Here is a 72,089-nt window from a genome sequence, read left to right on the forward strand (position 1 = left end):
GGATCAGGATTGGCAGAGAGGTGTCTCTCCAGGCTCTCCCCGTAACACCTTCTGGCTTTCCTGACCTCTCGGTTCAGTGTGTTTCTGGTCTGCTTGAACAGGTCCCGGTCGCCGCTCCTGTAGGCCTCCTCCTTGACTTTGCGCAGCCTCTTAAGGTTCGGTGTAAACCAAGGTTTGTCGTTGTTGTACGTGCAGAAGGTCTTAGTCTGCACACACAGATCCTCACAAAAACTGATGTATGATGTGACAGTGTCAGTGAGTTCATGCAAGTCTGAATTTGCAGCATCAAAAACACTCCAATCGGTGCAGTCAAAGCAGGCTTGGAGGTCCTGCCTTGACTCCACTGTCCACTTCCTGACAGTCCTCACCACAGGCTTAGAAGTTTTTAGTTTCTGTCTGTAGGCAGGGACCAGATGAACTAGACAGTGGTCCGAGAGTCCTAAAGCTGCACGAGCCACAGAGTGGTATGCATCCTTAATTACGGTGTAGCAGTGGTCCAGTGTCTGTGCCCCTCTGGTGGGACACGTTATGTGCTGTCTGTATCTGGGGAGTTCGTGTGTGAGGTTCGCCCTGTTAAGATCACCCAGAACAATGATTAGTGAATTTGGTAGAAGTTTCTCCATATCTGTCACCTGGTCAGCCAGCATCTGCGTGGCTTCACTCGCACGTGCGTGTGGTGGGATGTAAACAGCCGCCATGACGATCGAGGAGAACTCCCGTGGTGAATAGAACGGCCGGCAGTTTATGAAAAGTGTTTCTAGGAGAGGGCTACATCAGATGGGCCCTTGGTCCACAGTTTTTCAGGAAGCCCAGCCAATTCCCCCTCCTCCTTTTCATTCAAACAAGTGTCAACTAGTCAGGGAAGCGCACAAGCGCCTGCTCTGCCTACAGCCACTTCACACACTGTTTGCTTCCACACGTCACAACTGGTACTGTAGCTCCACCCATCACCTTTGTCCTCATAATCAGTCACAGATCCAGCAAGTTTAATTCGGGAACCCACATCTGCCCACGTTATACTGTGAGGTTTAAACAATGAGATGTGGGGTACAGCCGACAATTTGTATCTATCTTTCTGAGGAGCGGGCAGGCGTACAGCGGCAGCCGCAAATGACCTGCGATCAGTGTACAGAGCAGTGATTGTTAAAGTTACTTCTGTGTCGCTGAGAAAACTTCCAATATAGTCATCTTGTGGATCAGTGAGAATATTCATGGTGACATGTAATTCAGTACAAGTCATTTCTGATTCAGGTTGGGACAATTGTTTTCGAGCTTCACCCAGCAATCTGCTTGGGAGTTTAGGATTTCGTTCAGGAGGGATGGCATAGGAGCAGCAGATCTGTTCACCTGCTTGTGCAGCATATGAGTCCACATCTCTCACTCTACATGCTCGCATGCCATCCTTTACTGGAATTATTGCAATTCCCAACCGAGTCATCAGATCTCGTCCCAGCAGGTTTATGGGACATTTTGGAGATAGGACAATTGAAACTGAAGCCATGCTTCCAGTTTCCTTATCTCTCACTTCAACTGGATTAGAGATACTCTCCTTGTGTACCTGCCCATCAGCAGATTTCACCCAAATAGTATTTTGGGAGGCCTTTAGATTTGGGACTTTAGTTTTTATCACGGTTTTACAAGCCCCGGTATCACACAAAAACTCGACATCACTGCCTCCAATGTTTAGAGTAACATATGGTTTTTCTTTTAATGCACTCAGAACGTCCCATGCTGTATGGACATCTACTATTTCTTCCTCTATAGGAGCACCAGAGGTCAAGGGGGGGGGATCTAGTCATGCTGAGAATTTGGCCCTTCCCCCGCCCCTTCCTGCACCCTTTGATTGATACTGCTTTGCAGAACGACACACTCTTGCTAAGTGTCCTCGTTTCCCACAGTTCCAACAGTTTGTATCTGATGGGGGTTTTGATTTATATGGCGGCCTGTGACCTTGTTGGCCTCTACCTCTCCCTCTGCCTTGCTGGGACCCTTGGAAGAAGACTGTTGTATCTTCATCTAGTTCATCATCATCATTATCTAGATGAAATACATCAGAACTTTTGCCTTTTTTGATCACTTTTTCAGCATGTCTGGCCCATTGCATAGTGGTTGTCACACTTGCAACATCCACTTCCACCAAATGTTTCCTCACCCAGTTGCCTATTTCAGGGCGGAAATTAGTGAGGAGCGCATTTTTAAGCTGTTGTTGATAAGCACTCTCAGCTGTATCATTGAATGGGATGCCACTATGCACCCTGAATTCTTTTTCAAATCTCAAACGAAAATCATCAGTATCTTCGCCAGGCTTCTGTTTTATTCCTGCCAAATGACCATAATTCGCTCGTCTTTGAAATATAGTTCGCACTCTTTGCACAAGACCATTCCATTGTGCTGCATACTCCTCCCCCAATTGATTTCCCTCAACGGGATAGGGAAAAGGCCCTTGATTATTTCTACCTGTATAATTTCCTCTAACCTTTGCCCAGTCTTTTCCCAAGGAGGACATTGCAGCTTCTCCTGCCTCATGTCCATTCAGTCTATAGGAATGTATAATTCCAGCCATGTCCTCTGCCCATATAGCTGGGTCTTCAGCAACAGGGGTAACCCCTTCAACAGCTTTTCTTGCCTCTTCCAAAGTCCATGGCCGGAAAACATATGTATGTGGGAGTTGGCCTTCCCCTACATTAGGGTTTGGCACCTGTATCATTGGGCACACATCAACCTTGTCTAAATTTTGAGAAAATCTAGCAGCAGTGGTCAAACTTCTTGTTTGTACAGGACTTCTAGTAATGTGACCCTGACTTCTTTTGCTGTTATATGGGGGGGGCTGCAGGTTTGTTAAGCTTGGATACAAGTTTTGTGTACGAGCGGAAGGCCCCTCTTGCTCCTCTGCTCGAGCTGCGCCTTCAGCGTCGGCGGGAGCCGTGGCCGCGGCAGTGCGCCTGCGCACTCCGGCCTCATTGTCTTCCGGCCTGACAAACATAGTCTCAGCCTCATCACCTTTCATCTTTCTATCTTTTGTCTTTTGGATTTGTTCTTTTCTCTCTTGTGAAGCTTTCAACCACACTTTAGCACAATCCAATTCTCTTTCTTTTGTTTTCTTTTTCAGTCCATTTTTCTTTTTATCCACACTCTCTTCTAAAACATCAACTACTATCTTCCACACTTCAACTCTCAACTTCCCTTCTACTCCATACTTTTTCTTCCACTTCGGCATATATTGCATACAATTAAGAAATCTACTCGCCATGTACTTCTCATCTCCGTCAAGAGGTAGAGATTTACAGTTTTTATTTCCCATCTTGATTCTAGTAGTTCTAGGTTTTACAATCTCTTTGTCTCAAAAATATTATTATTATTATTATTATTACTATTTATTACTATTTATTTATTTAACTATGTCTTTGAGGATCCTCAATGCAGGTTTAAATTGACCTTTCAACAAATTACTAGCCTGTATTATTGCCGTGGATCAATGCTAGAACTGCTATTTAGTCAATTTATCCTACCAGTCACACTCCCAACCACACAAACTCAAGCGCTTTGTATTTTTCTCATGGCTCGGACAAACCAAAGCCGAATCTCATAGCTCGGACAAACCAAAGCCGAATCTCATAGCTCGGACAAACCAAAGCCGTATCTCATAGCTCGGACAAACCAAAGCCGAATCTCATAGCTCGGACAAACCAAAGCCGTATCTCATAGCTCGGACAAACCAAAGCCGAATCTCACGTGTGTTTTTTTTTTTTTTTTTTTTTTTTTTTTTATACGCGTTTCACAACAACACAATCACACAACTTCAGGCCTTTAACTTACTTGTCCCCTGGTTCGTTGCACTGCCGGGTCCCGTCAATCCACCTCTGTCAGACGAAGGCAGACCTAAGATGCTGGCCCAGCGAAGAATTTCCTTCCCAGGTCTTTCTTTACCAGGTCCGGCTAGTGGACGCTGGCCCGTCGACGGTGTACAGCGCGTCGTCCTCCGTCAGCCAGATGATGGGTATGAGGGTCCCGGGTTTCGGCACCAAAATGTTAGAGATTTTCTCACTCCAACTTATTTTGCAAGAACCACACGGTAGACAAGCAAGTTCTTTTAGACACCTGCAGGTGGAGAGATCACTCGCTCCAGGAATGAAATCTGAAAGGTCTCCTTCCTGCAAGGGCATATTTATTAAGAGAAACAGAGTGGGGGTATGGGTAGGCTGGCTAAAGCCCTTGCCCTCTAGTCTAAACATGTCAGGGGATGTTTTATGACCTTGTGATAAGGAGGACAAGGTAAGGTATTTATTACCTGTTGCACTCCAACATAATCCTACGATAAAGATAACCTGGAAAACCCTAACAAGAATCATACCCTTAGACCAACGAACAAGAATGAGGCCTTGCGGACCATGTTACATTCCGTGTAACGTTGGCCTGTCAAACGCTCCACATAATGATAGACAACAGTGTTTGCAAGAGGAGCTTGTCCGGGAGCTAAACCCAGGCAATCATGCACCCAAAGCAAGAATCATGCAAGAATCATTCCCCTGTACCAATGAGCCCCATAGTCGACCAGCTGACCCCGTTACATTCCGATTGGTAGCCCATGTGACATGGACCTGAAGACTGAATGTCAGTGATTAATGGAATAAATGGAATCTGGTTGGCCTAATGCTCCTAATTCCCTAACTTCAAGCCCTAACGCTAACTCTAAAACCCTAATAATAACCAAACCCTAATAATTAACCCCTAACCTGCTAACTCGCTAACGGTAACCCCCTCACATTTAACCCTAACCTTCAATGCTCCCCCTAAAGGTAGTGACCTCTAAACTTGAAGGCAGGCATATATGAACCAGACCAGCAGATTGTCCCATTTCAGTACTGTTTTAGAAACCTTTACAGATGGTTAAAATCCACATAATAGGTACATGCGCATATGTTCCGTGAGCGTTCTCCTTTCTGTCCCCTCCCTTTCCTTTCTTCCGCCAAGCAGTGCATCTTGCCCCAACACAGGGCATGTTCCTCGTTAGTATCGTGAATAGTATCTCTGCTTGTTGCGTGAAAGACCGGGGTTCGCTTTTCAACCCAAGTGCGTTAACCTATGTTTGCAGCAGAGTTATTATATAGCTGCATTGGTTGTGCGTGCGTCTGAACTTGAGTGACCTGTAAATTTTTCAAATTGAACTGAAACTTTCATCTGTAGCCACCTTCTACTAAATCAGTGGTCCCCAACCTCTTTTGTGCCACGGACCGGTTACGTGTCAGAAATATTTTCGTGGACCGGCCTTTATATAAATAAATAACACATTTATACACCGTATGTTTCGGACTATAAGTCGAGGTTTTTTTTCATACTTTGGGGGGGCGACTTTTACTCAGGAGCGACTTATATGTGAATTTTTTCACACATTTTTACTTTATCATTAACACTTTACTTATTTACTAGTATAGTTGATCACTTCACATGTTATTTTCACTTTTTAACCGCACGAGGGGGCACTATGGCTGTGGAATAATTGGAGCCTCACTGACAATGAGTTCCATTTACTGACTTCCGAAGTCGGGAGATTTAGTGATTTGGAGTTATACAGATTATTCGATAAACTTGTTATTTATTTTATAGTTATTTGATATGTAGTTTATTTAGAGTAGCAATGTGTATGTTTTTAGACTTCAGTAGTTTCCGATTTTTTAGGGAGGCCGTGAAGGAAGCAGGGCGTGGGGGGGGGGGGCGGAAAGAGCGATCCTGGGCGCTTGCGTGTGTTGGCTCACATGTTGAGCTCTTGATTTGTGAAATAAAGAGCCGGCCTGTTACCAAACCCATGTCTTGCCTGGTACTTCTGTAACGCTACGATATAGTTATATATGTAGATCTGTGGAATAATTGGAGCCGCCAACTGAAAATGAGGCTGACATCAGCGCCGCACGTAGGTCCGGAATCGACAGCTGTTTATTTTGGGTTTTTTTTTTACACATAGGATGAATATTCCGGTGGATTTAATGATTTGGAGTGACACGGATGGTTTGTTAAAATTGATGTTTATATTACATTTATTTGATATATCTAGTCTGACGTCCGTGGCACACGTATTCTTTCCGGCGTCAATTTTTTTTTTTTTTTTTTTTTCTCAAGTGACACGGAAGACGAAGATTCTGATGGATTTATTGATTTGGAGTGACATGCATGGTTCGATAAAATAGTTGTTTATATTTTTGTTATTTCATACATAGTTTATATATTGTTATATGGGCCTGTAGCAAAATTTGAACTGCAACGCGCCGCTGACATCGGACTTGTTGACTTGACTTAAATCACTGACATTCAGTCTTCAGGTCCATGTCACATGGGCTACCAATCGGAATATAATGGGGTCAGCTGGTCTAGTATGGGGCTCATTGGTGCAGGGGAATGATTCTTGCCTAGGGTTCTTTGATTACCCGGGTAAAACTCCCGGACGGGCTCTTCTTTGAAACACTGTTGTCTATCGTTGTGTGGAGTGTTTGAAAGGCCAATGTTACACAGAATGTAACATGGTCTGCAAGCTTTCTTTGAGGCTCGTTGGTCTAGGGCATGGGTGTCAAACTCATTTTTGTCGCGGGCCACATTGTAGTCAAAGTTTCCCTCGACGGGCCATTATGACTGTCAACCCAAATAAATAAACGCCTCATATTATATACAGTATAAGCTACAAAACAAACTGACAAATAATTGCTTTTTCAAATCAGACTCGTGGAAACTTTTCACATATTTCAAAAATAATTTTAAGAAGATTCTTAAAAGTTCCAACAATTTGCAATGTTAGTATGACATAGATTTAATGCACAATTTGTCGTTGCGGGCCACAGAAAATGATACGGTGGGCCATAACTGCCCCCCGGGCCTCGAGTTTGACACCAGTGGTCTAGGGGTATGAATCTTGCTTTGGGTGTGAGAGGTCTGGGGTTTAACTCCCAGATGATCCCTTCGTTAAAACATTGCTGTTGATCAACTAGCCCCATTTCATCTGAGGTGCATGTCACATGGGCTGTCAATTGAAACGAAACGGGTTGTGTTCATTTACCTTGGGTCTCTTGAATCTGTTGTTTCGATTCTCATCACTTGAATCTGCCGTCATGTGTCATCCATTGCGCCACTCACCCTACAAGACTGTATCGACTGTAAACTTGTGTGGAAAACTGTCATTGTCCAAAGGAAGGCTGTTTAGCAACAGTGACCAGCAGACAAATTCAACAAGGTCATTTGATTATACCATAACCCGGATTCGAATCGAACATTAACCACTACACGATCATGGCCTGTATGCAGTAGCGTTAATAAGATGCACATGTTGGCCATGATCGTATAGTGGTTAGTACTCTGCGTTGTGGCCGCAGCAACCCCGGTTCAAATCCGGGTCATGGCACACTCCAATTACTGTGTGGAATTTGTCCCTTTCTTAATATTGCTAAACAGCCATCTTTTGGACAATGACGATTTTCCACACGTTTGCGGTCGATAGCGTTAACTTGTAGGGCGAGTGGCGCAATGGATAAAGCATCATGGCGTATTCAAATAATGTCACCCATTTTTTATTTTATTTTTTCATTTTTGCAAAAGCTTACAAGCCACATATTCCCGTGGGGCTCGTGGAGCAATGGATAACGAACGCATCTGTCTACAGATCAGAAGATTCCAGGACTCCTGGCCAGCTCACATGCCATTTTGTGGTCAACATTAGCTATGTGTAATTTCTGTGAACTATTGGGTTGAAGTAACTCACAGACACTGTCAACCAATAGTCTTTCCAATTTTGTCTCATCTCGAGACTTAGGGATCATCGGATCTGCGTAGTTATTGGATAGTTCCACCAACATTTTAACATCAACAATCTTTCATGGTCTGCTTGAGTGTCGTGGCTGAAGATCCTAGAGAAAAGACCCTAAACATGCAACTGCATGTTGGCCATAATATAGCATTGAGGCGGCTGCAACCCCAGTTTGAATCTGGTTAATAGCCGAATGAACTTGTTGCAGTTATTTTTTATTCACCCTCAACAGTCTTACGTTGGACCATGACAAATTTACATACACGCAAGCTTACAGAAAATGACAACTTCCCGTGGGGCTAGTGGCTCGTTCCTTGCTCTGAACGGACAGCCAAAACGATTCCTAACACTTACTAATCAAGTCCTAACCAATTCCTGTGTGTGTATGGGGGAGGGGGGGGGCAAAGGAACCAATCAGATGGCCCGAATCCATGCATGGCCGATGACGGCAGTGATCAACACAGTGATATTTGAGAATTGAAATGAAGTTTATAGGATTTGCAGACAGTGTACAATCATTATTTAAACAAAAGTAGGCAGGCGCATACATTTGGAAACCCCAACAGAAAAATGACATCAATATTTAGTAGTTCCTCCTTTTGCAGAAATAACTGCCTCTGAACCAGTGGTTCTTAACCTGGATTCGGTCAAACTCTAGGGGTTCGGTGAGTCGGTCTCAGGGGTTTAGCAGAGCCTCCCTCCACTGCGGAGGTCCGAACACACCTGATTTATAAATTCGTGATAACGCATATCTGAACTGGTCTCGCAAAGGCAACAGCAGAAGTACTACTGATTTGCTGGTATATCATTTGTCGTGAATTCATGCATTGTGTTGGTTTTATTCTTTCAACAAGGTAGTGTCCATGCACTTCTGCATAAGTTCCGCTCTAGTCTTCTGGCCCAACTCTTTCGTACATATGATGACCATGGAAAGTTCTTTGCGAATGATCAATCTTTGCCTTTCATGTTCATCGGGACTACCCTTTTAATAGGTACCTACACTGTGTATTTGGATAGAGACTGCTGAAAGGGGACACATATATGCCTCGTGAACTACATGCATTACTGCGGGTGAAGAAGAGTGAACAAATAAGTCAGCAGACAAGCTTGCCGATTTATTAGTGCCCAGAAGAGCAGCACTCTGTTCCGTACTGTAACCTGCTAGGTTTGTTCCCGGTTCTTTATCTTTAATGCTCGATATGCTAACAGCAATTACCAAGAGGCAGCCTTCACAGTTTAACTCTTTAATGTATGCCAGAATGATCGATGCACAGCTGTGGAGCCCTTTCTGCCAGATGCGAAAGAAGGTCCCTCTCTCAGCGCCAAGGTTCCTGCTCTTATACTACTCTGGGCCGTCTTCCTGCAAGGAGGCGACTCTGCCTAATCTGTATGATAACGTGTGACCTTGTCGTCTTAACTGAGAGCGAATTCTACATATGTGCAAAGGGTGTCATACAGAAGAGAAAGCTAATAAAGCAAGAGAAGGGTTGCAGCAATATAACGGCATAGCTCAAGCTACCCAGCTAAACACATGTGCCAAAGAGGCCTATTCTAACAAACCGTTGGTGAGAATGGCTAGAGATAGACTCTTATTGTTCCTCCCCACGGAAATCTTTAGTAAAAGGCGAACAATTTATTCAATCTGAAGAGAAAAAAGAATGAGCTGATAATCTGGGTGAAAACGGGCCACCCCACTGCTGGTCTCACCAAATTCACAGGCGGTCTCACACTCAAATTGCAGCAACCATTCCTTCTAATACAAACAATAGACGTTCATAGATTTACTATACTTAGAAGGCCTCAACCTAAACAGAAGGTTTAAACGAACGAGTATTTTGTGTTCATTAATGTCTTTTTTACTTAAAACATTGTTGGCGCACAGGATTGTAGGTACCTGATCGAACACATTCTTTCAAACAGCGATTGGGCGTCTATTTTGAGTATTGAAGGTAAAAACAGTTGTATGTCTTGGTACGTGTACTTTTGATATCAGAGAATGGGAAATGATCCCATCTCTGTGTTTTATTTGAAAACATGTGATTTCATAACGACACAAATCGGGAAAGAAAATACGAACGTAATTTCTCAAATGATTTCTCAAATTTCAGAAGTGCTCTATATCTCTCGTGTCGCAAATAATTGAGGCTTTTGTTGTTGCAGCGGAGGTGAATTTGGAGTGTAATTCACCTCCACTGCGACGGTGGCGTTCGAGATTTGACATTTGAATATAAATCTGTCCGTTACATTCCGATTGGTAGCGAATATGACATGGACCTGAGGACTGCATTTTAGTGATGAACGAATTCTGATTAATATCATAGCCGGTTTGGGCGTGCCCTTTCAGGGTCATATTTTGCTTCTACCGCTGCCTCGTGGCAGCCAGGCCTAAAAAAAGATGGGAACACCTGAGGGAGGGAGTTTCACCAAGATGAATTTGGAAGAACTTTATGAAATAAAGTTGATGTTAAAACATAGGTGGACGTAATGTCTGGAAGCCTGCGTTCAACAGAAGGCTGTTTGGCAACAGTGAACAACGGACAAATTCAGCAAGGTAATTTACTGACGCCATGACCCAGATTCGTTCCGGTGATGCTACGGCCACAACACTATACGATCATGACCAATATGCAATCGCATACAATAAGTTTAGGGTCTTTTCTTTAGGATCTTCAGCCAAGACACCCATGAAAGAATGTTGATGTTAAAATGTCGGTGGAACTATCCAACTGTGCAGATCCGATGATCCCAAAGATTTGGGGTGAGACAACATTGAAAAAACGTTTTGCTTTGTTTACAGTGTCACTTATTTTGTGGCTTACCTTTTCTTCGTTACACATCTAAAGTATCGTATCATTTTACCTTGCGGCTTATACTACACCGTACATACCATATCACGTCGCCTATTCAACTCATGCATGAGATGCGATGGCTGAAATATTTAGGCGATGGGTTGCTACTCCATTGTGCTCTCCACTCATCATTTCATATCACATCCTCGTCGGTTTCACATTCACATCCAAAGTATCTTGGCACAACATACGTAACATGACTTATCAACACAAGACGAGGTGGCCGAGAGGTTAAGGCGATGGATTGCTAATCCGTTGTGCTCTGCACGCATGGGTTCAAATCCCATCCTCGTCGAAGGCTTGCTTTGAGAGAATATTTGCCACAAACTAAACAGGAAAGAGGGTTCTTACCTGTGTATGTGTTTTGAACTGTCACTTCTCTGAGAATCTTTGACCACAAACTGAGCAGGCAAAAGGTTTTTCTCACCAGTGTGGGTTCTTGTGTGTCTTTTGAAGTTTCCCATCTCTGAGAATCTTTGGCCACAAACTGAGTAAGAAAAAGGCTTTTCACCTGTGTGTGTTCTTGCATGTGTTTCTAAATTTACCTTCTGAGAGAATCTTTGGCCACAAACTGAGCAGGAAAAAGGGTTCTTACCAGTGTGGGTTGTTGTGTGTCTTTTCAAGCTTCCTTTCTCTGAGAATCTTTGGCCACAAGCTGAGCAGGAAACATTTTTTTCACCTGTGTGTGTTCTTCCATGTGTTTTTAAGTTTACCTTCTGGGAGAATCTTTGAAATTCTGCTGGAATGTAATGGGGTCAGCTGGTCTACTATGGGGCTCATTGGTGCAGGGGAATGATTCTCGCCTAGGGTTCTTTGATTGCCCGGGTTAAACTCCCGGACGAGCTCTTCTTTGAAACACTGTTGTCTATCGTTGTGTGGAGTCAAAGTCAAAGTCAAAGTCAGCTTTATTGTCAATTTCTCCACATGCCAAAGACACACAAAGAAACCGAAATTTCGTTCCCCCCTATCCCACGGTGACAAGACATGGCTCACAACAGACAAACAAGTAAACACGTATAACAAAAGCGTGCTGAATAAATAATGAATAAATAACACAACAATAAATAAATAAATAAATAAATAAATAAATAAATAAATAAATACATAAATAAATAGATAAATAAATAAATAAATAAATAAATAAATAAATAAATAAATAAATAAATAAATAAATAAATAAATAAATAAATAAATAAATAAGAGGAGCAGAAAAAAAAGGAGCAAGTGCGCGTACAGCAGACATTCCCGAAAATAGCGCAACAGTGCCGCACGCTACGCAGAAGGGGGTAGCGAGTTCAGGGCCCTAACAGCCTGGAGAAAGAAGCTGTTGGGGAGTCTGGTGGTGCGGGAGCGCAGGCTCCTGTACCTCTTCCCAGAGGGCAGAAGGTCAAACAAAGAGTGAGCCGGGTGACTCACATCTCTGGCAATCGAGGTTGCCTTGCGGGCGAGATGGGAGGTGTAAATGTCCTTCAGGGAGGGGAGCGAAGCACCAATAGTCTTACCAGCCGTATTCACTATGCGCTGCAGGGCCTTCAAGTTCTGTTCAGTGCAGTTACCACCCCAGACAGCGATGCAACTGGTGAGGACGCTCTCAATGGTGCCATGGTAGAATGTAGACAGGACTGCCTGAGGAGCACATGCACGCCTGAGCTTCCGCAGGAAGTACAGGCGGCGCTGAGCTTTCTTTGCCAGTGACGAGGTGTTTGCGGACCAGGAGAGGTCCTCACTGATGTGCACCCCCAGGAACTTGGTGCAGCTCACCCTCTCCACCACAGCACCGTCGATGATCAGCGGCAGGTGTGTTGTGTGACCCTTCCGGAAGTCAACAATGATTTCCTTGGTCTTATTGACGTTCAGCAGGAGGTTGTTGTCCCTGCACCACGTGGTCAACTTCCGACCTGTACCGAGTCTCGTCGCCTTTCGTGATGAGACCCACCAGAGTCGTGTCGTCAGCAAACTTCACTATGTGGTTGTCGCTGTAGGTCGCAGTGCAGTCATGCGTCAGCAGGGTGAAGAGCAATGGACTGAGCACGCAGCCCTGGGGGGCCCCCGTGCTCAGCGTGATGCTGGCGGAGATTTTGTCGCCAACACGCACCACCTGAGGCCTCTGACAGAGGAAGTCCAGTATCCAGTTGCAGAGGGAGGTACTGAGGCCCAGCTCATCGAGTTTGCAGATGAGTCGCTGCGGCACAATGGTGTTGAAGGCAGAGCTGAAGTCCACAAACAGCAACCTCACATATGAGTCCTTTCTCATATGACAGGCCAATGTTACACAGAATGTACCATGGTCTGCAAGCTTTCTTTGAGGCTCGTTGGTCTAGGGCAGGGGTGTCAAACTCATTTTTGTCGCGGGCCACATTGTAGTCAAAGTTTCCCTCGATGGGCCATTCTGACTGTCAACCCAAATAAATAAACGCCTCATATTATATACAGTATAAGCTACAAAATAAACTGACAAATAATTGCTTTTTCAAATCAGACTCGTGGAAACTTTTCACATATTTCAAAAATAATTTTAAGAAGATTCTTAAAAGTTCCGACAATTTGCAATGTTAGTATGACATAGATTTAATGCACAATTTGTCGTTGCGGGCCACAGAAAATGATACGGTGGGCCATAACTGGCCCCCGGGCCTCGAGTTTGACACCAGTGGTCTAGGGGTATGAATCTTGCTTTGGGTGTGAGAGGTCTGGGGTTTAACTCCCAGATGATCCCTTCGTTAAAACATTGCTGTTGATCAACTAGCCCCATTTCATCTGAGGTGCATGTCACATGGGCTGTCAATTGAAACGAAACGGGTTGTGTTCATTTACCTTGGGTCTCTTGAATCTGTTGTTTCGATTCTCATCACTTGAATCTGCCGTCATGTGTTATCCATTGCGCCACTCACCCTACAAGACTGTATCGACTGTAAACTTGTGTGGAAAACTGTCATTGTCCAAAGGAAGGCTGCTTAGCAACAGTGACCAGCAGACAAATTCATCAAAGTAATTTGATTATACCATAACCCGGATTCGAATGGAACACAACCATTAACCACTACACGATCATGGCCTGTATGCAGTAGCGTTAAATAAGTTGCGCATATTGGCCATGATCATATAGTGGTTAGTACTCGGTGTTGTGGCTGCAGCAACCCTGGTTCGAATCAGGGTCATGGCATACTCAAATAACTATGTGGAATTTGTCCCTTGCTCACTATTGCTGAACAGCCATCTTTTGGACAATGACGATTTTCCTCACGTTTGCGGTCGATAGCCTTAACTTGTAGGGCGAATGGCGCAATGGATAAAGCATCATGGCATATTCAAATAATGTCACCCATTTTTTTTTTGTTTTTCATTTTTGCAAAAGTGTTACACACAAGTTTATAAGCCACATATTCCTGTGGGGCTCGTGGAGCAATGGATAACGCATCTGTCTACAAATCAAAAGATTCCAGGACTCCTGGCCAGCTCACATACCATTTTGTGGTCAACATTAGCTATGTGTAATTTATGTGAACTTTTGGGTTGAAGTAACTCACAGACACCATCAAAAAATAGTCTTTCCAATTTTGTCTGATCTCAAGTCTTAGGAATCATCGGATCTGCGTAGTTATTGGATAGTTCAACCAACATTTTAACATCGACATTCTTCCATGGTCTGCCTGGGTGTCGTGGCTGAAGTTCCTAGAGAAAAGACCCTAAACATGCAACTGCATATTGGCCATAATATAGCAATGAGGCGGCTGCAACCCCAGTTTGAATCTGGTTAATAGCAGAATAAACTTGTTGCAGTTATTTTTTATTCACCCTAAACAGTCTTACGTTGGACCATGACAAATTTACATACACACAAGCTTACAGAAAATGACAACTTCCCATGGGGCTAGTGGCTTGTTTCTTGCTCTGAACAGACAGGCAAAACGATTCCTAGCATTTACTAATCAAGTCCTAACCAATTCCTGTGTGTATGGGGGGGCAAAGGAACCAATCAGATGGCCCGAATCCATGCATGGCGGATGATGGCAGTGATCAACACAGATATTTGAGAAGTGAAATGAAGTTTATAGGATTTGCAGACAGTGTGCAATCATTATTTAAACAAAAGTAGCCAGGTGCATACATTTGGAAACTCCAACAGAAAAATGACAGCAATATTTAGTAGATCCTCCTTTTGCAGAAATAACTGCCTCTAAACCAGTGGTTCTTAACCTGGATTTGGTCAAACTCTAGGGGTTCGGTGAGTCAGTCTCAGGGGTTCAGCAGAGCCTCCACTGCGGAGGTCCGAACACACCAGATTTATAAATTCGTGATAAAGCACATCTGAACTGGTCTTGCAAAGGCAATAGCAGAAGTCACACCGATTTGCTGGTATGTCATTTGTCGTGAATTCATGCATTGTGTTGGTTTTATTCTTTCAGCAAGGTGGTGTTCATGCACTTCTGCATGAGTTCCGCTCTATTCTGGCCCAACTCTTTCGGTGCAGCCGTTGTACATATGATGACCCTGGAAAGTTCTTGGCGAATTATCCATCTTTGCCTTTCATGTTCATCGGGTCTACCATTTTAATAGGTATCTACACTGTGTATTTGGATAGAGACTGCTGAAAGGGGAAGCATATATGCCTCGTGAACTATATTTATTACTGCGGGTGAAGAAGAGTGAACAAATAAGTCATCAGACAAGTTTGCCGATTTATTAGTGCCCAGAAGAGCAGCACTCTGTTCCGTACTGTAACCTGTTAGGTTTGATCCCAGTTCTTTATCTTTAATGCTCGATATGCTAACAGTAATTACCAAGAGGCAGCCTTCACAGTTTAACTATTTGATGTATGCCAGAATGATCGATGCACAGCTGTGGAGCCCTTTCTGCGAGATGCGAAAGAAGGTCCCTCTCCCAGCGCCAAGGTTTCTGCTCTTATACTACTCTGGGCCGCCTTTCTGCAAGGAGGCGACTCTGCCTAGCCTGTGTGATGACGTGTGACCTTGTAGTCTTAACTGAGAGCGACTTCTACATATGTGCAAAGGGTGTCATAGAGAAGAGAAAGCTAATAAAGCAAGAGAAGGGTTGCAGCGATATAACGGCATAGCTCAAGCTACCCAGCTAATCACATGTGCCAAAGAGGCCTATTCTAACAAACCGTTGCTGAGAATGGGTAGACGGGGAAGCCTGTAAGTGAGTCCGTCACTCGCATACTCCATCGCTTCTCGGCCTTTTGGCTAAAATCAAGTGTAGTCTCGGTTCTTGGGTTTGAGGGATTAAGTGAGCTGATCATAGAAGAGAGAATTTTAACCATAAAAGTGGTGCCAAAGAGGCCTATTCTAACAAACCGTTGGTGAGAATGGGTAGAGATAGACTCTTATTGTTCCTCCCCACGGAAATCTTTAGTAAAAGGCGAAAGATTTATTCCATCTGAAAAGAAAGAGAGATCTGATAATCTGGGTCAAAACGGGCCACGTCACTGCTGGTCTCACCAAATTCACAGGCGGTCTCACACTCAAATTGTAGCAACCAGTCCTTCTAATACAAACAATAGACGTTGATAGATTTACTATACTTACAAGGACTCAACCTAAATAGAAGGTTTAAACAAGTATTTTGTTTTCATTAATGTCTTTTTTACTTTAAACATCTTTGGCGCACAGGATTGTAGGTACCTGATCAAACCTTCTTTCAAACAGCGTCACCTATCGATTGGGCGTCTATTATGAGTATTGAAGGTAAAAACAGTTGTATGTCTTGGTACGTGTACTTTTGGTATGAGAGAATGGGAAATGATCCCATCTCTGTGTTTTATTTGAAAACGTGTGATTTCATAACTTTATTCAAATCGGGAAACAAAATACGATCGTAATTTCTCAAATGATTTTTCAAATTTCAGAAGTGCTCTATATCTCTCGTGTCGCAAATAATTGAGGCTTTTCTCGTTGCTGGCATGGTTTGGAGTGTAATTTACCTCCACTGTGATGGTGGCGTTCGATATTTGACATTTGAATATAAATCTGTCAATTTACTTTAGAAAGTAAATGTTGTTTTCTAGAAATCTATACTGAGATGTATGAGGAACAACAATCGGGCGTATTCTTAAAAAGACAGACCTACAGCCGACAAAAAGGTTTTGATACGTTCATATCATATGACGAGTCAGGAACGTGGTAATTCCATATTATTTTGCATTGACTAATTTGGTTAATACAGTTTAGCAAGCAAATGCACAGTTCCATAGTACAGTTAATAACATGCTCAAAAGCATTCAGTGTGTCACAGCACCGCAGACCTAAACTCCATGTGCGTACGACTGCGTGTGATTTTTGTTTTAATCAGAAAGACCAGGGGAGAGCGCGAACGCAGTCCACGACTGTTGTGTTTATACGGAGTAGAGATGAACGCGAATGCAACTTCTTTATTCAGCAACTTTTTATTTTCTCCCCACTCATGTCTTACATAGCAGTACAATGCCCCTGGCACACCACAGAGCCCCCAACTGTCAACATTATTTGAGACCTCCAATAACAAACTATATAATATTATAGTTTCAACATACGATAATACTCACAAGCCCCTTATGATGAGTAATATAAATGGACTTAGTTTCCCCTCGCCCGGACGCGGGTCACCGGGGCCTCCCTCTGGAGCCAGGCCTGGAGGCGGGGCTCGAAGGCGAGCGTCTGGTGGCCTGGCCTTCGCCCATGGGGCCCGGCCGGGCATAGCCCGAAATGGAAACGTGGGTCCCCCTTCCCATGGGCTCACCACCTGTGGGAGGGGCCGAAGGGGTCGGGTGCAATGTGAGCTGGGCGGCAGCCAAAGGCGGGGACCTTGGCGGTCTGATCCCCGGCTGCAGAAGCTGGCTCTTGGGACATGGAATGTCACCTCTCTGGCTGGAAAGGAGCCCGAGCTGGTGTGTGAGGCAGAAAGATTCCGACTAGATATAGTCGGACTAGCCTCCACACACAGTTTGGGTTCCGGTACAAGCCCTCTCGAGAGGGGCTGGACTCTCTTCCACTCTGGAGTTGCCCACGGTGAGAGGCGTCGAGCAGGTGTGGGTATACTTATTGCCCCCCGGCTGGGCGCCTGCACATTGGGGTTCACCCCGGTGAACGAGAGGGTAGCCTCCTTCCGCCTTCGGGTGGGGGGACGGGTCCTGACTGTTGTTTGTGTCTATGCACCAAACAGCAGCTCAGAGTACCCACCCTTCTTGGGGTCCCTGGAGGAAGTGCTGGAGAGCGCTCCTTCTGGGGACTCTATCGTTCTACTGGGTGACTTCAATGCTCACGTGGGCAATGACAGTGAGACCTGGAAGGGCGTGATTGGGAGGAACGGCCCCCCTGATCTGAACCCGAGCGGTGTTCTATTGTTGGACTTCTGTGCTCCACACGGATTTTCAATAATGAACACCATGTTCAAACATAAGGGTGTCCATGTGTGCACTTGGCACCAGGACACCCTAGGCCGCAGTTCGATGATCGACTTTGTAGTCGTGTCATCGGATTTGCGGCCGCATGTTTTGGACACTCGGGTGAAGAGAGGGGCGGAGCTGTCAACTGATCACCACCTGGTGGTGGGTTGGCTCCGATGGTGGGGGAAGATGCCGGTCCGACCTGGCAGACCCAAACGCTCTGTGAGGGTCTGCTGGGAACGTCTGGCAGAATCTCCTGTCAGGAAGAGCTTCAACTCCCACCTCCGGCAGAGCTTTTCCCACGTCCCGGGGGAGGCGGGGGACATTGAGTCTGAGTGGACCATGTTCCGCGCCTCCATTGTTGAGGCGGCCGACCGGAGCTGTGGCCGTAAGGTCGTTGGTGCCTGTCGTGGCGGCAACCCCCGAACCCGCTGGTGGACACCGGCGGTAAGGGATGCCGTCAAGCTGAAGAAGGAGTCCTATCGGGCCGTTTTGGCCTGCGGGACTCCGGAGGCAGCTGACGGGTACCGGATGGCCAAGCGGAACGCGGCTTCGGCGGTTGCTGAGGCAAAAACCCGGGCGTGGGAGGAGTTCGGTGAGGCCATGGAGAATGACTTTCGGACGGCTTCGAGGAAATTCTGGTCCACCATCCGGCGTCTCAGGAGGGGGAAGCAGTGCAACGTCAACACTGTTTACAGTGGGGATGGCGTGCTGCTGACCTCGACTCGGGACGTCGTGAGTCGGTGGGGAGAATACTTCGAAGACCTCCTCAATTCCACCTACACGCCTTCCATTGAGGAAGCAGGGCCTAGAGACTCTGAGGCGGATTCTCCAATCTCTGGGGTCGAAGTCACTGAGGTAGTTAAAAAACTCCTCGGTGGCAAGGCCCCGGGGGTGGATGAGATCCGCCCAGAGTTCTTAAAGGCTCTGGATGTTGTGGGGCTGTCATGGCTGACACGCCTCTACAACGTTGCGTGGACATCGGGGACAGTGCCTCTGGATTGGCAGACTGGGGTGGTGGTTCCCCTCTTTAAGAAGGGGGACCGGAGGGTGTGTTCCAATTACAGGGGAATCACACTCCTCAGCCTCCCTGGTAAGGTCTATTCAGGGGTGCTGGAGAGGAGGGTCCGTCGGGAGGTCGAACCTCGGATTCAGGAGGAGCAGTGTGGCTTTCGTCCTGGCCGTGGAACAGTGGACCAGCTCTACACCCTCGGCAGGATCCTCGAGGGTGCATGGGAGTTTGCCCAACCAGTCCACATGTGTTTTATGGACTTGGAGAAGGCGTTCGACCGTGTCCCTCGGGAGGTTCTGTGGAGGGTGCTTCGGGAGTACGGGGTGCCGAGCCAACTGATAAGGGCGGTTCGGTCCCTGTATCACCGATGCCAGAGTCTGGTCCGCATTTCCGGCAGTAAGTCGGATTCGTTCCCAGTGAGGGTCGGACTCCGCCAAGGCTGCCCTTTGTCACCGATTCTGTTCATAATTTTTATGGACAGAATTTCTAGGCGCAGCCGAGGCGTTGAGGGGGTCCGGTTTGGGGACCTCAGCATCGCGTCTCTGCTTTTTGCAGATGACGTGGTGCTGTTGGCTTCTTCAGGCCGTGATCTCCAGCTCTCGCTGGAACGGTTCGCAGCCGAGTGTGAAGCGGTCGGGATGAGGGTCAGCACCTCCAAATCCGAGTCCATGGTCCTCGATCGGAAAAGGGTGGAATGCCCTCTCCGGATCGGGGATGAGATCCTGCCCCAAGTGGAGGAGTTCAAGTATCTTGGAGTCTTGTTCACGAGTGAGGGGAGGATGGAGCGTGAGATCGACAGGCGGATCGGTGCAGCGTCGGCAGTAATGCGGACCCTGTACCGGTCCGTTGTGGTGAAGAGAGAGCTGAGCCAAAAGGCAAAGCTCTCAATTTACCGGTCGATTTACGCTCCTACCCTCACCTATGGTCACGAGCTATGGGTCGTGACCGAAAGAACGAGATCTCGGATACAAGCGGCCGAAATGAGTTTTCTCCGCAGGATGTCCGGGCTCTCCCTTAGAGATAGGGTGAGAAGCTCGGTCATCCGGGAGAGACTCGGAGTAGAGTCGCTACTCCTCCACGTTGAGAGGAGCCAGATGAGGTGGCTCGGGCATCTTATCAGGATGCCTCCTGGACGCCTCCCTGGGGAGGTGTTCCGGGCATGTCCCACCGGTAGGAGACCCCGGGGACGACCCAGGACGCGCTGGAGAGACTATGTCTCTCAGCTGGCCTGGGAACGCCTTGGGATCCGCCGGGATGAGCTGGATGAAGTGGCTGGGGAGAGGGAAGTCTGGGAGTCCCTCCTGAAGCTGTTGCCCCCGCGACCCGACCCCGGATAAGCGGAAGAAGATGGATGGATGGATGGATGGATGGATGGATGGATAATACCACATCTCCCTTTTTCCAGGGATCATTGTGTAGACTGCCTTTGTCTCGTCAGACCTTAGAGCAGTGGTTCTTAACCTGGGTTCGATCGAACCCTAGGGGTTAGGTGAGTTGGCTTCAGGGGTTCGGCAGAGCTGGTATGTCATTGCCCCGCCCCCGCCCCGCGACCCCCCCCCCCCCCCGCCCACGGATGGCTGAACACACCTGAATATCGTGTAAATTCGTGATAACGCATATCTGAACTGTTCTTGCAAAGGCAACAGCAGAAGTCACACTGATTTGCTGGTATGTCATCCCCCCCTATATAGAGGGGTTCGGTGAATGTGCACATGAAACTGATGGGGTTCGTTTAACCCGCCCCCCAAAGAGGGGTTTGTTGAATGCACATATGGACCTGATGGGGTTCGGTACCTCCAAAAAGGTTAAGAACCACTGCCTTAGAGGATTATTCTGCCTCTTGTGTAGAAAGGTCTGTTCCTAACTTTTGCCAAGGTCTTTCAGGGCACCCTGATGGCACGAGTGCCTCTTTTGGGTTGTGTCGCTCTTGTATGCATGTCCTGCAGTTCAGTACCATTTTGTTCACTTGCTGGCTGAGTCCCGGCCACCACACAGATTGACGTGCACGTGATTTACATTCCAGGACACCCAAGTGTCCTTCGTGTAATTTGAACAGCACGTCGTTCCTCATTGCGGAAGGTATTACCAGTCGTGTGTCCTTTAGCATCTTTCACTGTTAATGTGGCTCGCTCCGGCCAGTCATTTTTTAGCGCTGGTTCCTGTTTTGCATGTGCTGGCCATCCTTCCATGCACATGGTCATGACACGCGAGCAGACACTGTCGGCTTTCAACTGCTCTTTCAGGTTTTCTGTATATGATGAGCTGACGGGTAGACTCTCAGTGACACAGTCCACAAATATGTTTGTGCTCTCCATCAGCTCCTGGTCATCAGTGGACATGCGTCATTTTACAGGTTGCACGTGAAAGTGTGTCTGCTGTCCAAAGCGACTTTCCTGGTACGTGCACAATGGAGTATGAGTAGCGCATCACCCTCATCCTGAAACCCTGGATTCTCTGTGGCAAAAGATCCAGTGCTTGGGCTCCAAGCAGGATGAGAAGGGGTTTATGGTCGGTCTCCAGGCAAAACTCCTTTCCAATGAGGAAATCCCGAAACTGTTCACAGGCCCATGTGAGGCCCATGTGAGGCCCAGAGCTTCCTTCTCCACCTGTGTGTATCGTTGCTCAGTTGGAGTGAGTGACCGTGATGCGTAAGACACAGGCTTCCATCCTTCCCCTCATTTCTGAAGAATTACGCCCCCCAACCCATACGATGATGCATCAGCAGATACTTTGGTGTCTCTGCCCGGGTCATACATAGCCAGCACCGGAGGAGAGGACAGAGCTTTCTTTAGGTCTTCAAATGCTGCTTTTGTCCTTTTGGGGCACGACCACCATGCCGGCACACCAATCAGTTGGCTCCTTCACCCGACTAATGACGCCCAGAGCTTCCATGCGCTGGAGCTCTCTCTTGACTTCACCCACCAGTGGTAGTGGAATCCTCCTGGGTTTTTTTACTGAATATGGCACGGCACCTGGCTTGACCTTTATGGTGTATGGTTGTTGTAGCTAACCCAGACCGCTGCGCAACTTGGGATAACTTGCCTTGAAAGTCTCCATGTCTATGCTGTCGACTCGGATAAGCAAGCCAAGAAATGTGCTCTGGTTTTGATCAATATATCAGTGTTTTTTTTCATTTGCCGTTCTCATCCCTGATGTTTAGCTCTGCTTCAAAATGAGGCTTGTCATCTTTCTGTGGCAACTGTGATTTTTTTCTGTGGCTCATCACCTGACACCTACCCACAGTTTGCGGTGTATTTGTCTCCCTAGACTCAATATATATATTTGTGTGTGTATATATAAACAGTGATCTCCAAGAACCACCATCATGTGTTTTTTTTTTTTTTAACAACGATTACTTCTAGAACATTCCTTGAAAATAATACGTCCTCATCAGTGAGTTGTTTTAGAACAGGCCTGTCGGCTACTCATGTGGTAGTTGGGGGCTGCCTTTTGCCGATGGGCACAACTGTAGTGAATACAAACTTCCTGTGTTGCAGAGAAGAACCAGCGGACACACATAGTCATTGCTTTTCTTTTTGTACCTTTAATCAGAAATCTGCTATTGGCTGTAATGAAGATTTGGCACACAAAACGTACCTATATTCCTGGACTTGGACTCTGACTCGGGGACTCGGACTCGGTCGGACTCTGTCATTTTTGCCGGACTCGGACTCAGACTCGGTGCTGATTTTGACCGAGTCCACCGAGTCCGACAATAAAAAAATCACGTTCAATTTTACTTTCATCATGCTGCTCAGAATGCGAGTAGGAATACTGTCCACAGCCCTGCTTACGATCAATGCGGCCACGTTGAGTTGCACTTAGGCTAATGTTTACATTATGTACCAATGTCAAGGACGATTATGTCACCCAGCTTATATCATTGATGTGTTTCGATAGTTGTGGGGTCGTCACTAATTATTTGTGTTTAGATAAATGTCTGAGCTATAATGGTGTAATTAATGATTAAAAAATATTATCTTACATGTCCCGTGTTTCAGAATGGTTATTTAATTGGGCAAGAGTGTTTTCAAGCGTTTTGCCTCATGCCAATGGCACTCAGGGCTAAGGGTGGGCTTCAATGACCATTTTTGTAAAGCCACGCATTTAATACCATGTCAAATAATATATTAGAGTGTAGGTTATGTTCCAATGTATCCACTTCTATCGGTTAAATTGTCAACCGTACATTTATGACTATGCCTCGAGTGATCTACGTTATGAACTAGCACAACTCCGGTGGGGCAGGGAAAATGTTATCGATCCGACGTCCGATTGGAACGTCGCCTCACTTTTACGTCCGCCCTCTCAGCAAGGGATCCTATATAAGCCGAACCAGCCAGTGTGAAAGCAGTTGCGTTCGTTCTGATAGATTTTGATCTAAATTAGCCTTGACTAAAGACGAAGCAGTCACATGAATTAACGGAAAAAATTGACAGCCGGACTAGGACCCGGACTCGGACTCGGTGGTCAAGAGGCCGGACTCGGTGCAAAAATCCGACCGAGTCCACAGCCCTGGCTCAAACCTCATTGAATAAAGTACATAAGCAGACAAGTATATTCACATATTAAATAAATAAAAGAAACATTTTAAACATATAATTATACCTACACACCAAATCAATAAAGAAGACATAACTAGACATTTTTGATAAGTGGTAATGAGAAAGGTTTTTATAACTTTATGATCTGATATATATATTTCTGAGCACTTTGAAGTAACAAATGTTTTTTGATATATTGCCTGAATAGCTTAATGACCCTTAAGGAACTGTTCAATGCATGCCTGATGATTTTCTAAATCACGGACACTGCCAAAGTCGTCTAAAAATGTTCAGTACTTGATTGTATCTTATGTTTTGACTAATTCTAGACACCAGTTTTCGATTACTACTGAACGTTCTGGACAGAGGGAAATATTTTGCCCAACAAAGAGAAGATATGGTTGAAAGCATGATTAAACTAAGAATATGATGACGTAAGCAAGTACATGGAGATCAAAAGAACAAACAAACAAAAACATGGTAAGTGGTGAGTACAAACTTTGCATGGTCAGGGAACATTAATAAATAGGTAGATGATGTCACAGCCAAAAGCTCACATAATTCCGTACAAAATGACAAAATTGAAAGAATGATGAATGGATGAGGTGGAACAGTATATGTGCAAGAATGTTTACAGGAAGGTCACTTGGAGATAAAACCAGCAGGTGCCAGAGGGAGACAGCCAAGCCAAAGACGATCGTCAAGGCTGAAAGACGGAAAGGACAACAACAGCCCCCACAAATCGAATCTCCCATAATCAGCACCCAACCCCACGGAACCAGCTCTCACCGAACCAGCACCCACTCCCATGGAATCAAACTCTCCTGTGAACTTGCCCCACCCCAAAGACTCATCACCCATCAAACTCGGCCCACACTGGCCGACTGAATATGAGCTGACCAAAGAACCTTGAACGTGGCCTTTTCTGAATGGAGACTTTGCGCTCTTGAAAGGCCCAGCGCTGTATTGTACTTTCCTGAAGACAGAGCTTTCTGAACAAGAATTGTGATTGAACTCAACCAACCTGTGTAAGTCTAATTTCTGCTTCAGTGTCTTAGCATTTTCCTAAATCTGAAGAAATCAAACGAGCACACAGTGAGTAAATTGGATAACTGGTGATTGGCAATGACTTTTGCCGTGAGGCGCAGATAGTGCGCTCCCTAAATTGTGGACAAAATCCAACAGGTGTGTTAGAGATTTGCTCACTCCAACTTATTTTGCAAGAACCAAACAGAAGACAAGCAAGTTCTTTTAGACACCTGCAGGTGGAGAGTCCATTCGTCGCTGTCTGAACAGCGATTATCGAATGAAGTCTGAAAGGTCTCCTTCCTGCAAGGGCATATTTATTAGGAGGAACAGAGTGGGGGTATGAGTGGGCTGAATAGAAAGCCCTTGTCCTCTAGTCTAAACATCTCAGGGGATGTTTTACGATCTTGTGATAAGGAGGACAAGGTAAGGTATTTATTACCTGTTGCATTCCAACATAATCCTATGATAAAGATAACCTGGAAAACCCTAACATCTCCCTCCTGTTTTATCATATGATTATGCTACCCCAAACAACAAAGACAAGTAAGAAAAAAACACATATATATGTATAATGAAGAAAGAAGAATAGGAAAAATAAAAACAACAAACAATGATAGCAACACTTTCCAGTGAAGATGAGGCATTACCTTAATACCCCAGATCAAACTTATTGTGTAAGCGAAAAACCTGCTGGCCAGATGTTATTAGCAGGAAAATTCTTACACGGTCCCTTTGCCTTAAGGCGACCAGAATGCTATCAATAAAAACAAAAAGAAAAACAAAGAAACAGTACATCAGCGTATCCATTACTTGCGAAGCATATTTGATGGTCAAATCAACAAGTTTCCGTAATACATGCTCAACAGAACAGCATCTACGCAATCCACGTCTCATTATCATTATCACATCTGTCACGTCTAAGAAGTTGTATATGTGCTCGCATTTTCGTCAGCTGCTGATGTTCTAGTCTGTAGGTGAGGTCTGTCACACACACTGGCGCACACACTCGTGTCCAGTTGGCAGGCAGCATCGGACAACTCTCGTGACCACAAAACCATGATCCGTACTGAACAGGCACGTGCACTCATAGGATGCAGGTGAGGCAGTGCCTCTGAACTTCTGAATGAAGTAGGTCCCGTCCGATGGTGCAGCCATGTTGGTAGTAGAGCCCTTACACCTTGAAAACGGCTCTCTCATCCTGGCACACAGCGGTGATGTCCAAAGCTCCCATCCAGTTTCCTCCTGGAGAGCAGTCATCGTTAATGCATTTGTGGGTCCTGCAACCTTGGGTGCAACATGTGTAGTCAGCAAGACTTGGAATGGTCCCTCCCGTCGTGGCTGGCCCAGTTCCTTCCTTTAATGACCTCGATGTAGACCCAGTCTCCTGGATTGATGGGGTTGTCGACCTGTGAGGAGGAAAGATCAAGCGGCAGTAAATTTGTCTTTGACACAGTTTGAGCGTCCTGATCATATAATCTGCCAAGGACTGCTCTTCATCTGTTGTTTGCAACTCTCGTAGTCAATTGTAGTGCCCATTTAACTGGCAAATAGGAATGTTTGCGGGAAGAGTTTGAACACTTCCTAATGATTCCCTTTAACCAAAAACTATTTATGACAGGGGCGTTCCCATTTATTGCCTCCTGGTTTAAAAGAGATTGTCTTACCCATGCCTTCTTTCTCCTCACACGCTCGCATCCACACAGGGTGTGAACACACACACACACACACACGCACACGCACCCACGCAGACAAAGAGATTCTAATCCATCTCTCATGTAGCTTCTCTTGATAGAATCTCCTATCGGTAACTGTATAGCAGACGTTTTAGCATATAATCCCATACTCTGCTCTCTCACTTCTACTTTTTCATGTCGGTGCAGTCGTAGGTGGCCCCTATTGCAGTCATTGTCTTGTTAACTGTCGCCGTGTGGCTCCTATGCATGATTGTGTGAATGTCAAAAATTGAACGTACCTAACTTTCTGACCATCCAACCTCCACTGTGGTGCAAAAAAACTTACTATTGTATTGAGTAGGTACATTGAGCAACCTAGCTTCCTCCTGACTGCCAAATGTCCTGTTCTAAAATTTATATAACTCGACCTCTACGTCTTAAGCTTGATGAGCCAAAATATAAGATCTTGCTCTTGTTTCCTACCGTTTTAGCCTATTTGTTTTATCCAAATCCATTCAATCTCTGATTATAATGCTTTTCTCTGTAGCCCAACGGATTTTTCACATTTTTATTTATTTATTTATTTATCAAATCTCCTCAGTTCTGTCAAACTCAGTGCACAATGAACCTCCCTTCCACTTTGAACCAAGCTTCACCAAATTTGGGAACGCCGTAGCAAGGAGTGCGATTTGGTTGTCAGACACTCCAAGTCCATATCTTTTTGCCGCACTTCACCCTATCAAGTTGGTGTTCTTTTGTTGTTGCTTCAGAGCGACCCCATCCATCACTTTTGAATGAGTCCATTGTTCAAATGAGTCAATTTTCATCATTGTGAGTTCCTCCGCTTTTCACTGTCTTTTCCGTCCCCGAGGATGTTGTATTTCCTCCGGAGTGTACTTGTCCTCCTCCAAGCACAACAGCAGTCTTTTCTTGTCCTTCGCCAAAGGTCAAAGGTGCTTCAGAGCCAGGCACCATTTTGTGGTTGTTCACGGCTGCAGGCGAAGTCTCGGATTGGGTTTCAGGGACTCTGACACTGAGAATGACAGGCTGGGACGTTAAACTTGTAAGACTATCTCCAAATGTAGCTGCTTCCATCAATTTGCTGGTAACATTTATTTACCAAACTTCAAATTCTCCTAATAACAGCGGTCTCGTTTTTATATCGTAAATCCTGCAACTCATCCTATTTTTGAGCTACATTTTATCTATAGTTCCAATTTAATCAGACAGTATGTTGTCTTCTGTATCATTATTGAAGATCAACTCACCGAGGTCTGCTTTCCACATCAAGCCCTGATCTGTATGTCTTGACCTATCACATGTTATTGTCATGCTTGCTCAAAAATGTGACTTAGAGTATGGTGCTGTGAATTCTCAATCTCCCCAATGAAATTGGATCCCACCTCGTAGTTCTTATCTTTCTCATGTTCCTGTTAGCCTGCAATTGTCCAAATCAAAAATGTTTTCTTTTAACTGTCTTTCTTTTGAACCTCTAAATCTCTCGTGTTGCTAAACTATCTACACCAGAACAAAAACAAATTACCACAATATAACACCAAATGTATTCGAAAATTCATTGTCATAAAGTGTTGTATTATTACTATCTTCCACTATCTGTCCTACTCACTCCCCCCCCTTTTGAGGCTTGGCAACGCCCATGCCTCACACCTTGACAAACTTTTTGGGAGAATGCGTTCTTTACTACATACGATTCCATCATCATTTAATTTGACTTTCTTTCCAAAACGCTTCTCAATTTCTCAGTTCACACATCTTCTACATGTGTTACTGGTTCTCCAGTTTTTTTTTTTTTTTTTTTCTAGTTAATTATCAATCCAAAAGCTACGTGTTTCTTTCTAACATTCAACCTGCTCAAAATCATTCTTTCATCAAAGTCGCTCTACTAATTTTCCATAGTAGTCGCCAACAACTTCAACCATTCAACCTGTAATTTCTTTTCATTCAGGCTATCATTCATCAATGTTCATTTGCATCTCACACGCAGTCTCCAAAAAGGAGTCTTTCTATCACATTGGTCCCAATTCATCCAAGCTCACCACACAACATTCATATATCATTTCCAACTCAGGTTTCCTGGTAGAACAATCCACCAATTCAAAAAAAAACTTAACTAAAACAAACAATTGGCAAATTAATCTGAATTTTTTTTTTCTTTGTTTTTAAATTTGAAGAACTCAATCTCTCAGATTTAGCTTGCATTTAGAATTTTGTATAATCTTATAACACAACCAATCAATTATTCCTATTAAATGTAGCATTGCAAAATCTTAAATTCACAATTTAGCTTCTTCCAATTCCTGAAAGCATGTTCTGTCATATTTTTTTTTTTTTTCTTCGAATTTCTCATGTGGGCTCGACACTTAACATGCACTAGTGTGGATTAGTTCCTGCTTGCAAACAGATTTCTCTCTTTTTCCTCTCATTTTTATCTTTCAAAATCATTTGTGTTCTGCGGTGCAAATTGGATAGACCACAGTCTAGCAAAAAATTTTTTTATACTAAAACTTTAGCCAATGTTCATCATTTTAACATATACGCACACACATGCACAGCTCTCGCATGCAAAAGGTAGTTCCCAGCAACAATGATTCGTCACAGGCTGGCCATTTCCTGTGGTCGATCATGAGCTGGTCCCTCCCATGCACACGAGGACAGCACATTCTAATTTTATTTATTTATCTTCTAGAAGCAAGTTGCATTTCTTTACCACTTGATTTGCATATTTTAACTTCAGTGTAACACAATTTGAGCTCTAGTCATTTATAATTTGGGCATACAAACAGCATTGTCATACTTCTTGGATGGACAGGATTTCTAATAATCTAAAAAAAATTCTAATAATCTGACAATGACATGTTTTGCTGTCATATGGGCATCTATTCTTTCTTTCTCTGTATGAGCATAAGCGGTCAAAGAGGAGGAAGCTTGTCATGCTAAAAATTTTGCTTTTCTTCTGCTACTTCCTCCACCCTTTGATTGATATTGTTTTGCAAAACGACACTCTCGTGCGAAGTGTCCTCGTCTCCCACAGTTCCAACAGTTGTCAGAATCTCGTGGGGGTTTTGAATTATATGGCGGCCTGCGACCTTGTTGGCCTCTACCTCTCCCTCTAACCTGCTGGGACCCTTGGAAGAAGACTGTTGTATCTTCATCTAGTTCATCATCATCATTATCTAGATGAAATACATCAGAACTTTTGCCTTTTTTGATCACTTTTTCAGCATGTCTGGCCCATTGCATAGTTGTTGTCACACTTGCAACATCCACTTCCACCAAATGTTTCCTCACCCAGTTGCCTATTTCAGGGCGGAAATTAGTGAGGAGCGCATTTTTAAGCTGTTGTTGATAAGCACTCTCAGCTGTATCATTGAATGGGATGCCACTATGTAGCCAGAATTCTTTTTCAAATCTCATTTGAATGGCGGCCTCATCACTTTTCAACTTTCTATCTTTTGTCTTTTGGATTTGTTCTCTGCTTTCTTGTGAAGCTTTCAACCACACTCTAGCACTTCTACCACTTCTTCCACATTTCAAATTTCCTTGTACTCCATACATTTTCTTCCACTTCAGCATGTATTGCATACAATTAAGAAATCTACTTGCCATGAACCTCTCGTTTTAAAGAAGAGCAGAGCAAGAGATTTACCGTTCTTATTTCCCATCTTAATTTTAGTAGCTTAAGGTTTTACAATTTTTTTTCAATTTTTTTTTTCTTTGAGGATCCTCAATGCAGGTTTAAATTGACCTTTCAACAAATTACTAGCCTGTTTTATTGCCGTGGATCAACGCTAGAACTGCTTTTTAGTCAATTTATCCTACCAGTCACACACTCAATCACACTAACTCCAGCGCTTTTTTAGGCCTCATGGCTCGGACAAACCAAAGCCGTATCTCATAGCTCGGATAAACCAAAGCCGAATCTCATAGCTCGGACAAACCAAAGCCGAATCTCATAGCTCGGACAAACCAAAGCCGAATCTCATAGCTCGGACAAACCAAAGCCGAATCTCATAGCTCGGACAAACCAAAGCCGAATCTCATAGCTCGGACAAACCAAAGCCGAATCTCATAGCTCGGACAAACCAAAGCCGAATCTCATAGCTCGGACAAACCAAAGCCGAATCTCATAGCCCGGACAAACCAAAGCCGCATCTTTAGCGCTTTAACTTACTTGTCCCCTGGTTCGTTGCACCGCCGGATCCCGTCAATCCACCTCTGTCAGACGAAGGCAGACCTAAGATGCTGGCCCAGCGAAGAATTCTCTTCCCAGGACTTTCTTTTCCAGGTCCTCCTAATGGACGCTGGCTTGTCGACAATGCAGCACGTCCTCCTTCGCCGGTCAGATGGTGGGTATGAGGATCCCGGGTTTCGGCACCAAAATGTTAGAGATTTGCTCACTCCAACTTATTTTGCAAGAACCAAACAGAAGACAAGCAAGTTCTTTTAGACACCTGCAGGTGGAGAGTCCATTCGTCGCTGTCTGAACAGCGATTATCGAATGAAGTCTGAAAGGTCTCCTTCCTGCAAGGGCATATTTATTAGGAGGAACAGAGTGGGGGTATGAGTGGGCTGAATAGAAAGCCCTTGTCCTCTAGTCTAAACATCTCAGGGGATGTTTTACGATCTTGTGATAAGGAGGACAAGGTAAGGTATTTATTACCTGTTGCATTCCAACATAATCCTATGATAAAGATAACCTGGAAAACCCTAACAAGGTGCATGAACTCAATCTGTTCTTCAACAGATTTGATTCCGCCTCCCCCCCACCCCTTCACCTCGCTCCGCATCTTTTTCTACCACCTTCGACACTCCAGCCCCCCTGCCAGCTCACCAACCCCCTCCCCCGGACTCACTCTTCTGTCTCCTGTCTCCACTCCATCACCCCGGTCTTCCGACATCCCCCTCTTCTTTACAGATCTTCAGGTTCACTTCAGAAAGATCAAAGCAGGGAAGACCCCGGGCCCAGACGGCATCTGGCCGAGACTGCTCAGGGATTGTGCGGACCAGCTGAGTGGTGTGGTCAGGTACCTGTTCAACCTAAGCCTGAGCCTGAACAAGGTCCCAGTACTGTGGAAGACCTCCTGCGTGGTCCCTGTACCAAAGGTGCCATGCCCCAAGGAGCCTAACCACTTCAGGCCTATTGCCTTGACTTCCCACCTGATGAAGACTATGAAGAGGATCATCCTGGGTCACCTGCGTTCACTAGTGGGAGCGCAGCTGGACCCCCTGCAGTTTGCTTACCTGCCTGGTGTTGGGGTGGACAATGCATTGATTTATTTACTGCACAGAACACTGCTTCACCTGGAGGACAACAGGAGCACTGGGAAGATCATGTTCTTTGTTTTCTTCAGCGCTTTTAACACCATCCAGCCGTCACTGCTTAGGGTAAAGATGGAGAAGGCGGGTATGGACCAGTGCCTGACTGCATGGACAACGGACTTCCTCACCGACCGGCCGCAGTTTGTGAGGTTACATCGCAGTGAGTCCGACGTGGTGCACTGCAGCACTGGTGTCCCCCAGGGTAGGGTGCTCCTTTCCTTTTCACCCTGTTCACGTCAGACTTTACCCACGACACCGCACACTGCCAAATCCAGAAGTTCTCCGACGACATGGCCATTGTTTGAAATGTCGCAGAGGGGAACGATCTGGAATATAGGTTGGTCATCAAGGACTTTGTCAGCTGGTGTGAGCTCAACCAGCATCAGGTGAACAACACCAGCAAGACGAAGGGGTTGATTGTGAGCTTCGGGAGGACAGCACCCATCTTCACTCCAATGAACATCCAGGGATCGGACAGTGAGGTAGTGGAGAACTACAAATTCCTGGGTGTTCGCCTTAACAACAAACTGGACTGGACTGGACTGATCACACCCATATCCTGTACAAAAAGGGCCAGAGTCGCCTCCATCTGCTGAGGAGACTGAGGTCCTTCGGTGTGTGCAGGGCTCTCCTCCGGACCCTCTATGACTCTATGGTGGCCTCGGCCATCATCTACGCTGTGGTCTGCTGGGGTGGGGGCAGTAGTGACCGGGACAGGGGGGGACTGAATAAGATGCTCAGAAGAGCGAGCTCTGTTCTGGGCTGTCCCCTGGACTCCATTGAGGTTGTGGGTGAGAGGAGGACGTTGATTAAGCTTAAATCCATCATGGACAACACCTCTCACCACCTCCATGAGAGTGTGCGGTTCCTGAGCAGCTCCTTTAGCGGCAGACTTTTGCACCCTCGGTGTAGGAAGGAACGGTTCCTCAGGTCCTTCATTCCATCTGCTGTCAGACTTTACAACATGCATGCCGCCTGATAAAATGAATGTGTTTCGTCTCTACTAGCAGCACTTGTGTTTATCCTTGTCTGTTATTTACCCTTTTTTGTAATTCTGGCACTTGTTTTATTCTTGCACTCGTATTATTATTGCACTGATATGCGCTGCTGTGACAAGTGAATTTCCCTGCTGTGGGATGAATAAAGTTCAATCAATCAGTCAAGAGTTGGTTCAGACTGAAGTCAAGTTTTTGATTTCAAAGCATGACACGTTAAATTGACTATGAAAGGAATCGTCTGATCCGAAGTCAGGTGCCTTATCCATTAGGCCACATCGCCATGTGAAATACTCCATGTTTTCAGTGTGGCCTTGATAAGACTGTTTAACGGTTCCCAACAAGCAAGGATGCCCAATGTGGGAACCGAACCCACGGCCCTGAGTTTAAGAGTCGCATGTTCTCCCCACTGAGCTAACCAGGCTTTTCGACCTTGGAATTGTTTCATTTTTTCATTTTTTTTGAATGGGTTAGGGGAAATAGAGAAATGTTTTAAGTGTGGCCTCTGAAACACATCTATTGATAAGACTAAAGAATCAAAGGTTCCCGACAAGTGTGGGCTGCCCAATATGGGGATAGAACCCACAACCCTGAGATTAAGACTTGCATGCTCTACCACCTGAGCTAACCAGGCTTCTCCTATTAAGAACTGTTTCATTCTTTCACTTTTTTTAATGGGTTTGGTTCACGAAAACCAGAAGCCACGTTTTAAATCTGGCCTCTGAAACACATTCGTTGATAAGACTAAACATTTAAAGGTTCCCAACAAGTGGCAGCTGTCCAATGTTGTCTCTAGTTGGAAACCCCAGCCCGAGTTGGAAACCCTAATTGGAAACCCTTGCCCCAGTTGGAATTCCTAGTTTGAAACCCTACCCGGAGTTGGAACCCTAGTTGGAAACCCTAGCCCAAGTTGGAAATGCTGGCTCTAGTGTGCAATAGAGAAAGCATTTTTTCTTTTGGTTTTTGTCACTTTGTTGCACTGAAAATGGAGATTGGGGGGGAGTCAGCACAACAAAAAAGAAATCAGAAACCAAAACCTTTCTGACAGTATAGAAAAGAATAATAAATAATACATAGAATAAGGTTTACTGTCTGTGAAGTTGAGTTTAATTGAAATGGCCAGTGGTTGAATCAATTTTACAGTAAAATAGCTTTGTAAAACCAACTATTCATGGCCTCGGTAGCGCAGGTGGTAGCGCGTCAGTCTAGTAAACTGAAAGTCGTGAGTTCAACCCTCACACGGGGCTATGTTTTATTTAGTCCTAACGCTAACTCGAGCCCTTGTTGGAAACCCTAGCCCCAGTTGGAAACCCAACTTTGAGAATGGTCAGACAGAAGTACCTTTTTCTTTTGATGAAGTTCAGTTTGATGGAAATGGCCGGTGGTTGAATCAATTTTACAGTAAAATAGAATTTTAAGACAGGTGCCACAAATTCTCGTTGGCGCAGGCGGTAGCGCGTCAGTGTCGTAATCTGAAAGTCGAGAGTTTGATCCTCACACGGTGCATGATTTATATATATTCCAACCCTAAATCTAGCCCTACCTGTAAACCCTAGTCCTAGTTGGAAATCCTAGCCCTAGCCTAGTTAAGTTTGATCAAAATGGGCGGTGGTTGAATCAATTTTACAGTAAAAAACAATTGCACAAATTGCAAATGCATAGCCTCGTTCGCGGAAGTGGTAGTGTGTCAGTCTCATAATCTGGAGGTCGTAAATTCGACCCTCACACAGGGCACACTTTTATATAGTCCTAACTCTAGCCCGAATTGGAAACCCTCATCCTCGTTGGAAGCCCCAGTTGGAAACCCTGGCCACAATTTGAAACCTTAGTTGGCTTCCCTAACCCGAGTTGGAAACCCTAGTTTCAGAATGCTCAGACTAAAAGTCACTTTATCTTTCTGTGAAGTTCAGTTTGATTGAAATGGCCGGTGGTTGGATCAATTTTACAGTAAAAAAGAATTGTAAAACTGTAAATGCACAGCCTCATTAATGCAGGTGCTAGCATGCCAGTCTCACAATCTAAAGGTCAAGAGTTCGGTCCTCAGGTGGGGCAGACTTTTTATATACCTAGTCCAAACTAGCCCTAACCCTAACTCTAGCCCTAGTTGGAAACCCTAGTCCTAGTTGGAAACCTTAGTTGAAAACCCTATTTTCAGTAGGGAGCAGGTTGCTCAGACTAAAATAACTTTTTCTTCTTTTAAGGGGTAGGGCAGCAAAGTAAGCAGGGATTGTGAATATCAGCAAGCACAGGTTGCTCAACTGGAGTCAAGAGAAACAAGTTAAAAATTGTACATCAGATGAAAAATGTGCCTCTTTCTTTTGGCTTTTGTCACTGACATTTGGGGTCACCACAACAAAGATCAAAACAGCACAAAAACAGTTTACCTATATTTTGTCACGTCTCGCCCCCAACTGCTCCACTATGTGTCTATCTTGGTTTCTGTCTGTGTGCTCGCCCCTCCCCTCCTGTGTGCCCATGATCAGTGTGATTGTTCCCACCTGCCTCTCGTTACCTGTCGTGTATAAAAGTCCTGTCTGCCCCTCTCTCCCTGTCGGATCATTGGTTTTGGTTTTGGTTGCTGTCGTTCGGTGTTGGCGTGCTGTCTTGGTGCCGTCGTGTCCTGCTGTCTTCTTGTTTCACGTCCCGGTCAGTCAAGTTATTGTTTAGGTCATGTCAGTTTACCGAGTCTGTATTTTGAGTTGCTTCGGTGGACCCTGGTCCGGGCTGCACTTGGTCGTCCTGCTCCATGCTCCACACCCGACCGTGACAGAATGATCCGACCATCACAGCGGCCAGCGCTTGGACCACCCTTCACCACCAGCTCCCGCTGCGACGCCCGATCCACATCCGAGCATGTTCCAGCGCCATGGGCTTGCAGCCGCCATCGGATCTTGCTCCAGCGACGCCGGGCTCACGGCCGCCATCGGAATTCCCCCCCGGCGCCATCAGCTCTGCGACCGTCGTCGGACTTCGCTGCCGCGACGCCGGACCCGCGGCCGCTATCGGAGTGCCCCCCCGGCGTCATCAGACTCACGGCTGCCATCGGGCTCCACCCCAGCGTCGCAGGACCCGCGAACGTTGCCAGACATCCAAGCCAGCTGCGTCGGACCCGCGATCGTCCCTGGCTCCGCTCCCTCTGCTGCGGCGCGTGATGTCTGTTGCCGCCGCGCACAGCCCCGCCTTCCGAATGTCGCCGATCACTGTACGGACTTTGTGAGTGGCCGCCGATCGCGGTACAGACTTCCCAAGGCGCCGCCCCAGTGCGGTTGTGTTTCCCCGAGTTTCCGCGGAGTGCGGTTCTGTTTCCCCAAGTCGCCGCCCGTGTGCTGCTGTGTTCCCCAAGTCGCCGCCCGAGCGCGGTTCTGTTCCCGAAGTCACCGCCAGAGTGCGGCTCTGTCCCCTAGGTCACCGCCAGAGTGCGGCTCTGTCCCCTAGGTCACCGCCAGAGTGCGGATCTGTCCCCGCAGTCACCGCCCGAGTGCGGATCTGTCCCCGCAGTCACCGCCCGAGTGCGGTTCTGTCCCCGAAGTCACCGCCAGAGTGCGGATCTGTCCCCGCAGTCGCCGCCAGAGTGCGGATCTGTCCCCGCAGTCGCCGCCAGAGTGCGGATCTGTCCCCGCAGTCGCCGCCAGAGTGCGGATCTGTCCCCGCAGTCGCCGCCAGAGTGCGGATCTGTCCCCGCAGTCGCCGCCAGAGTGCGGATCTGTCCCCGCAGTCGCCGCCAGAGTGCGGATCTGTTCCCCGAAGTCGCCGCCAGAGTGCGGTTCGGTTCCCCCAAGTCACCGCCCGAGTGCGGTTCGGTTCCCCAAGTCGCCGCCCGAGTGCGGTGCGGTTCGGTTCCCCAAGTCGCCGCCCGAGTGCGGTGCGGTTCGGTTCCCCAAGTCGCCGCCCGAGTGCGGCGCGGTTCGGTTCCCCAAGTCGCCGCCCGAGTGCGGCGCGGTTCGGTTCCCCAAGTCGCCGCCCGAGTGCGGCGCGGTTCGGTTCCCCAAGTCGCCGCCCGAGTGCGGCGCGGTTCGGTTCCCCTAGTTTTTTTTTTTTTTGGGACGTCGGGAGACGTCCCTTGTGGGGGGGGTTCTGTCACGTCTCGCCCCCAACTGCTCCACTATGAGTGTGTCTTGGTTTCTGTCTGTGTGCTCGCCCCTCCCCTCCTGTGTGCCCATGATCAGTGTGATTGTTCCCACCTGCCTCTCGTTACCTGTCGTGTATAAAAGTCCTGTCTGCCCCTCTCTCCCTGTCGGATCATTGGTTTTGGTTTTGGTTGCCGTCGTTCGGTGTTGGCGTGCTGTCTTGGTGCCGTCGTGTCCTGCTGTCTTCTTGTTTCACGTCCTGGTCAGTCAAGTTATTGTTTAGGTCATGTCAGTTTACCGAGTCTGTATTTTGAGTTGCTTCGGTGGACCCTGGTCCGGGCTGCACTTGTTCGTCCTGCTCCATGCTCCACACCCGACCGTGACATATTTTCCTCTTTCAATTTGATGATACACTAGACATGAATACCTGTTTAGATTTGAAATCTTATCCATTAGGCCAGATAGCCATACAGGAAATTCTGACAAGTGATAGCAGTGCAATGATTTTTGAGCATATACAGTAAATCTACAGCCTAGATTCAAGTGGAGGTAACTGACTGGATCAGAAGATTAAGGGGTTCAAGTCCCTTCGTTGTCAATTTAATGAATGTCAAGAGGAAAGTAGCCTAGTGGATAATGTGTCTAACATTAAATAATAGTTTTTATTTTGTTTCTGCATTACCCAATACATCTCCTTCACATTGTGACACATTCTCCCATTATCTGTCTGTGTTAGGTAGAGAAAAAGATTTTAAAGGAAAGGTAATTATTGTTGTGTTGTGTTTTGTTGTATTGTGTGTTGTCATTACCGTATTTTCTGGACTATAAGTCACGTTTCTTTTCATAGTTTGGGTGGGGGGGCGACTTATACTGAGGAGCAACTTATACGTGATTTTTTGTCACAAATTTTCAAAATAAAAAAAAAAAACCAAAAATGGATAAACGAACCGTGATGTAGCAAGGGATTACTGTAGTTTGAACTGCAAGTGACATCAGCGGCGCGGCGGTTGTTTACTTAAAGGACAAAGGATTCGATCACGGGATGACGAAGATGACGAAGGGCCCCATGTACTACCGGCATCTTTAGTGGCTTTGCTTGTAAGTGACACAGAGGACGAAGAGTTTTTTTTTTCCCAATGATCATCACACACACATCTGGGTGTGGTGAGATTTGTCCTCTGCATTCAACCCATCCCCGTGTGATTTTGATCCATCCCCTGGGGGAGAGGGGAGCAGTGAGCAGCAGCGGTGCCGCGCTCGGGAATCATTTGGTGATCTAACACCCAATTCCACCCCTTAATGTTGAGTGCCAAGCAGGGAGGCAATGGGTCCCATTTTTATAGGTATGACCCGGCCGGGGTTTGAACCCACAACCTTCCAGTCTCAGGGCGGACACTCTACCACTAGTTTGAAGGATTTAATGATTTGGAGTGACACAGAAGGTTTGAAAAACTATTATATGTTTCACGCACACCCGGTCCTATTCTATGGAGCTCTCTTCCACCTCTGTGGCCTGAAGTGCCACCTCCAGGGATGGAAGTCCACGCTGCCACACGCCTGGAAGTCGATGCCGGTGCTTGGGGCTGTGTGGCGGTGAACTGTTTATGTTATTGTTATTTGATATATTTGTCATTTTCAAAACTTGTTCAGGAAAAAAATATTATTCAGTGGTAATGTTGGACGTTTTCAATAAATACAAATTCATACAGTTTTAGGGTTCTCAGGTTAAAAAAGGCAATGCATGCACGGGGGCCCCCAGGGCTGCGTGCTTAGTCCATTGCTCTTCACCCTGCTGACGCATGACTGCACTGCGACCTACAGCGACAACCGCATAGTGAAGTTTGCTGACGACACGACTCTGGTGGGTCTCATCACGAAGGGCGATGAGACTCGGTACAGGTCGGAAGTTGACCTTCTGACCATGTGGTGCAGGGACAACAACCTCCTGCTGAACGTCAATAAGACCAAGGAAATCGTTGTTGACTTCCGGAAGGGTCACACAACACACCTGCCGCTGATCATTGACGGTGCTGTGGTGGAGTGGGTGAGCTGCACCAAGTTCCTGGGGGTGCACATCAGTGAGGACCTCTCCTGGTCCGCAAACACCTCGTCACTGGCAAAGAAAGCTCAGCGCCGCCTGTACTTCCTGCGGAAGCTCAGGCGTGCATGTGCTCCTCAGGCAGTCCTGTCTACATTCTACCGTGGCACCATTGAGAGCGTCCTCACCAGTTGCATCGCTGTCTGGGGTGGTAACTGCACTGAATAGAACTTGAAGGCCCTGCAGCGCATAGTGAATACGGCTGGTAAGATTATTGGTGCTTCGCTCCCCTCCCTGAAGGACATTTACACCTCCCATCTCGCCCGCAAGGCAACCTCGATTGCCAGAGATGTGAGTCACCCGGCTCACTCTTTGTTTGACCTTCTGCCCTCTGGGAAGAGGTATAGGAGCCTGCGCTCCCGCACCACCAGACTCGCCAACAGCTTCTTTCTCCAGGCTGTTAGGGCCCTGAACTCGCTACCCCCTTCTGCGTAGCGTGCGGCACTGTTGCGCTATTTTCTGGAATGTCTGTTGTGCGCACACTTGCTCCTTTTTTTGCTCCTCTTATTTATTTATTTATTTGTTGTGTTATTTATTCATTATTTATTCAGCACGCTTTTGTTATACTTGTTTACTTGTTTGTCTGTTGTGGGCCATGTCTTGTCACCATGGGATAGGGGGGAACGAAATTTCGGTTTCTTTGTATGTCTTCGGCATGTGGACAAATTGACAATAAAGCTGACTTTGACTTTGACTTTGACTTAAACAGTTCTACGAATCCTGTTTCATCCACTGAGTGTGTATGTGTGCCACACGTTTTTAGCAATTAAGCCCGTGACTGAAGATGGCGTGTGAGGTAAAGACGTCGGCCCATGATCAAGAAGGTGGTTCACCCCATGTGAGGCTCAGCCATTGCACTACGGTTGTGCTGACCTCTGCAAATTCCCCTACTGTGTGAATCTTGACTGCATTATTTCTGGTAGTGGGGGACTGTGTTCGCGCTCTCCTCTGGTCTTTCTGATGAAAACAAAAATTAAGCGCAGTAGTATGCACATGGAGTTTAAGTCTGCGATGCTGTGACACACTGAACGCTTTTGATTATGTAATTAACTGTACTCTGGAACTGTGTGTCAGGGTTCTCCAGATTATCCTTATCGTATGATTATGTTGGAATGCAGCCTGTAATAAATAACCTAGCTAGATTAGTTTTATGCTTATGTTGGAATGCAACCTGTGATAAATCACCTAGCGTGTCCCATCCTACACAAAGTCGTAAAACACCCCTTGCTATGTTTTGACTAGAGGTCAAGGGCTTTCTCTATTCAGTCCACTCTTACCCCCACCCTGTTTCTCTTAATAAAAATGCTCTTGCAGGAGGCGAGAGTCAGACCTCCATTCGAACATCGCTGTACGCACAGCGACGAATGGACTCTCCACCTGCAGGTGTCTAAAGGGACTTACTCGTCTCCCGTGTGGTTCTTGCAAAATAAGTTGGACTGAGCGAATCTCTAACACTGTGCATTTGCTCGCTAAACTGTATTCACCAAATTAGCAAAAGCAAAATAATATGTAATTACCACGTTCCTGACTCGTTATATGATATGAACGTATCAAAACCTTTTTGTCGGCTGTAGGTCTGTCTTTTTAAGAATGCGCCCGATTGTTGTTCCTCATACATCACAAGTATGGATTTCTAGAAAACAACTTTTACTTTCTAAAGTAAAATGACAGAAATATTTTCTAATGTCAAATATCAAACGCCACCAACGCAGTGGAGGTGAATTACACTCCAAACCATGCCAGCAACGTCAAAAGCCTCAATTATTTGCGACACAAGGGAGACATAGAGCATTTCCGAAGTTTGAAAAATCATTTGAGAAATTACGATCGTATTTTGTTTCTCGATTTGTGTTGAATAAAGTTATGAAATTACAAATTTTCAAATAAAACACAGGGATGGGATCATTTCCCGTTCTCTCAGACCAAAAGTACACGTACCAAGACATACAACTGTTTTTACCATCAATAATCAAAATAGACGCCCAATATAATTGAAAGAACGAGCGCCATCAGTGTTCGATCAGATACCTACAATCCTGTGCGCCAACAATGTTTAAAGTAAGTGAGACATTAATGAACACAAAATACTCGTTTAAACATTCTATTTTGCTTGAGTCCTTGTAAGTATAGTAAATCCATCAACTTCTATTGTTTGTATTAGAAGGAATGGTTGCTGCAATTTGAGTGTGAGACCGCCTGTGAATTTAGTGAGACCAGCAGTGGGGTGGCCCGTTTTGACTCAGATTTTCAGATCACTCGTTTCTCTTCAGATCGAATAAATCTTTCGCCTTTTACTAAAGATTTCTGTGGAGAGGAACAATAAAGAGTATACCATTTCCGTGGAGAGGAACAATAAGAGTATATCTCAATTTGTTGATGCTCTGCGAAAGAATATCAATATTGCAACGGATAGCCGCCTATATCATACTCCGTGCAACAATCATACGTTCACATAATTCATACCGGCACGTGTGAACATGTTCACATAAACAGAGAAATTATGCCGAGTGCAGACAGACAATCACGTTTAAAACCTCGTTTATCATCCATCCATTTATCCACCCTATTCCGCTTATCCGGGTTGGGTCGAGGGGGAGACAGCTTTAGGAGGGACTCCCAGGCTTCCCTCTCCCCAGCCACTTCATCCAACTCAACCCGGGGAATCCCAAGGCGTTCCCAGGCCAGCCGAGAGACATAGTCTTTCCAGCACGTCCTGGATCGCCCGCGAGGTCCCCTACCGGTGGGACATGTCCGGAACACTTCCAAAGGGAGGCGTCCAGGAGGCATCCTGATGAGATGCCTGAGCCACCTCATCTGGCTCCTCTCACCGTAGAAGAGCAGTGGCTCTACTCCGAGTCCCTCCCGGATGACCAAGCTTCTCAAGGGAGAGCCCGGACACCCTGCAGAGGAAACTCATTTCGGCCGCTTGTATTCTGGATCTCGTTCTTTCGGTCACGACCCAAAGCTCGTGACCATAGTTGAGGGTAGGAGCGTAGATCGACCGGTAAATTGAGAGCTTTGCCTTTTGTCTCAGCTCTCTCTTCACCACGACAGATTAGTACAGAGTTCGCATTACTGCCGACGCTGCACCAAACCGCCTGTCGATCTCGCGCTCCATCCTGCTCTCACTCGTGAACAAGACCCAAAGATACTTGAACTCCTCCACTTGGGGCAGGATCTCATCCCCGATCCGGAGAGGGCATCCCACCCTTTTCCGACCGAGGACCATGGCCTCGGATTTGGAGGTGCTGACCCTCATCCCGACCACTTCACACTCAGCTGCGAACCACCCCAGTGAGAGCTGGAGATCACGGCTTGAAGAAGCCAACAGCACCACGTCATCTGCAAAAAGCAGAGACGCAATGCTGAGGTCCCAGAACTGGACCCCCTCAACGCCTTGGCTGCGTCTAGAAATTCTGTCCATAACCATTATGAACAGAATCGGTGACAAAGGGCAGCCTTGGCAGAGTCCAGCCCTCACTGGGAAAGAATCTGACTTACTGCCAGAAATGCGGACCAAACTCTGGTATTGGTGATACAGGGACCAAACCGCCCTTATCAGTTGGCTCAGCACCCCGTACTCCCGAAGCACCCTCCACAAAACTTCCCGAAGGACACGATTGAACCCCTTCTCCAAGTCCACAAAACACATGTGGACAGGTTGGGCGAACTCCCATGCCCCCTCGAGGATCCTGCCCAGGGTGTAGAGCTGGTCCACTGTTCCATGGCCAGGACAAAAGCCACACTGCTCCTCCTTAATCCGAGGTTCGACCTCCCGACAGACCATCATCTCCAGCACCCCTGAATAGACCTTACCAGGGAGGCTGAGGAGTGTGATTCCCCTATAGTTGGAACACAACCTCCGGTCTCCCGTCTTAAAGAGGGGAACCACCACCCCAGTCTGCCAATCCAGAGGCACCGTCCCCGATGTCCACGCAATGCTGTAGAGGCGTGTCAGCCATGATAGTCCCACAACATCCAGAGCCTTTAAAAACTCTGGGCGGATCTCATCCACCCCCGGGGCCATGCCCCAGAGGACTTTTTGATTACCTCAGTGAGTTCGACCCCAGAGATTGGAGAGTCCACCTCAGAGTCTCCAGGCCCTGTTTCCACAATGGAAGGCGTGTCGGTGGAATTGAGGAGGTCTTCAAAGTACTCTCCCCACCGACTCACGACGTCCCGTGTCGAGGTCAGCAGCACGTCATCTCCAGTGTAAACAGTGTTGACGGTGCACTGGTTCCCCCTCCTGAGACGCCGGATGGTGGACCAGAATTTCCTCGAAGCCATCCGGAAGTCATTCTCCATGGCCTCGCCAAACTCCTCCCACGCCCAGCTCGGGCTCCTTTTCAGTCAGAGAGGCGATATTCCATGTCCCAAGAGTCAGCTTCTGCAGCCAGGGATCGGTCCGCCAAGGTCCCTGCCTTTTTCCGCCGCCCATTTTGCACTGCACCCGACCCCTTTGGCCCCTCCGGCAGGTGGTGAGCCCATGGGAAGGGGGACCCATGTTTCCTTTTCGGGCTGTGCCCAGCCGGGCCCCGTGGGTGAAGGCCTGGCCACCAGACGCTCGCCTTCGAGCCCCACCTCCACGCCTGGCTCCAGATGTGGGGCCCGGTGACCCGCGTCCGGGCGAGGGAAAACAAAATCCATTTATGTTTTTCTTCATAAGGGGCTTGTGAGAGCCGTGCTTTGTCTGGCCCTTCACCTAGGATCCGTTTGCCATGGATGACCCTACCAGGGGCATGAAGCCCCAGACAAGATGGCTGCTAGGATCATTGGGGCGTGCAAACCCCTCCTCCACGGTAAAGTGATGACTAACGAAGGGGCTTCGTTTATCAATGCAGTTTAACTTCTGGTGGGACCCATTTGAATTGGCACATGCCAGTCTATTGTAATTTGGCAAAAAATATTGTTTTTAAATAAAAACCAATAACCAACCCTGTCAATTGCACAAGCACTCCTCTTTACTGTTCACAAGCACAATCACAAGTACAAGTCGTCTTCATCCATAAGCACATGAGTCTTTCCTTGTTAAAACACAGCAGCCCTACAAAAAATGTTCCATCAACTTTTAGTGTCTTAATAGACAATGATGGTATTTATTTAAATATTGAAACAAAATATCTACCTCCTTCAATGTTACACGTGAATGCACATACAGAGAGAAGTTTTATTCATTTTGATAAGGCTACATGAAGCAAAATATAAAGGTGAATACACACTGTTTTCGTGCACCATTTTAGCCCAATTCCATCATTTCCTTGTCTGTCTGTGCCTCCTTACCAGCAAATTTCTGGAAGTCCACATGGCGTCTTTGATGGCAGCAAAAGTGAGCCACTGCTTTGTAAAGTCTTCTTGCTTGATTTTCAACGGGCTCACCCCATAGAGTACAAGGTTCAAGATTCAAGATTCAAGAGTTTTTTATTCGCCATGTTTGAGCGTGCCAAACAAAGAATTTGACTTCGGTAAATCACAGCCTCTGTTCAACATTTAGGTGACTAACAACAACATGTGAAAAATGAAAGATATTCTCAAACATCCCCTGATCTTAAACTGATCTTAAACTCCCAAGAGGGCAAGGAAAAACTCATAACTCCAGCTAGGGGAAATGAGAAACCTTGAGAAGAGACCACAGATGGGAGGGTCCCTCTTCTAGGATGACCAGGCTGCAATGGATGCAGAGAGGACACATAGTACAAACAGTGTAAACAAAAAAGGTGTGGAAAGCGGGATGTTATTGCACAGTAATGACTCTGAGACTCTAAGAGTGGTGTGAGTTCATCAGAGCGACAACCTGGGGGAAGAAGCTGTCTCTGTGTCTGCTGGTTTTAGTGTACAGAGCTCTATAACGGCGTCCGGAGGGGAGTAGTTCAAACAGGCTGCAACCTGGGTGCGAAGGGTCTGTTGAGATGTTGATGTCTGCATTCAACACTTCCCTTGCCGGGAACTGCAGGTCGCCCACAGGTATACGGCAGCCATGAACTACCTGAGCAGGTGCCACACTGACTCCTGGGCGCCACAGCCAGGTCGGGGGCACGTTGAGAGCGCTGATATGCCCCGGGAGTGCATAACGGACCTGACTGGGAGGCCATCATGGGCCACCATCCACGACAGGTCCCAAGTTTGTTTCGAGAGGGCGGGGTGGTTGACGTTGTGCCAAACTTTTGTGGGCTCGCCGAATGCGGGTCCGAGCACTGGACAAACCACTTCCCGCTGTACGACAGAGATCATAGATCTGTGACTTGTTAAAATGTCACTATTTTCTTGCTCTAATTTAAAGTTCTTCAAAAACTTTTTGGTGAAGAAATAAGAAGGTGGCGCGTTAAAAGACACAGGAATTCATTGGTCGATGGGTATTAGCTTTAGTTTCCGGAGGTATGTGTCACGTCTCGCCCTGCTCCACTATGTGTCTGTCTTGGTTTCTGTCTGTGTGCTCGCCCCTCCCCTCCTGTGTGCCCATGATCAGTGTGATTGTTCCCACCTGCCTCTCGTTACCTGTCGTGTATAAAAGTCCTGTCTGCCCCTTTCTCCCTGTCGGATCATTGGTTTTGGTCATTGGTTTTGGTCATTGGTTTTGGTTCCTGTCGTTCGGTGTGTCGTCCTGTCTTGGTGCCGTCATGTCCTGCTGTCTTCTTGTTCCACGTCCCGGTCAGTCAGTCAAGTTATTGTTTAAGTCATGTCAGTTTACCGAGTCTGTATTTTGAGTTGCTTCAATAAACCCTGGTCCAAGCTGCACTTGGTCGTCCTGCTCCATGCTCCACCACCCGACCGTGACAGTATGAGCCCATCCAGAATCGTGTCATTGCTTGGCTTTTCGATGCATTTGGTGTAACGAGCGCGCTTCACAGGTGCAGGGCAACATATCTGCTTCCGAGGAAGAGTTTTAAGTTCGGGACTCCTTCTCCTCTGTTTTTTTTTCTTTTTCTTCATGGTGTCCCTCTTCAGTCCCTCTGACTTGGATTTCCAGGTGAAGTAAAAAATGGCTCGGTCCAATTCTAAAAGCAACTTACTTGCTGGGATGAAAACAGAACTGATTAGTAAAAGCAAGGGTAAAATCACCACTTTTATGGTTAAAATTCTCTAAACTGTGAAGGCTTTCTCTTGGTAATTACTGTTAGCATATCGAGCATTAAAGATAAAGAACTGGGAACAAACCTAACAGGTTACAGTACGGAACAGAGTGCTGCTCTAATGGGCACTAAAAAATCGGCAAACTTGTCTGATGACTTATTTGTTCACTCTTCTTCATCCGCAGTAATGCATGTAGTAGTTCACGAGGCATATATGTGTCCCCTTTGACCAGTCTCTATCCAAATACACAGTGTAGATACCTATTAAAATGGTAGACCCGATGAACATGAAAGGCAAAGATTGAGAATTTGCCAAGAACTTTCCAGGGTCATCATATGTACAACGGCTGCGCCAAAAGGAGTCAGGCCAGAAGAATAGAGCGGAACTAACACAAGATTTGAACGCACGCCTTAGTAGAGACTGAGAGCCTAAATCCAGCGCTTCAGCGACACTACCTACCAACTGCAGTTTCAACATTGAATTTTGTTGACATTTCTAATAAAATGTGAAAGTGGATAAAAAGTTGGTTTCTCCACCAGCATCCAGGTTAGTGCTGCCCGACTGAGCTTTGTTCATAATGTAATGAGTGACAGTCAGAATCCAGTTACGAGTTGGAACCGAATGCTTGTTAGCCGATTAGAGGACTTGATGAATTGCTAGCACTGAGCAGCAGAGTGGCGCAGCGGGAGCGTGCTGGGCCCATAACCCAGAGGTGGATAGATCAAAACCATCCTCTGCTGTTTGTCTGGTTTGGACCTTCTTTCAAGTCATGCTTTTGAGAAAAAATGTCGTGCGCATTATCTTTTCCACACGTTGGTTGTGCTGCACCTGGAGGCGGGGCTCGAAGGCGAGCGTCTGGTGGCCGGGCCTTCGCCCATGGGGCCCGGCCGGGCACAACCCGAAAAGGAAACGTTGGTCCCCCTTCCCATGGGCTCACCACCTGTGCGAGGGGCCAAAGGGGTCGAGTGCAGTGTGAGCTGGGCGGTGGCCAAAGGCAGGGACCTTGGCGGTCTGATCCCCGGCTGCAGAAGCTAGCTCTTGGGACATGGAATATCACCTCTCTGGCTGGAAAGGAGCCCGAGCTGGTGTGCGAGGCAGAAAAATTCTGACTAGATATAGTCGGACTAGCCTCCACGCACAGTTTGGGTTCCGGTAGAAGCCCTCTCGAGAGGGGCTAGACTCTCTTCCACTCTGGAGTTGCCCACGGTGTGAGATGTGTCGAGCAGATGTAGTGGGTATACTTATTGCCCCCCCGGCTGGGCGTCTGCACATTGGGGTTCACCCCGGTGAACGAGAGGGTAGCTTCCCTCCGCCTTCAGGTGGGGGGGCGGGTCGTGACTGTTGTTTGTGTCTATGCCCACCCTTCTTGGAGTCCCTGGAGGAAGTGCTGGAGAGCGCTCCTTCTGGGGACTCCATCGTTCTACTGGGTGACTTCAATGCTCACGTGGGCAATGGCACCAGGACTTTGTAGTTGTGTCATCAGATTTGCGGCCGCATGTTTTGGACACTCGGGAGAAAAGAGGGGCGGAGCTGTCAACTGATCACCACCTGGTGGTGGGTTGGCTCCGATGGTGGGGGAAGATGCTGGTCCGACCTGGCAGACCCAAACACTCTGTGAGGGTCTGCTGGGAACGTCTGGCATAATCTCCTGTCAGGAAGAGCTTCAACTCCCACCTCCGGCAGAGCTTTTCCCACGTCCCGGGGGAGGCGGGGGTCATTGAATTTATATAACTCGACCTCTACGTTTTAAGCTTGATGAGCCAAAATATCAGATCTTGCTCTTGTTTCCTACCGTTTTAGCCTATTTGTTTTATCCAAATCTGTTCAATCTCTGATTATAATCTGTAGCCCTACGTATTTTTCAAATTTTTATTTATTTATTTATCAAATCTCCTCAGTTCTGTCAAACTCAGTGCACAATGAACCTCCCTTCCACTTTGAACCAAGCTTCACCAAATTTGGGAACACCGTAGCAAGGAGTGCGATTTGGTTGTCGGACACTCCAAGTCCATATCTTTTTGCCGCACTTCACCCTCTCAAGTTGGTGTTCTTTTGTTGTTGCTTCAGAGCGACCCCATCCATCACTCTTGAATGAGTCCATTGTTCAAATGAGTCAATTTTCATCATTGTGAGTTCCTCCGCTTTTCACTGTCTTTTCTCGTCCCCGAGGATGTTATCTGTCCTCCGGAGTGTACTTGTCCTCCTCCAAGCACAACAGCAGTCTTTTCTTGTCCTTCGCCAAAGGTCAAAGGTGCTTCAGAGCCAGGCACCATTTTGTAGTTGTTCACGGCTGCTCGGATTGGGTTTCAGGGACTCTGACACTGAGAATGACAGGCTGGGACATCAAACTTGTAAGACTATTTCCAAATGTAGCTGCTTCCATCAATTTGCTGGTAACGTTTATTTACCAAACTTCAAATTCTCCTAATAACAGCGGTCTCGGTTTTATATCGTAAATCCTGCAACTCATCCTATTTTTTAGCTACATTTTATCTATAGTTCCAATTTAATCGGACAGTATGTTGTCTTCAGTATCATTATTGAAAATCAACTCATCGAGGTCTGCTTTCCACATCAAGCCCTGATCTGTATGTCTTGACCTCTCACATGTTATTGTCATGCTTGCTCAAAAATGTGACTTAGAGTATGGTGCTGTGAATTCTCAATCTCCCCAATGAAATTGGATCCCACCTCGTAGTTCTTATCGTTCTCATGTTCCTGTTAGCCTGCAATTGTCCAAATCAAAAATGTTTTCTTTTAACTGTCTTTCTTTTGAACCTCTAAATCTCTCGTGTTGCTAACCTATCTACACCAGAACAAAAAATTTACCACAATATAACACCAAATGTATTCGAAAATTCATTGTCATAACGTGTTGTATTATTACTATCTTCCACTATCTGTCCTACTCACTCCCCCCTTTTTGAGGCTTGGCAACGCGGATGCCTCACACCTTGACAAACTTTTTGGGAGAATGCGTTCTTTACTACATACGATTCCATCATCATTTAAGTTGACTTTCTTTCCAAAACGCTTCTCAATTTCTCAGTTCACACATCTTCTGCATGTGTTACTGGTTCTCCAGTTTTTTTTCTTCTAGTTAATTATCAATCCAAAAGCTATGTGTTTCTTTCTAACATTCAACCTGCTCAAAATCACTCTTTCATCGAAGTCGCTCTACTAATTTTCTATAGTAGTCACCAACGACTTCAACCATTCAACCTGTAATTTCTTTTCATTCAGGCTATCATTCATCAATGTTCATTTGAATCTCATACGCAGTCTCCAAAAAGGAGTCTTTCTATCACATTGGTCCCAATTCATCCAAGCTCACAACACAACATTCATATATCATTTTCAACTCAGGTTTCCTGGTAGAACAATCCACCAATTCAAAAAAACTTAACTAAAACAAACAATTGGCAAATTAATCTGAATTTCTTTTCTTTGTTTTTAAATTTGAAGAACTCAATCTCTCAGATTTAGCTTGCATTTAAAAGTTTGCATAATCTTATAACACAACCAATCAATTATTCCTATTAAATGTAGCATTGCAAAATCTTAAATTCACAATTTAGCTTCTCCCAATTCCTGAAAGCATATTCTGTTGTTTTGTTAACTCCGAATTTCTCATGAGGGCTTGACACTAACATGCACTAGTGTGGATTAGTTTCTGTTCGCAAACAGATTTCTCTCTTTTTCTTTCATTTTTATCTGTCAAAATTGTTTCTGTTCTGCGGTGTAAATTGAATAGACCACAGTCTAGCAAATTTTTTTATACTAAAACGTTAGCCAATGTTCATCATTTTAACATATACGCACACACATGCACAGCTCTCGCATGCAAAAGGTAGTTCCCAGCACCAATGATTCGTCACAGGCTGGCCATTTCCTGTGGTCGATCATGAGCTGGTCCCTCCCATGCACACGAGGACAGCACATTCTACTTTTATTTATTTATCTTCTAGAAGCAAGTTGCATTTCTTTACCACTTGATTTGCATATTTTAACTTCAGTGTAACACAATTTGATCCCTATTCATTTGTAATTGGGCCTACAAACAGCATTGTCATACTTCTTGTGTGGACAGGGGCTCTAACAATCTAAAACGATTTTTGATAACCTGACAATGACATGTTTTGCTGTCATATGGGAGAGGTTTCAGATCTTTTAAATTTCGATACATGATTTGCATAGGACCGGAAACTCCTCTTGCCCCTTGCTTGAGCCGCGGCTTGAGCTGCGGCCTTGCACCTGCTCACAGGGACCTTATTGTCTCCTGGTCTGACAAACACTTGTGACCGCATCAGTTTTCATCTTTCTAGCTTTTGTCTCTTGAATTCGTTCTCATCTCTTTGTGAAGATTTCAACCACACTCTAGCACTTCTACCACTTCAGCATGTATTCCATACAATTAAGAAATCTACTTGCCATGAACTTCTCGTTTTAAAGAAGAGCAGAGCAAGAGATTTACCGTTCTTTTTTCCCATCTTAATTTCAGTAGTTTAAGGTTTTACATTTTTTTTTCAATTTTTTTTCTTTGAGGATCCTCAATGCAGGTTTAAATTGACCTTTCGACAGATTACTAGCCTGTTTTATTGCCGTGGATCAACGCTAGAACTGCTTCTTAGTCAATTTATCCTACCAGTCACACACTCAATCACACAAGTTATCCCTGCCTACGCGAAGTCCTCCTTTTAAAAAAAAGGAGCTGCTTCATCCAGTGAGGGGACTCTACAACACCCCCCACCTTCCCTGGGAACTAAAGACAAAAGTCCTTGTCCCCAGCCCTGCCAACGCGAAGTCCTCCTTTTTTTTAAAAAAAGGAGCTGCTTCATCCAGTGAGGGGACTCTACAACACCCCCCACCTTCCCTGGGAACTAAAGACAAAAGTCCTTGTCCCCAGCCCTGCCAACGCGAGGTTGTACTCCCTAGAACAGTGGTCGTCAAATAATGATTCACGGAGGTACTGAGATTTTAAAACAGTTTGAGAACCACTGCTCCAAAAGAGACACCTCATCCAGAGGGGGACTCTACAACACCCCCTCCTTCCACAAAACTTATTCCTGTGCACTTCTTCCTTTTTACGCGTTTCACAAGCAACAACACAATCACACAACTTCAGGCCTTTAACTTACTTGTCCCCTGGTTCGTTGCACTGCCGGGTCCCGTCAATCCACCTCTGTCAGACGAAGGCAGACCTAAGATGCTGGCCTAGCGAAGAATTTCCTTCCCAGGTCTTTCTTTACCAGGTCCGGCTAATGGACGCTGGCCCGTCGACGGTGTACAGCGCGTCGTCCTCCGTCAGCCAGATGATGGGTATGAGGGATCCCGGGTTTCGGCACCAAAACGTTAGAGATTTGCTCACTCCAACTTATTTTGCAAGAACCACACGGGAGACAAGCAAGTTCTTTTAGACACCTGCAGGTGGAGAGATCACTCGCTACAGGAATGAAATCTAAAAGTCTCCTTCCTGCAAGGGCATATTTATTAGGAGGAACAGAGTGGGGGTGAGAGTGGACAGGTTTGGTGTACCCCCGGCCTCTGATAAGATCAGAGCAGGGGAGGTTTTACACTGTTGTGGGAAACAGAACAACTTTGATTGCTTCCCCTGCAGCTGGTCAATCAAGCAGAGGAAGCAACCACTTCATCTTACTCTGCATTGTGAGGGCAAGACAAGATTGATTTAATCATTATAGTTTACATTCCAACATAATCCTACGATAAAGATAACCTGGAAAACCCTAACAGTTGACGCTGTGCCTTTGGGCTCTTGCAGAATCTCACCAACGAGGAGCAGGTGGTCATGATTCACGCCAGGACCCTTCTCACCCTAGCCGAGAAGGTAACGCGCACGTCCACGCACGCTCTCGCATTCTGCTTATGTGACAGCAGCCTTTCCTCAGTGGTTAGAATACATCAAAGTGACCAAGTCAGCACTTCAACAGTAGATGTTGGACATTGAAAGTGAGAAGGTAGACAGACACGCGACATCAGCCAAGGGGAACTCCGGCAATGTGCCCCAACAATTCTGACCTTGAGCTGTGCTAGGATATGTTCTGTAAGCAGAAGGGCTACCTGGATGAAGAGTTGGACTTCAGGAAGCGTTCCATGGACCAGGCTCATAAGGTAAGTCGCCCTCAAATCTCCCGCCGGACCACTGATGGACGAGGATTGCGGCCCAGAGGATCCTGGAGCTGGAGGCCATGTTGTACGAGGCGCTACCGCAGCGGGACTGCCCCGCCACGGACGGCGAAAAAGCCAGCCACGCTGGCGTGAATGACGTGCTAACGGCGGATCAGAGAGAAGAGCTTAGGAGCGCCGTAGACCAATGGAAGCGAGCCCTGATGTGCGAGTTGAGGGAGCGCGACGCTTGCATCCTCCAAGAGAGAATGGATCTGCTGCACAGCGCGCAACAGGTAAGGGCCCAAAGCCAGCCCGGCACTTACTTGCACGCTTACTGGCTTTTGAAGGCCGCTTTCCATTTCTCCGTCCTAGAGGAACAAAGAGCTGAAAGAATTCATCGAAACTCAGAAGAGACAAATCAAACAATTGGAGGAGAAGTTTCTGTTTCTCTTTCTATTCTTCTCCTTGGCCTTCATTCTGTGGCTCTAACACCAGCTGGTGAGTGAGCTCCAGCGGCACCGCACTCGACACTTCCGATACACCGCCAGCTGGTCTCAGACGTTGGCAGACGCTCCGATGCCGACGTATACCCCCCGCCACAGTGACAGAGGCACCGCGTCACACCGGCGCTCATCCAATCAGAAGGCAGGAAAGGCAAATTCACATGCAGGGCACTCTTGAACCAGAAGAGAGCGCCACAAAAAACGGTTGTTGCTCCAAACGCGCACTAAAAAGGGTCAGAATAACAAGAGTCCCACCGGCCAGCCGGGGCCACCCGTCCATCCATTTCTTCAGGGGGGAAAAAAACCGGTGAGTACATTTTGCATTTAGCTCTGCTTTTCTGCTTCTGCCTTCAAGTGTGTGGCATCCTGTGACCAAAGATTCAGCCAACCCCAAAGCGGTTGACCTCAACGTCCCACCACCATGCCGACCAGAGCAGGTGACGTGATGCTTTGGACATCCTTCCGTCTCAGATGCCCAAAAGTACTCTTTGCCACATCTGCGGCAATACGGTGTCTTTTCAAAGGTGCAAATAAATCCAGCGTGGGCGGAACACGCACGTCTTCGTTTTTTCCCGCTTTGTTTGTGGGGGGGGGGGGGGTTGTGCGTGTTGGCTTCACTTGAGTTCAATTTGGTATTTTGGTCAAAAGCGCATGTGGTGAAATTCCACAAAGTAGGATGGGCAAACACATTCCAGTAAACTATTAGTGTCAATTGGGCTCTCGAAATGGCAGGGAAAAGATGCACAGCAAAACGGAAATATGTAGATGAACACAGGACGTTTTTATCAGAGTGGGAAAGTTTCTATTTTTTGTTGAACGTGATGGCAAACCATTCTGCCTGATATGTCAGACCTCAGCGCATTTCAAAGATTCAAATCTTCAGCGCCATGCACTTCAGCTCACTCCATGGCTAACATTGATCAGGCGTCGAACCCGCAACATCATGCTTAAGAGGTGGACATGCTAACCAGTGCGCCATTATGTCAATGCATAATAACTAAGTCTACTGATCAAAACAGCGGTTACTATATGACGTCGCTACGTCGTGGTCAATGTTGGAAATGATATACGTTTTATCATTGGATTCTATGTATCTACTTTTGTGTGCAAGACTCTCCGCAGTATGTGACCATCTAGCCTTGTGAAAATGATTTGGGGGCATATGGCCGGCTAATGACTGGAGTCATTAGCCACGCTATACAATAAGCCCCATAGTTAGCTAGACATGTTCAGATCATGAGATTGTCATGGGATGGCTGAAGCAGACAGAGGTGTCATTTAAGTTGAAGTCATGAGTACGACACCGGGATGTATTCCCAGGGCCACTAAAGACTACGTTTTTGTTAAGCTAATAGTCATGAGACGTCCAATACTGCTCCATCCACGAGAGTATCCCCTTTGTTCTGTGGTAATGAGATATAACTTTGGAATGTATTTCCTGCCTGTGAACCTACCCGATCATGTACACTTGCCCAATTGTTTCTTTCTCAATAAAAAGGTCGGCAAAACTCAGAGCAAAGCGCGAATCTCAGCCACACTTGCTGTGTCCGGGATCCGCCCTTCTGCGCAGGAGAAAACGCTAAGCCAAGAAAGACCTACCGTCTCCGAGATTGATTTCAGATAAATGTTGTCAACCCAACAGTCAAGTGACGCAGACAAGACATCAATGGACGGACCTTCCTCCGAAATTAGAATCCGTGGGCAGAGTTAACTTGTTTAAAAGGGAGTGGGCAGAAGAAATATTTAATTTATTTAAATCTATTTTGAGTGCACACCATTATGCCAATGCATAACAACTGTAAATCTACTAAATGGAATGTCTGCTGTACGCGCACTTGCTCCTTTTTTTTCTGCTCCTCTTACTTATTTATTTATTGTTGTGTTATTTATTCATTATTTATTCAGCACGCTTTTGTTATACTTGTTTACTTGTTTGTCTGTTGTGAGCCATGTCTTGTCACCGTGGGATAGGGGGGAACGAAATTTCGGTTTCTTTATGTGTCTTTGGCATGTGGAGAAATTGACAATAAAGCTGACTTTGACTTTGACTTTGAAAACAAAACAGCGGTTGCTATATGACATCTGCCACGTTGTGGTCACGTGACAGACGTGACGTCGATGGGCGAAACTTCCGCCGGAATTCAAATCCGCGGGGAGAGTTAACTTGTTTAAAAGGGAGTGGGCAGAAGAATTATTTAATTTATTCAAATCCATTTGGAGTGTGCGCCATTATGTCAATGCATAACAACTGTAAGTCTACTAAACAAAACAGCGGTTGCTATATGACGTCTGCCACGTCGTGGTCACGTGACGCGGACGTGACGTCGACGCCTACTTTACATCCCACCGATCACAGGACCCCTCGGCTGCATAACCGCGCCCCCTTCCCAACCAATCGGATTTGCTATACGCGAAAACGACGCCAATGGGCGGGCTCTTCCGCCAGAATTTAAATCCGTGGGCGTGGCTCGCAACAGGAAGTAGGAAAATGTTGACAAAGACACAGCGGATGGTAACATACGACTAACGAGAGAAATATTTTTATTTTCTGCTTGCAACTGGACCGTCCAGAGTGTACACGGTAAGTACAACTCATCGTTTTTAAAAAGAAGTACTTTTGTTGCCCTGAAAAGCGAGTGAGTGTGGCGTTTGGGGGGAACGTCGAATTTCGACGATTATTTCGACTGGTCAACGGTTGTAAATGATTGCGTTGATTAAAAACTTTATTTAACTCTACTCTTAACTTTGCCGTTTCAGATATGCGGGTATTACACCGCGGAAATGACGTCAATAGGCTGAACTGTCACCAAAATTCAAATCTGTGGGCGCAATGGCCTTGAGCGAGACAACGGATACAAACACGACGACTATCAACAGAAATATCTTTATTTTCTGCTTGCAAGTGGACCGTCTAGAGCACATATGTCAGAGTCAAGGCCCGCGGGCCACATCCGGCCCGCGAGAAGGTTTTGTACGGCCCCTGGGATGATCTTGATTTATTATTAGAACCGGCCCGCAGACCGCAGCAAGCCGGCAGCCCGCAGATCTTTCACACGCACCAATACTACATTTCCCACAATGCAACGGTGAAGCACCGAGCAGTAGGCTGCTTGATTTCAGTGTTTATTAGCAAAGCAGTCGTCAGCATAACTGTAAAATTAACCCTCAGATACCCATCATAAATGGCAAAAAGGAAGGTGGACACTGAGAACCGGGGGTTTCAAACAAGGTGGGAGTCGGAGTATATGTTCGCGGAGGTAGCTGGAAAATCTGTGTGTCTTCTGTGTGGAGAAAGTGTGGCGGTACTGAAAGAGTATTATCTGAGACATTATGAAACGAAACACGCGGACAAAAACAAGAATATAGACATGGAACAAAGGCTACAGAAGGCCAAGGAATTAAAACGAGGCCTCAAATCTCGACAGGCTCTGTTCTAAAAAGCCAAAACACAAGGCTAGGCTGCTGTCAAGGCCAGTTTTATTTTGGCAGAAGAGATCGCTAAATTAGCCCGGCCATTTAAGGAGGGGGATTTCATCAAAAACTGTCTGATTAAAGTTTGTGTTTTTACTCAGTTCAAGTTTAAAAGTTAAAGTTTAATATTTTTTTCACTGCATGTTACTTATCCTTGAGGAAAGTGTTGTTTTTGATTAACAGATTTCTGCACTTTATTTTATTGTATTTCAATCCAATTATATTTTTAAAATATTTCAGTTGAGTGGATAAAAGAAAATTGCTATTATTTTTTTCTTTGAAGTAAATTTAGCTCACTTTTGCTAAAATAGAAAATATAGGTTACTGGTGGTGCCTTGAATAATACAGGTTTCTTTCATTTAATGTTCATGTTATGGGGATTTTTATATAAAGGAAATTTGTCTTTTCTGTCTGTTGAAAATTAAAGATTATTGACAAAGCCATAAGAAAATATTGCTTTATTTATCTGATCATATTGGAATATATTTGTTAGGTTTTCAGTAGGTTCAATTAGGTTCACTAGACTACATGCGTCATTTAAAAAAAAAAATTCAATGAACATTCGATTAGTCCGGCCCTCGGCTTGTAGCTAAATTTTTTATTGGGCCCTCCGTCCATTTGACTTTGACACCCCTGGTCTAGAGCGTACACGGTAAGTACAACTCATTGTGTTTAAAAATATTTACGTTTGTGTAGTTTGCGTTGCGTTACATCTGTGAATGTTGGTTGAGGCTAAATGTTAATGTTTAATTTCCTTCCTTTAGGTTCCACGGTGTTTGTTGGCTGTAAGTTTTCCACTGCAAGAAGAGGCTCGTATCATTGACCAGGAGCGAGCTACAAGTATCATTGACCAGGAGCGAGCTACAATGGTGAGTAGCCATAACATTCATGTTAAACACTTCCTATTTCATGTCTAACAGTACTTGATTTAACAAATAACCATAAATAAATACAGTGTGGGCACTGAAGTTAACATATGTGATTATACTGCCTAATCCGTCACCGAGTATATTGTTGCAAAGTAATATAAGATCCAAAGTTGTAATTCAGAATAGTTTTCAAAAGAAGGCCATTAGAATTATATACAAGTCTGATTACCCTGAACATAATAACAAGCTATTAATTAAATCACAAATTCTTCAACTCAAAGATTTGGTAGATTATCAGACAAATAATGTCTAACAGTAATTGATTTAACACATCACGATAAGTAGATTGAGTGTGGGCACTCTCAAGTTAACATATGTGATTATACTGCCTAATCTGTTACAGAGTATGTTGTTGCCAAGTAATGTAGAATAGATCCAAAGTAGTAATCCAGAATAGTTTTGAAAAGGCCATTAGAATAATAAACAAATCTGATTACCTTGAACATAGTAACAAGCTAAGTGTTTAATATGTCCTATGAAGTCAAAATTGGGCACCATCATGTGGTGAAATTTGGAATTGCATCACATCCAATTTTGCCTGGGAACAAACAGATTAAATAAATCTTAGTTTTGAATAAGCCACTCCTTCTCAAACAAGTAAACTCTGCCCATTTTGCGCAGTAGATGTTCTGTTAATATCTAGTATTTATACAAAGTCATAATTTAAATTGCTTTCAACCTTCATTCATCGGTTCAACCAACATTACTCGCTCTTATTACCAATTTGTATCGATTTAACTAAGCGTTTAATACTTCCTATCAGGTCTCAAGTCAAGATTTGGCAAAATACAATTTCAGCAAATCCAATTTTGCCAGGGAACAAAAATAGATTAAATAAACTAAATAAGTCTTCTTCCCATTAAATACATCAGAAAAGTTTGTCTTGTAACCAGTCCTCTTCAAACAAGTAAAGTCTGCCCATTTTGTGCCGTAGATTTTGTGTCTATGCCTAGTATTTATACAAAATCATAATTTAAACGACTTCTTTCCTTCATTCACTTTGGAAATTTGGAATTGCAGCAAATCGAATTTTGCCAGGGAACAAAAATAGATCAATTAAACTAAATAAGTCTTCTTCCCATTGAATAAATTAAAGAAGTCTGTCTTGTAACCAGTCATTTTCAAACAAGTAAAGTCTGCCCATTTTGTGCCGTAGATTTTGTGTTTATGCCTAGTATTTATACAAAATCATAATTTAAAGGATTTCATTCCTTCATTCACTTTGGAAATTTGGAATTGCAGCACATCAAATTTTGCCTGGGAAGAAAAGTAGATTAAATAAATTTAATAAGTCTTACTACTTCCCATTAAATAAATTAAATACGTCTTACTTGTTCCCACTCCTTTTCAAAAAAATAGTTTAAAACGAGGGCCCTTCACTCAACCTTTAACCCTATTTATTCATTTTTATTTATTATTATGCTAAGTGTTAAAGGCTAAATGTTAAAGGCTAAGTGTTAGAGGCTAAGTGCCAGAGGCTAGGCGCCAGAGGCGAGTTTTTGTGGGCTGAAGTTTTAGTAGGGTTAGTGTGAATAAAATCCAAAAGAATACAACAGAATACAATACAATAGAATATAATACATAGATTAAATTCAATAGCTCTTACTACTTCCCATTAAATAAATTAAATATGTCTTACTTGTTCCCAATCCTTTTCAAAAAAGTTGTTTAAAACGAGGGCCCTTCACTCAACCTTTAACCTCAACCCCGCACGTCACATTGTGTTGTATCTGTGAATGTTGGTTGTGGCCAAATGATAGTTTTCTTTCATTCGTTTAGGTTCCACGGTGTTTGTTGGCTATATGTTTTCCACTGTCAGAAGGATGAAAATACAAAGTACAACGCTTGGACGTGGGCAAAGACGTCACCGGTGAGTCCTTCCTGTTAAGGATCGGACAGTACAGCCAAGTGCGGGACGACGGACTTTATTGGAAGGGGATGAGGGGAACAGCCGGCGCTGGAGCGGCGATCGGGCTGGAGAGGACAAACGGTTCTGCGGGGGTTTTGAATAGTCAAGCGAGTCAAGTTTCTCCGGGACTGATGAGCGAAGCAGCATCAAGGGACAGACTGGCACTCGGTTCTGCGCTTGCGGCGCTGATATAGCGCTGTCCATGAATCCGTGGCAGGTGACGGTGATTCCACTGACAGGGGGGGCGTGGTCCCGTCGCAGGTGGCACCAGCACGTGACAGAACCACCCCCACAAGGGACGGCTCCCGACGTCCCCAGGAACCGAAAACAACAAAACAACAACAACAACAAAAGGAAGGCAATACCCCGGGCGGCCAGGTGGAGGGGTCAGCACACCGCTGAAACGTCCGACACCTCGCCAGACGCAGGCTCGACGGGCGCGGGGGCAGAAGAACCCGGTACCGGTGGGCAAGACCTCCCCGGACCCTCACCCCTGGTCCCCTCGTCCCTCCTCGGGCGCCCGCGCCGAGGACCCGGTTGGTCCGGATGACAGCGATGGAACTCCGTGATGAGCAAACGGTCGAGTATCCAGCGGCTCGGAACCCAGGAGCGGTGCGCGTCGTCATAACCCTCCCAGTCCACGAGATATTGTAGGCCCCGGCCACGCCGCCGCGATCGGAGCAGGGAGCGGACAGCGTAAGCCGGGCCCCCATCGACGAGCTGGGGCGGCGGCGGCGGAACGGGCGCCGGCGCCAACGCGCTCTCATGGATGGGCCGCACACGGGACACGTGGAACGTGGGATGAACCTTCATGGAGTCTGGAAGGAGCAGACGGACTGCGGCCGGGCCAATCACCTTCTGGATAGGGAACGGTCCAACAAAGCGGGGCGCCAGTTTGCGGGATCCCGCTCGCAGCGGCAAATCCCGCGTCGAGAGCCACACACGCTGCCCCACTCTGTACTCCGGAGCCGGCGTCAGGTGCTTGTTCGCCTGGCGGGCGTAGCCTGAAACAGAGCGGAGAAGAGTGACCCGGCCCCTCGCCCAGGCACGATGACAACGGCGGACACAAGCCTGGGCCGACGGGCACGCCGCACCACGCTCCTGGTGGGCGAACAAGGGTGGCTGGTACCCGAAGACGCAGTGGAAAGGCGAAAGTCCCGTGGCCGAGGTGGGAAGGGAATTGTGAGCATACTCTACCCAGGAAAGCTGTTGAACCCACCCGCGCTGGTCCCCGGCGGCCATGCATCGGAGAGCCCTGCCCAGTTCCTGGTTCAGGCGCTCCGCTTGACCGTTGGACTGAGGGTGAAACCCCGAGGAGAGGCTGGCCGTGGCGCCGAGGAGTCGGCAGAACTCCATCCAGAAGGTGGACGCGAATTGAGGTCCTCGGTCTGACACGATGTCTTGTGGAAGACCGTGGTGACGAAACACCTCCCGCACCATGATGGACGCCGTCTGCTTCGCAGATGGGAGCTTAGGCAGAGGGATGAAATGCGTCATCTTGCTAAAACGGTCTACCACCGTGAGGACCACCGTGTTTCCCTCTGAGGGGGGGAGGCCTGTGACAAAGTCAATTGACAGGTGAGACCAGGGACGCTGGCGAACCGGCAAGGGTTGAAGCAGCCGGGCCGGAGGACGAGTAGACGTCTTGTAGCGGTTACAGATTGAGCAGGCTCTGACGTAATCGCTGGTGTCCACTTGCCAGGTGGGCCACCAGAAACGCTGTGCCACCACGTACCTCGTGCGTGCAGCGCCGGGATGACAGGCCAGGCGTGAGTCGTGCGCCCATTGCAGCACGGCCGATCGCAGGCCTTCAGGGACGAACAGGCGACCCTCCGGGCAGTTGCTGGGGCCGGGTTGATCGCGTGATGCGGTTTCCACTTGGCGTTCGATCTCCCATGTGAGAGCCGCCACCCGAACCGAGCTCGGGAGGATAGTGGGAGGCGGACCCTGTCCCTCCTCCCCACCAGGAAACAAACGCGACAGGGCGTCCGCCTTCGCGTTACGGGAACCCGGTCTGTAGGAAAGAGAGAACTCAAACCGGTCAAAGAACAGAGCCCACCGTGCTTGTCTCGCGTTCAGTCTCTTGGCCGATCTCAGATACTCCAAGTTGCGGTGGTCGGTCCAGACAATGAACGGAGTGGTGGCGCCCTCCAGCCAATGTCGCCACTCCTCCAAAGCCAACTTGACGGCGAGGAGCTCACGATTACCGATGTCATACTTCCTTTCTGAGGCTGACAAACGGCGAGAAAAGAAGGCACACGGATGGAGACGATCGTCTTGGCGGCTACGTTGAGACAACACCGCCCCGACACCCACGCCCGAGGCGTCCACTTCGACCACGAACTGTCTGTCGGGATCGGGAACTCTGAGGATGGGAGCGGATGTGAACCTCCTCTTAAGCTCCTGAAATGCCTGTTCCGCCCGTTCTGTCCATTTGTATGGGGAGGCGGGGCTGGTAAGGGTGGTGAGTGGCGCGGCCACCGTGCTGTATCCACGGATAAAACGTCGCTAAAAGTTCGCGAAACCTAAGAATTGTTGCAGCCGCTTGCGTGTCTCGGGAACAGGCCATGACGTGACCGCCTCCACCTTCCCAGGGTCCATTTCGATGGATCCCTCACGCACCACGTAGCCGAGGAATTTGACAGAGGAGGCGTGGAACTCGCACTTCTCTGCCTTCACGTAGAGCGAATTCTCTAGGAGGCGTCGCAGCACCGCCCAAACATGCTTGATGTGCTCAGGAAGCGAGCGGGAGAAGATGAGGATGTCGTCCAAATAAACGAACACAAATTTGTCCAGCATGTCTCGTAACACGTCGTTTATCAGGGACTGGAAAACTGCTGGGGCGTTGGTGAGCCCAAACGGAACCACCAAGTACTCGTAGTGTCCGCTCGGGGTGTTGAAAGCCGTCTTCCACTCGTCTCCCTCCCGGATGCGGATCAGGTGGTAGGCGTTGCGAAGATCCAGCTTTGTGAAGATGGTGGCACCCTGAAGGCTCTCAAAGGCGGAAGAAAGAAGAGGCAGAGGGTATCGGTTCTTTACGGTGATCTCGTTTATTCCCCGGTAGTCGATACACGGGCGGAGCGTGCCCTCCTTCTTCTTCACGAAGAAAATCCCCGCTCCCGCAGGTGAAGAGGACGGCCGTATGATACCGGCTGCCAGGGACTCCCGGATGTATTCCTCCATAGCCCGGCGCTCAGGAGCGGACAGGGAGTAGACGCGTCCCTTGGGAGGGAAGGTGCCGGGCAACAGGTCGATGGCGCAATCGTAGGACCGGTGTGGAGGAAGAGAAGCGGCCGTGGCTTTACTAAAAACCTCCTTGAGTTCGTGATAAACTGCTGGGACATTGGAGATGTTGGGACTGTACCTGGGCAGGGCTCTGCCGAGTGGGCTGGTGGCCGCCTTCAGGCACACTCGATGGCAGCGTTCGCTCCACTGCCGTACCACCCCCACCTCCCAGTCCAGCACCGGGTTGTGCTGCCGCAACCAAGGGTGCCCCAGGATGAGCTGCTGTCCTAGGAGGGAAAGAAGAAAAAACTGGATGGTCTCGTGGTGATTGCCGGAGAGCATTACCTTAACCGGTTCCGTCACGAAAGCCACCTCGCCAATCAGACGGCCATCAATGGCACGCGCGGGAATGGACGGGCTCAGCGGGAGGAAGCCGACACCCCACTGACGCGCCAGGCTAATGTCCATGATGTTCCCCTCCGCGCCGGAATCCACCAAGGCCGCCACGTTCTGGTCGCCCGCCGCAAGCTGGACACGTGCCTGTAGCGTGAGCGTGCTGGGACTGGGAGAGACGGTGCTGGTCGAGCTCACGCGGATCCCCCGACGCCGCGTGAGCTCCGGCCTTTTAACGGGCACCCCGCCACCCGATGGCCCCCCTCCCCACAGTAAAAACACAAGCCCAGCGAGAGGCATCGACGGTGCTCCTCCGAGGGAACCCGAGCCCCTCCCAGATCCATGGGCTCGGCGGGTGGTGTGGTTGACGGGTCCCCAGCAGACGGAGGAATGTGGCCACGCGGATTCCGCGGGGACCTCCTCTCCCGACCGCGCCGCCGCGTCCGGATCCGCAGGTCTACTCGGGCCGCCAAGTCCATCGCGCCCTTCAGGGTTCGCAGGCGATCGTAAGACACCAGTTCGTCTTTCATATACTCGGCGAGGCCGTTTAGGAATGTGCTAACGAGCGCTGGCGCGTTCCATCCGCTGCTGCCGGCCAACGTCTGGAACTTAAGGGCGTACTCCGCGACCGATCGGCTACCTTGACGCAGCGTCGCCAGTTCCTCGGCGGCGTCTTCGGCGGCGGATCCCAGGTCGAACAGGCAGAGCAATTCCTCTGCGAAGGCGTCGAAGGAATCGCATGCCGGGGCCATCCTTTCATACTCTGCCAAACCCCATAGCCGCGCCTCGCCCGTGAGGTGGGTTAGAACGAACCCGACCTTGGCTGATTCTGACGCAAACGTGACGGGCTGGAGGCTGAACATTATGCGACAGTTGGTCACAAACGCCCTCACGTGCTTGGGATCGCCGTTGAACTTCTCGATGTTGCCAAGGGGGGGCTCCGGGACGTCCACGAGCCTCCTGGCCTCGGCAGACGGGCGGTGCTGGGGTGCTGTGACAGCCGGGGACGCAGCCACCGACAGTCTCTGGAGGGCTTGGGCCATCTCCTGCTGCTGCAGCTGTTGTTGCTGACCAACCTCGATCAGGTTCCGGATGTCGGCGGACAGGCTGCTGATGGCGGTCTCGGCTCGCTCCAGTCGGCTCAATGCCGTCTCGTCGTTCGCTGACTGCATAGCGTTGGCCAGTCTGTACTGTTAAGGATCGGACAGTACAGCCAAGTGCGTGACGACGGACTTTATTGGAAGGGGATGATGGGAACAGCCGGCGCTGGAGCGGCGATCGGGCTGGAGAGGACAAACGGTTCTGCGGGGGTTTCGAATAGTCAAGCGAGTCAAGTTTCTCCGGGACTGATGAGCGAAGCAGCATCAAGGGACAGACTGGCACTTGGTTCTGCGCTTGCGGCGCTGATATAGCGCTGTCCATGAACCCGTGGCAGGTGACGGTGATTCCACTGACAGGGGGGGGGGCGTGGTCCCGTCGCAGGTGGCACCAGCACGTGACACTTCCTTCCTATTTATTTACCTTCTAGGTGCTAGAGGCTAAGTGTTAGAGGCTAAGTGTTAGAGGCTAAGTGTTAAAGGCAACACAATCCGAACAACACAACACAATACGAACAACTCAACACAATACGAACAACACAATATGAACAACACAACACAATACGAACAACACAACACAATACGAACAACACAACACAATACGAACAACACAACACAATGCGAACAACACAACACATTACTAACAACACAACACAATACGGACAACACAACGATACTGCACTGAACAACACGATACCGCACTGAACAACATGATACCGCACTGAACAACACCATCCCGCACTGAACAACACCATGCCGCACTGAACAACACCATGCCGCACTGAATTACACCATGCCACACTGAACTACACCATGCCGCACTTAACAACACCATGCCGCACTTAACAACACCATGCTGCACTGAACAACACCATGCCGCACTGAACAGCACCATGCCGAACTGAACAACACCATGCCGCACTGAACAACACCATGCCGCACTGAATTACACCATGCCGCACTGAACAACACCATGCTGCACTTAACAACACCATGCCGCACTGAACAACACCATGCCGCACTGAACAACACCATGCCGCACTGAACTACACCATGCCGTACTGAACAACACGACGCCGCACTGAACAACACGACGCCGCACAGAACAACACGACGCCGCACAGAATAACACAATACCGCACAAAACAACACAATACCGCACAAACAGTTTTAGATAATATTATGTCGCAGTCATGTGACGCGGACATGACGTCAATAGGCGGAACTCACGGCAAAATTATAATCCGTGGGCGTGACTTGCAACAGGAAGTAGGAAAGCGGCAATGCTGGCAAACAAGACACAGCGGTTAGTAACACGACGACTAACAAGACAAATATTTTTGTTTTCAGCTTGCAACTTGACCGTCTAGAGCGTACAGGTAATTACAACTCATTGTTTTGAAAAATATGATTTTTTTGTGTAGCCCTGAAAAGCGAGGGAGTGTGGCGTTTGGGAGGAACGTCGAACTCGGCGTCTGCTTCCAGCCACAGACGCCAAATTTCGACAATGGCCTTGAGCGAGACAACAGATACAAACACGACGATTATCAACAGAAATATCTTTATTTTCTGCTTGCAAGTGGACCGTCTAGAGCGTACACGGTAAGTACAACTCATTGTGTTTAAAAATATTTACGTTTGTGAATGTTGGTTGAGGCTAAATGTTAATGTTTAATTTCATTCCTTTAGGTTCCATGGTGTTTGTTGGCTGTATGTTTTCCACTGCAAGAAGAGGCTCGTATCATTGACCAGCAGGAGCTACAATGGTGAGTACCCCTTTCGTCGTCCATTTATGTGAAACACTTCCTATTTCACGTCTAACAGTACTCGATTTAACAAATAAGTTAACATATGTGATTATCCTGCCTAATATGTTTATCACAAATATGTCACTAATCACTAAAATGTTTGTTTATCACAACACCTTTGGACCTTCAGCAATCGATTATTTCCCTTCATCTACATAGAGACAGAACGATGGTGTCATAAACATCTCATTCATTTCACCAAATAACTTCACGCAGGTGGATAACGGCCGTCTCGGTCACGCTATGTTGCGTGATGCAGTTTTGAAGAACTAATTGCATTTATTCAATGAATAAGTCAAGCTAGATCTATGTTTATGATGTTGTAAGTTACGGTACCGATTGAAGTTGAGTCCGAAGCCAGTGGAAAACAGCACTGCGTTTGTGCTCTCCAGGTACAAATGTTGTGATCTCTGACTGACGACCGGGCGAGACTCGAGTAAGAGATGTCCAAACGAGCTCCGGCAGGGCGGGCCGAGGCGGAGTGAACGGGCGCCCTTCAGGCCGCCAATGACGAGCTGAGAGCCAAACTGATGGACGTCCAGTTAGAACTTCAGCAGGAGAAGAACAAGGTGAAAACCTCAACAGACAGACACTGCCTGCCTCCAGTGGCAGAGTTTACTTGTTTGAGAAGGAGTGGCTTATTCAAAACTAAGATTTATTTAATCTGTGTGTTCCCAGGCAAAATTGGATGTGATGCAATTCCAAATTTCACCACATGATGGTGCCCAATTTTGACTTCATAGGACATATTAAACACTTAGCTTGTTATTATGTTCAAGGTAATCACATTTGTTTATTATTCTAATGGCCTTTTCAAAACTATTCTGGATTACTACTTTGGATCTATTCTACATTACTCGGCAACAACATACTCTGTAACAGATTAGGCAGTATAATCACATATGTTAACTTGAGAGTGCCCACACTCAATCTACTTATCGTGATGTGTTAAATCAATTACTGTTAGACATTATTTGTCTGATAATCTACCAAATCTTTGAATTGAAGAATTTGTGATTTAATTAATAGCTTGCTATTATGTTCAGGGTAATCAGACTTGTATATAATTCTAATGGCCTTTTTTTGAAAACTATTCTGAATTACAACTTTGGATCTTATATTACTTTGCAACAATATACTCGGTGACAGATTAGGCAGTATAATCACATATGTTAACTTCAGTGCCCACACTGTATTTATTTATGGTTATTTGTTAAATCAAGTACTGTTAGACATGAAATAGGAAGTGTTTAAGATAAATGTTATGGTTACTCACAATTGTAGATCGCTCCTGGTCAATGATACGAGCCTCTTCTTGCAGTGGAAAACTTGCAGCCAACAAACACCGTGGAACCTAAAGGAATGAAATTAAACATTAACACTTCGCCTCGACCAATATTCACACGTACAACGCAACGCAGCTACACTTCTGCTAGGGTTAGCGCCTCAGCTACACGTTGCTATTACCGTGAACGCTAGCTACATCGACAACCTTAGTCAAACTACACAAACGTAAATCTCCTTAAACACAATGAGTGTTACTTACCGTGTACGCTCTAGACGGTCCAGTTGCAAGCAGAAAATAAAGATATTTCTGTTGATAATCGTCGTTGCTCAGTGGCTCACGGCCATCGCGCCAACAGATTTGAATTTTGGCGGAAGTTCCGCCAATTACGTCATATCCGCGGCACATGACTGTGACGTAATACCCGCTTATCTGAAACGGCAGTTAAAAGTAGAGTTACATCAAGTTTTCTTGGAACCTAAACGAATGAAAGAAAACTATCATTTGGCCACAACCAACATTCACAGATACAACACAATGTGACGTGCGGGGTTGAGGTTAAAGGTTGAGTGAAGGGCCCTCGTTTTAAACTACTTTTTTGAAAAGGAGTGGGAACAAGTAAGACGTATTTAATTTATTTAATGGGAAGTAGTAAGACTTATTAAATTTATTTAATCTACTTTTCTTCCCAGGCAAAATTTGATGTGCTGCAATTCCAAATTTCCAAAGTGAATGAAGGAATGAAGTCCTTTAAATTATGATTTTGTATAAATACTAGGCATAAACACAAAATCTACGGCACAAAATGGGCAGACTTTACTTGTTTGAAAAGGACTGGTTACAAGACATACTTTTATAATTTATTTAATGGGAAGAAGACTTATTTAGTTTAATTGATCTATTTTTGTTCCCTGGCAAAATTCGATTTGCTGCAATTCCAAATGTCCAAAGTGAATGAAGGAAAGAAGTCGTTTAAATTATGATTTTGCATAAATACTAGGCATAGACACAAAATCTACGGCACAAAATGGGCAGACTTTACTTGTTTGAAGAGGACTGGTTACAAGACAAACTTTTCTGATGTATTTAATGGGAAGAAGACTTATTTAGTTTATTTAATCTATTTTTGTTCCCTGGCAAAATTGGATTTGCTGAAATTGTATTTTGCCAAATCTTGACTTGAGACCTGATAGGAAGTATTAAACGCTTAGTTAAATCAATACAAATTGGTAATAAGAGCGAGTAATGTTGGTTGAACCGATGAATGAAGGTTGAAAGCAATTTAAATTATGACTTTGTATAAATACTAGATATTAACAGAACATCTACTGCGCAAAATGGGCAGAGTTTACTTGTTTGAGAAGGAGTGGCTTATTCAAAACTAAGATTTATTTAATCTGTTTGTTCCCAGGCAAAATTGGATGTGATGCAATTCCAAATTTCACCACATGATGGTGCCCAATTTTGACTTCATAGGACATATTAAACACTTAGCTTGTTACTATGTTCAAGGTAATCAGATTTGTTTATTATTCGAATGGCCTTTTCAAAACTATTCTGGATTACTACTTTGGATCTATTCTACATTACTTGGCAACAACATACTCTGTAACAGATTAGGCAGTATAATCACATATGTTAACTTGAGAGTGCCCACACTCAATCTACTTATCGTGATGTGTTAAATCAATTACTGTTAGACATTATTTGTCTGATAATCTACCAAATCTTTGAATTGAAGAATTTGTGATTTAATTAATACCTTGTTATTATGTTCAGGGTAATCAGACTTGTATATAATTCTAATGGCCTTCTTTTGAAAACTATTCTGAATTACAACTTTGGATCTTATATTACTTTGCAACAATATACTCGGTGACGGATTAGGCAGTATAATCACATATGTTAACTTCAGTGCCCACACTGTATTTATTTATGGTTATTTGTTAAATCAAGTACTGTTAGACATGAAATAGGAAGTGTTTAACATAAATGTTATGGCTACTCACCATTGTAGCTCGCTCCTGGTCAATGATACTTGTAGCTCGCTCCTGGTCAATGATACGAGCCTCTTCTTGCAGTGGAAAACTTACAGCCAACAAACACCATGGAACCTAAAGGAAGGAAATTAAACATTAACATTTAGCCTCAACCAACATTGACAGATGTAACGCAACGCAAACTACACAAACGTAAATATTTTTAAACACAATGAGTTGTACTTACCGTGTACGCTCTAGACGGTCCACTTGCAAGCAGAAAATAAAGATATTTCTGTTGATAGTCGTCGTGTTTGTATCCGTTGTCTCGCTCAAGGCCATTGCGCCCACAGATTTGAATTTTGGCGACAGTTCAGCCTATTGACGTCATTTCCGCGGTGTAATACCCGCATATCTGAAACGGCAAAGTTAAGAGTAGAGTTAAATAAAGTTTTTAATCAACGCAATCATTTACAACCGTTGACCAGTCGAAATAATCGCCGAAATTCGGCGTTCCCCCCAAACGCCACACTCACTCGCTTTTCAGGGCAACAAAAGTACTTCTTTTTAAAAACGATGAGTTGTACTTACCGTGTACGCTCTGGACGGTCCAGTTGCAAGCAGAAAATAAAAATATTTCTCTCGTTAGTCGTAAGTTACCATCCGCTGTGTCTTTGTCAACATCGCCATTTTCCTACTTCCTGTTGCAAGCCACGCCCACGGATTTAAATTCTGGCGGAAGAGCCCGCCCATTGGCGTCGTTTTCGCGTATAGCAAATCCGATTGGTTGGGAAGGGGGCGCGGTTATGCAGCCGAGGGGTCCTGTGATCGGTGGGATGTAAAGTAGGCGTCGACGTCACGTCCGCGTCACGTGACCACGACGTGGCAGACGTCATATAGCAACCGCTGTTTTGTTTAGTAGACTTACAGTTGTTATGCATTGACATAATGGCGCACACTCCAAATGGATTTGAATAAATTAAATAATTCTTCTGCCCACTCCCTTTTAAACAAGTTAACTCTCCCCGCGGATTTGAATTCCGGTGGAAGTTTCGCCCATCGACGTCACGTCTGTCACGTGACCACAACGTGGCAGATGTCATATAGCAACCGCTGTTTTGTTTAGTAGATTTACAGTTGTTATGCATTGGCATAATGGTGTGCACTCAAAATAGATTTAAATAAATTAAATATTTCTTCTGCCCACTCCCTTTTAAACAAGTTAACTCTGCCCACGGATTCTAATTTCGGAGGAAGGTCCGTCCATTGATGTCTTGTCTGCGTCACTTGACCACGACGTAGCGACGTCATATAGTAACCGCTGTTTTGATCAGTAGACTTAGTTATTATGCGTTGACATAATGGCGCACTGGTTAGCATGTCCACCTCTTAAGCATGATGTTGCGGGTTCGACGCCTGATCAATGTTAGCCATGGAGTGAGCTGAAGTGCATGGCGCTGAAGATTTGAATCTTTGAAATGCGCTGAGGTCTGACATAACAGGCAGAATGGTTTGCCATCACGTTCAACAAAAAATATAAACTTTCCCACTCTGATAAAAACGTCCTGTGTTCATCTACATATTTCCGTTTTGCTGTGCATCTTTTCTCTGCCATTTCGAGAGCCCAATTGACACTAATAGTTTACTGGAATGTGTTTGCCCATCCTACTTTGTGGAACTTCACCACATGCGCTTTTGACCAAAATACCAAATTGAACTCAAGTGAAGCCAACATGCACAACCACCCCCCCCCCCCACACACACACACACACACAAATGTTGATATGAACATAAAAGGGCCGCATGAATCCAAGCAAAGAGCCGCATGTGTTACGGTCGGGTGGAGCATGGAGCAGGACGACCAAGTGCAGCTTGGACCAGGGTTTATTGAAGCAACTCAAAATACAGACTCGGTAAACTGACATGATTTAAACAATAACTTGACTGACTGACCGGCACGTGGAACAAGAAGACAGCAGGACATGACGGCACCAAGACAGGACGACAACACCGAACGACAGCAACCAAAACCAAAACCAATACCAATACCAAAACCAATACCAATACCAATACCAAAACCAATGATCCGACCGGGAGAGAGGGGCAGACAGGACTTTTATACAAGACAGGTAACGAGAGGCAGGTGGGAACAATCACACTGATCATGGGCACACAGGAGGGGAGGGGCGAGCACACAGACAGAAACCAAGACAACAGACACATAGTGGAGCAGTTGGGGACGAGACGTGACAGCATGCGGTTCAGGAATTGTGGCTTGGCCAAACCTGTACTATACAACTTTATTTGTATAAAATTTTCACAACAGCTGTCACACAAACAAAGTGGGAAAAAACGAAGACGTGCGTGTTCCGCCCACGCTGGATTTATTTGCACCTTTGAAAAGACACCGTATTGCCGCAGATGTGGCAAAGAGTACTTTTGGGCATCTGAGACGGAAGGATGTCCAAAGCATCATGTCACCTGCTCTGGTCGGCATGGTGGTGGGACGTTGAGGTCAACCGCTTTGGGGTTGCTTGAATCTTTGGTCGCAGGATGCCACACACTTGAAGACAGAAGCAGAAAAGCAGAGCTAAATGCAAAATGTACTCACCGGTGACTCCAATTTTTTTCCCCCCTGAAGAAATGGATGGACGGGTGGCCCCGGCTGGCCGGTGGGACTCTTGTTATTCTGACCCTTTTTAGTGCGCGTTTGGGGCAACAACCGTTTTTTTGTGGCGCTCTCTTCTGGTTCAAGAGTGCCCTGCATGTGAATTTGCCTTTCCTGCCTTCTGATTGGATGAGCGCCGGTGTGACGCGGTGCCTCTGTCACCGTGGCGGGGGGTATACGTCGGCATCGGAGCGTCTGCCAACGTCTGAGACCGGCTGGCAGTTTATCGGAGGTGTCGAGTGCGGTGCCGCTGGAGCTCACTCACCAGCTGGTGTTAGGGCCACAGAATGAAGGCCAAGGAGAAGAATAGAAAGAGAAACAGAAACTTCTCCTCCAATTGTTTGATTTGTCTCTTCTGAGCTTCGATGAATTCTTTCAGCTCTTTGTTCCTCTAGGACGGACAAATGGAAAGTGGCCTTCAAAAGCCAGTAAGCGTGCAAGTAAGTGCCGGGCTGGCTTTGGGCCCTTACCTGTTGCGCGCTGTGCAGCAGATCCATTCTCTCTTGGAGGATGCAAGCGTCACGCTCCCTCAACTCGCACTTCAGGGCTCGCTTCCATTGGTCCACGGCGCTCCTAAGCTCTTCTATCTGATCCGCCGTCAGCACGTCATTCACGCCAGCGTGGCTGGATTTTTCGCCGTCCGTGGCGGGGCAGTCCCGCTGCGGTAGCGCCTCGTACAACATGGCCTCCAGCTCCAGGATCCTCTGGGCCGCAATCCTCGTCCATCAGTGGTCCGGCGGGAGATTTGAGGGCGACTTACCTTATGAGCCTGGTCCATGGAACGCTTCCTGAAGTCCAACTCTTCATCCAGGTAGCCCTTCTGCTTACAGAACATATCCTAGCACAGCTCAAGG

The 72,089-nt window shown here is 46.5% G+C and overlaps 1 protein-coding gene, 6 non-coding genes and 1 pseudogene across 8 annotated transcripts in view; 5 read left to right on the forward strand and 3 right to left on the reverse strand.

The window, feature by feature from the left end:
• Positions 1-7,312: 7,312 nt before the first annotated feature.
• On the forward strand, positions 7,313-7,384 carry trnah-gug (transfer RNA histidin (anticodon GUG)). The gene has a single exon. It is a non-coding gene; the product is annotated as a tRNA-His (tRNA).
• A 1,952-nt stretch (positions 7,385-9,336) lies between these two features.
• Positions 9,337-9,448, reverse strand: LOC125987570 (U5 spliceosomal RNA). Its single transcript, XR_007488046.1, has one exon. It is a non-coding gene; the product is annotated as a U5 spliceosomal RNA (small nuclear RNA).
• A 1,400-nt stretch (positions 9,449-10,848) lies between these two features.
• On the forward strand, positions 10,849-10,930 carry trnas-gcu (transfer RNA serine (anticodon GCU)). Its single transcript has one exon. It is a non-coding gene; the product is annotated as a tRNA-Ser (tRNA).
• Positions 10,931-15,940: 5,010 nt separating this feature from the next.
• Positions 15,941-16,050, reverse strand: LOC125987568 (U5 spliceosomal RNA). The gene has a single exon (XR_007488044.1). It is a non-coding gene; the product is annotated as a U5 spliceosomal RNA (small nuclear RNA).
• Positions 16,051-33,783: 17,733 nt separating this feature from the next.
• Positions 33,784-33,856, forward strand: trnat-agu (transfer RNA threonine (anticodon AGU)). Its single transcript has one exon. It is a non-coding gene; the product is annotated as a tRNA-Thr (tRNA).
• A 5,703-nt stretch (positions 33,857-39,559) lies between these two features.
• Positions 39,560-39,725, forward strand: LOC125987557 (U1 spliceosomal RNA). The gene has a single exon (XR_007488037.1). It is a non-coding gene; the product is annotated as a U1 spliceosomal RNA (small nuclear RNA).
• Positions 39,726-41,026: 1,301 nt separating this feature from the next.
• Positions 41,027-41,111, forward strand: LOC125987565 (U5 spliceosomal RNA; annotated as a pseudogene).
• Positions 41,112-70,534: 29,423 nt separating this feature from the next.
• The window catches only part of LOC137839740 (janus kinase and microtubule-interacting protein 3-like), a 1,686-nt gene continuing 131 nt past the window's right edge, over positions 70,535-72,089 (reverse strand). Inside the window, exons 2-3 of one of the 2 annotated variants that reach the window (XM_068649075.1) lie at positions 71,706-72,073; positions 70,535-71,626 (exon numbers count right to left, since the gene is read on the reverse strand). In XM_068649075.1, coding sequence (XP_068505176.1) covers positions 71,510-71,626; positions 71,706-71,918 — 330 coding nt within the window. In that variant the 5' untranslated portion in view covers positions 71,919-72,073 and the 3' untranslated portion in view covers positions 70,535-71,509. Of the gene's footprint in view, positions 71,627-71,705 lie in introns of both variants that reach the window. The other variant, XM_068649076.1, reaches the window with a different exon arrangement.

The sequence above is a fragment of the Syngnathus scovelli genome, chromosome 19 (genome assembly GCF_024217435.2).
Source record: "Syngnathus scovelli strain Florida chromosome 19, RoL_Ssco_1.2, whole genome shotgun sequence".
NCBI classification, from domain to species: Eukaryota; Metazoa; Chordata; class Actinopteri; order Syngnathiformes; family Syngnathidae; genus Syngnathus; species Syngnathus scovelli.